The 60,948-nt window shown below is 33.3% G+C and overlaps 3 protein-coding genes across 5 annotated transcripts; 1 reads left to right on the top strand and 2 right to left on the bottom strand.

Annotated features, from left to right (window-relative positions):
* Nucleotides 1-24,547: 24,547 nt before the first annotated feature.
* LOC120070891 (putative transcription factor bHLH041) lies at nucleotides 24,548-28,230 on the top strand. 2 transcript variants are annotated; one of them, XM_039022788.2, is made up of 8 exons: nucleotides 24,548-24,999; nucleotides 25,101-25,232; nucleotides 25,417-25,522; nucleotides 25,628-25,642; nucleotides 25,746-25,808; nucleotides 25,891-26,589; nucleotides 26,797-27,186; nucleotides 27,871-28,230. In XM_039022788.2, the coding sequence occupies exons 1-8, from the start codon at nucleotides 24,884-24,886 to the stop codon at nucleotides 27,937-27,939; spliced, it is 1,590 nt and encodes a 529-aa protein (XP_038878716.1). In that variant the 5' UTR covers nucleotides 24,548-24,883; the 3' UTR covers nucleotides 27,940-28,230. The 2 variants fall into 2 exon arrangements, with proteins under 2 accessions (XP_038878716.1, XP_090166799.1); XM_090310673.1 differs by having other exon boundaries at nucleotides 25,417-25,642.
* A 6,189-nt stretch (nucleotides 28,231-34,419) lies between these two features.
* Nucleotides 34,420-39,464, bottom strand: LOC120070842 (DNA repair protein recA homolog 3, mitochondrial-like). Its single transcript, XM_039022728.2, has 8 exons — nucleotides 39,181-39,464; nucleotides 38,925-38,982; nucleotides 38,266-38,480; nucleotides 37,501-37,588; nucleotides 37,056-37,228; nucleotides 36,513-36,659; nucleotides 35,966-36,100; nucleotides 34,420-34,943 (listed from the first exon to the last, which is right to left on the bottom strand). The coding sequence occupies exons 1-8, from the start codon at nucleotides 39,235-39,237 to the stop codon at nucleotides 34,587-34,589; spliced, it is 1,230 nt and encodes a 409-aa protein (XP_038878656.1). The 5' UTR covers nucleotides 39,238-39,464; the 3' UTR covers nucleotides 34,420-34,586.
* Nucleotides 39,465-48,935: 9,471 nt separating this feature from the next.
* On the bottom strand, nucleotides 48,936-51,087 carry LOC120072312 (Ribosomal protein S16 family protein). Of its 2 annotated transcripts, none has more exons than XM_039024770.2 (3): nucleotides 50,845-51,087; nucleotides 50,693-50,738; nucleotides 48,936-49,572 (listed from the first exon to the last, which is right to left on the bottom strand). In XM_039024770.2, the coding sequence occupies exons 1-3, from the start codon at nucleotides 50,975-50,977 to the stop codon at nucleotides 49,329-49,331; spliced, it is 423 nt and encodes a 140-aa protein (XP_038880698.1). In that variant the 5' UTR covers nucleotides 50,978-51,087; the 3' UTR covers nucleotides 48,936-49,328. The 2 variants fall into 2 exon arrangements, with proteins under 2 accessions (XP_038880698.1, XP_038880699.1); XM_039024771.2 differs by having other exon boundaries at nucleotides 48,936-49,539; nucleotides 50,845-51,084.
* Between the last annotated feature and the right edge of the window lie 9,861 nt (nucleotides 51,088-60,948).

The following is a 60,948-nucleotide window of genomic DNA, read 5'->3' as shown; positions in this document are numbered from 1 at the left end:
AGAACTTTATTCCATTTCTTCCACAAGTGGTTGTACACGAATTAGAATTGAGCCAAAGAGGACAAGAGATTGTACTCTGCGGCTTGACTCCTTTCATTTCATCTTACTTATCATTTTCGTCATCTCATTTGATTGAGTATTGGTTTTATAAAGACAATCAATTTCTTTATAAATTCACATATTTGATCTCTCTCACTTTGCCACTATTTATTTCTTGTTTTATGTTAGATGCATCTATAACTTCATGCAAAATCCAATTATAAACGCTTAAGCCAACTAAATCACTTGGTAAAAGTAGTTTTAGCTTAAATTATTCGAGAGAATAAGCAAACAGCATTAAGTTAGAAATGCTTAGTACATTTAGAGATAGACGCACTAGTGTTTTATTGCATCCTGTGACTGACGCATACATCCTAGAGATAGGTATTGTATGACATTCGCATTTTGAAGTGCCGAATAGAAGTCTAACGCATAAACCGAGATAAGCAAGTCATCTCATCCACATCATATTCTTGTTCTTGTACATATAACTTAGTTCGACGCATATCCCCTGCATCAAACTCCATTTTCACACAATCCCTTATTTTCTACTTGATCCTTTTGTATCTTCTTGCATGCACACAACAGCTTAGTGTAAATAACTAATTTCTACATTCACTTAGGATATTTCTGCAACAGTTACAACGCAAAGTCTGTGTTAGCTTTAATCTGAATCCTTGAGTTCGACCTTGGACTTACCAGGAACCTGAGTTGGATTTATACTTGGATTTGATTTAGGAAAAACTTGAATGCCTGTAGAGAAGTATCATGCGTCCTGTTGCACATCACTAACACATCACTAATGCATCAACGCATCATTCGCATTTGCACTTATTTTTCCAATTACTTTATACAATACACTCTTAAGCTCGCATCACGAATTCAACGAATAGAGGCCTCTATTAATGTCATACCATATCATGTGTATGAGGATCCCAATTTGAATGACTTGCAAAAAACTGTTGTATGCATCAAATTAGCTGATAGATCTTATATCCAGCCCCTAGGGATAGTTGAGGATGTATTATTGCAAGTTAAGGACTTGATTTTCCCAGTCAATTTCTACATTTTAAAAATGGATGAAATATCTACTCCCTATTCTTCTACAATTATGTTAGGAAGGCCCTTTATGAAAACTGCAAAAAAAAAAAAAAAAAAAAAAAAAAAAAAAAAAAAAAAGATGTTGACAAGGGCTGTCTTTCTGTAGAAATTGATGGGGAAGTAGTTTCATTTAACATATATGATGCCATGAAATTTCCTAAGGAATATCTGTCCCTGTGTATGATTGAGGCGCATGACTTATTAGATGATATTATGTTGCATGATGATGATGACAACTCTGACATGTTGATTGCTCCATGTATTGATTTGGATTCGCACGACTTGTATGATTTATCTCTTTCTACTGTTGATATTAGCAACCTGAAGGAACCTTCTTCTCATTTTGAAATTTTTGGATTTGCAAGTATAAGGGACTGAGCTGAAAGATCTGCCTAGTCATCTGAAATATATGTACTTGGGCGAAGAGAACACCCTTCCAGTTATAATTTCCAGGGAATTGACACCTGCCCAATAAGAATCCTTAGTTGAGACTCTGAAAACCTATAAGAAATCCATTGGATGGACCCTTGATGATCTCAAGGGAGTGAGCCCTTCCCTTTGCATGCATAGAATAACTTTAGAGGAAGGAGCCAAGCCTACAGTTCAACCTCTCAGAAGGCTCAACCCCACGATGAAAGATGTCATTCTGAAGGAAATTATCAAGCTCAATGAAGCCGGTATTATTTACCCAATTCCTGACAGTAAGTGGATAAGTTCTATTCATATAGTTTAAAAAAAGATCGACATGAAAATCATGGAGAACGACAAGGGTAAAATGGTGTCGATGCATGTACAGAACGGGTGGAGGATGTGCATCAATTTTTGAAAGCTCAACGAGGTAACTAAAAAGGACCACTTTCGAAATTAAATGGTGGTATGGCTCGCTGGAAAACCATTCTTTTGTTTTCTTGGTGGATTCTCTGGATTCTACCAAATCTCAATCACCCAAGAAGACCAGGAAAAGACATACTTCAGTTGCACTTATGGGACTTACGCCTTCAGAAGGATGCCATTCGGGCTTTGCAATGCCCTAGGTACGTTCCAAAGATGTATGATGAGTATTTTTTCTGATTTCATAGAAAAGTGCATAGAGGTGTTCATGGATGATTTTAAAGTTTATGGAGAGTCTCTCGATGATTGTTTGCATAATCTTGGTCTAGTTTTGAAACATTGCATTGAGACTAATCTTGTGTTAAATTATGAAAAGCGTCATTTTATGGCCTCCCATGGTATTATTTTAGGACATTTAGTTTCTGAAAAAAGGGATTAAGGTAGACATGGCTAAGATAGATGTTATTGCTAAACTCCCTTATTCTACGTGTGTTAGGGAGATTTGTTCTTTTCTTGGTAGCGCAGGTTTTTACAAGCGTTTCATCAAGGATTTTTTTAAGTTGGCATTACCTCTATCAACATTGTTGCAGAAGGATGTTCCATTTAATTTTGACAAAAAGTGTCAGGAGGCCTTTGACACTAAAATTGACCACCACCTCGATTTTGCAACCTCCACGACGAGACGTACCATTCAACACTATGTGTGATGCTAGTAATCTAGTAGTGGGAGCGATCCTAGAATAGTGGGTCAACAAGAAAAGTCACGTTATATGCTTCGCATCAAGGACCCTAAATCCTACCTAGATAAACTACACCACAACGGAGAAAGAATTTCTGGCTATTGTTTTTGCTTTGGATAAATTTCGTTCTTACATTCTTGGCTTTCCTGTTACTATTTTTATTGACCATTCTGGTCTTAGGTACCTCATGACCAAGAAGAAGTCTAATCCCCATCTTGTGCATTGGATGTTTCTCCTTTAGGAGTTCAATGTGACTATCAAGGATAGGAAGGGAGCAGAAAATTTGGTGGCAGGCCACTTAAGCAAGATCGTACAAGAGGAGGACCTAATGCCTTTATGAGAGGATTTCCGTGACGATATCCTATTCTAGATTATCATGCCTATGCCATGGTATGCTGACATGGTGAATTTCCTAGTTACTGATAAGCTTCCCTATGATATGCCTAGTTTTAGGAGGGCCAAACTGAGGAGTGATTCAAAATATTTTATTTGGGACCCGTCATACCTTTGGAAGATTTCATCTGACAAAATCATTAAGAGGTGTGTCCTACATGAGGAGTTTGAGTCTGTACTTTCATTTTGTCATGAGATAGCCTGTGGTGGACATTTTAGCCCTAGGAGGACTGCTAAGAAAGTTTTGGATAATGGATTAATCTGGAATTCTCTATTTGCTGACTGTTTTCCATTTTGTAAATCCTGTAAGAAATTTCAGAGGTCAGGTTCTCTGTCTATGAGAAATGAGATGTCACTTAATTCTATCCTAGTGTATGAGATTTTTTATGTTTGGGGCATGGATTTCATGGGACCCTACCTTTCTTCATATGGTTATTTGTATATTCTTTTAGCAGTGGATTATGTGTCGAAGTGGGTTGAGACTATCCCCTCTAGGACTAACAATGTTATCGTTGTTTCAGGATTTTTTAGAGCTAACATCTTTTCCAAGTTTGGCATTCCTCGAGCCATAATTAGTGACCAGGATACACATTTTTGCAATAGAACCATTGATAAAGGGCAGAAAAGAACGTTACCATAGTGCTAAGTTCTTAAACAATGTTGGCGTTGATGAAATATGTTAAATGGCGTTCATTAAACATAAATTCTATAATATTGCGATCGCATGCGTTCAGCGCATTAGAACTATTGATTTTTGTATTTTTGTGCAGAATATGCGTTAACACAATGCAAGATTGCGATCATAGGAAATTATCGGTCGAGCGCAACTTCACCACAAGACTTTGCGTTGATCGTGCTCGCAAAAATTCGCCCGAGAAGGATTGCCGCAACTTGGTCAACGCAATATGGTGGACGCATTCGGGTGAAAAGATAATTAAGAGCGATGGGAAAGAAATCTGATGACAGTCGGATCCAAATTAAGTTGACAGTCGATAATGGTCACGAAGTACATTCAGCTTTATCGGTGATAATTATTTGACGCGTCAATCAGAATTAAAGTTGTCCCATCTGTACAACTGGGAGAGAGAAGCCGCCTTTCACCATGGAAGCTCTATAAATACTAAGTGCATTCTTTAGAAAAGGGGTTAATTCACCACTTTATAAGTTCACGTCTCTGTCCATAGTTTCTTTCATTTTAAGGCGGATACGAGGAAGAAAGTGTGCTGGTAGATCGTTCCAGTAAGCTTAGGAGAGCGCCGGAAGCTTCAAAGACAGGGAGAGGGCCGACGCCTGTGGAAGCGGGAATATCTTTAGATCAGAATAGAGATTCCAATGTAAAAAGCCTCGGTCAGTAAGGAATTGCTATCAAGCTCTCTACCTTAAACTTCCATTGCCATTTTGTACTTAATTTATTTATAAGAATGGAATTTCTTTCTCTATATATGTTCACTCTCTGTGATTCACGCATGAGTAGCTAAATTAGTTGAATAGGTTGAGAAGCATTTAGCTAGCACAACTAGGGAATCTTCATTCTTTGCGACTATCTTGTTTATGATGCTTCATTCATCCCTTAGGGATACTCGGGAGGGTAGTCTAAGGACAGGATCTAGACTTGGGAAGGTCAGGTCAGAATCTAGGCTTGGAAGAACCAGATTAGAATGCATAAATGAGAGATAGGTGCTTAGGAATGAGAACTATTTGTTATTAACGCATCGCATGCATCTTAGCGATAAGATATGATTGTATGTGGTCACCCTGCTTTCATGCATTTTGTATCAACGCATAGGACAAGAGTGACTTAGGGATAATCTCTATGGACACTTTGTATTCAACACATGCGTCTTAGACTTAGAAGCATCTCATTTACATTGGAAAATGACTTGTTGTGCATGGTAGTAACATGATCGCATGGTCTGATGCATTCCCAAGTAACACTAGCTAAAGATCTTCTCAACCTGTTCATCGCATACTCATTGCATCTATCAACGTAACTTTCGTTTCTCAAATCATTTATTTATTTCTTTTTAATCAACGCAATCAACAACCAAATACTTTATTTATTTTTTCGGTTACCGCAAAGTTTTCATCAAAAATTACCAACGCAACTATTTTCACAAGTCCCTGTGTTCGACCCTGGACTTACCAGGAAACTCAAAGGAATTTGCATTTGCATTTTGCTAGGGAAACTTGAGTGCACAATGCAATTCCATCAACACATATCATCCATATTTCCACTTAATAAAATAACGCATCAACCATCAAGGCGCTCATAAGGAAGTATGGAGTTCACCATCAGGTTGCCACTCCGTACCATCCTCAAACAAATGGCCAAGTAGAAATTTTTAATCGAGAGGTAAGAGTATCCTAGAGAAAATTGTCAATCTAACGAGGAAAGATTGAAGCACGTGCCTTGATGATGCTTTTTGGGCTTACAGAACTACTTTTAAAACTCCCATTGGGACGACGCCCTTCAAGCTTGTCTATGGAAAGGCGTGCCATTTACCGGTAGAGGTCGAGCATAAAGCCTATTGGGCAGTTAAGCAATGCAGTTTGAATCTAGTCCAAGTCGGTGAGGAGAGACTACTGAAACTACAAGAATTGAAGGAACTACGCCTTGAAGCCTATGAGAACTCAAGATCTATAAGGAAAAGTCAAAACTCATTCATGATAAGGGTCTTTTGAGGAAAGAATTCCGGTTGGTCAAAAAGTGTTGCTCTAGAATTCGCATCTATCCCTCATGCCCAATAAACTGAAGTTTAAATGGCTTGGTTCTTTTGAGATTATTAACTTGTTTCCCTATGGTGCAGTTGAGATCAGGAGTCTAGAGACAGGTAAGGAGTTCAAAGTGAACAGGCATTGCCTTAAGATATTCAACGGATGGGAAGTCAACTCAGCTTGCTCAAACTTTCTGTTGGCTCCACCCTCCATCACTTGAGCCCGCATCACTAGCCATCAAGAAAATGACATTAAAAGTTTCACTACTTGGAGGCAACCAGAAGTTTAAATTATTTACTATTTTTTTCTTCTTTTGTTTTGTTTTCTTTCATATTTTTTTTTAATTAAAGAATGGCTGACTACATTTACTTTTATTCTTAGGAAAAATGTCAGTTTTGGCTCTTGGAGGAAAGCTTTCCCAATGATCATACTCATGTCCAAAATCCAGGGGAGTTTTTCTATTCCCCTTGTCCGTTTTTTTTTCTTTTTCTTTTTCTTTCTTTCATTTTTTTTTTTTTTTTTTTGTCCTTACCATGAGTTAATAAAGCCTAGATATACATTGAGGACAATGCATAATTCTTAAGTTGGGGTAGGTGCAACATACTTTGTAATGGATATTTTTATTTTTAATCTGAATAGTTATCTTGATTCTATTTGATGCTTCAATGTATGTTCGTTTTGTCTGTCATTTCCTTTTGATAACAAATTGATGACGCACTCATTGGGTTGCTTGTTCTTAAAGACTAATAATTTCATGATTTTGAGCTTTTTATAAAACCTTTTTTCATGAGAACCATGCATAATGAGCCTAGGTCAAAAAAAAAATTCTGTTTTGAATCCCTTAAAAGTCTTATAAATGGATTATCCATCTCGGATTTTCGTTGTCACCTCGAAAGGCCCCCTTTTGGCTTGAGAGTAATTTTAGTGCCTTAGAGTAAAATTAGATAGTAAAAAAATAGTGGCCTATAGTGTTATCGAAAAAATAACTATAATAATAATAAAAGCCATAGAAATGAGGCATTTGCCAGTGTGCTGACACAAAAAAAATATATATTAATCAAAAGTGTGCGTGTGTGCATGGATAGAGGTGAAAAGAGCTATCTCTGCCGTGTCTAGTTAGGGCCCGCGAGAAAAGAGTGATAGGTTCTGGCGATCGAGTGTGAAAGCTAGGCCTCTAGGTAAAATAAATACCCTCTATCTTTCATGTGTGTGAGTTTTGGGCACTCCTGGCTAGTATTGCTCTTCGATTTGCAATAACAGTATGTCTAGCCGATGGCCGAGCTAGAGTAAAGGGAAGATGAGATGGGAGTAGTATAAAACATTTTTGGGTACTTTTTTATTTTATTTATTGTGCGAGCCTAAAGACTGTTGATATTTAAGAAAGGATTCGATGAATGGAATGAATATTTTCTTACCAATTTTGCATGATTTCTTGTTTTGCCTTACTCGAGGATGATCAAAAGTTAAGTTGGGGGTGTTTGATAGCACAGGAAGCGTGCTATTTTCTTCTACTTAACTCAAGGTTTTTAAGCCACTTAATATGTTTAATTTGATTGTTTTGTAGTACTCGAGTGTACAAGCATTCAAATGAAGCGTTCAGGACAAAAAGACGTTAAGATGGCCAAGATAGGAGCTAATTTAAACAAAGGACTAAAGAAGACCAGCTCATTGAAGTTCTCTGCCCTGCCGAGCGTTGCAATGCTCCTCCAAAGCATAAGCCCAACGCTCACTCGACGCTTGAAGGCAATAGGCTCAGGTGCAGGACAGTGTTGCAACGTTCCAAAGATGGAACAACGCCACCGTTCCAACGCTTGAAGGCAGAATGGTAGCATTATAATGCTCAACCCTAGCTTTGCAATGCTACGTAGTTTGATGGACATTCCCCTCCGCGCACGCACAACCAAGCATCAAGGGCCTGTGTTATGATGTTTCCTTAACACTTAACATAAACACGCCGCAACGTTGTGACGCTGCGACAAGCCTATAAAAGAATCATTCAGAGCCAACATTCAACACAACGAGAATTTGAGAAAAACTGAAGAGTTAGTCCAATTTGGGAGCCCTTATAGCCGAATTACTGTGCAAAGATTGTCATTGTCAGCCTCGTTCCTTATTTAAATCATTTTAATTCCGATATGTCTTTTAGAAGCTAGGTAAATTCTCTTGGGATTGTTTGTATGTCTTAATTCTTGAAGAATCGCTTGTTAAATTTACTTAATTATTGTGAACCCTTTGGGTGGATTTGTGTTAATTGTAATAGAGTTTCAATTAATTGATCTGACAAATTAATTTATTGAAGTTGTTGTTTGCAAAATTGTCATAGCCTATGCAATATTGATTTAATTTAGTTGCACGTATTAGGATCACATGTTTAGGGTCTAGACTTTTGATAAATAGTAGAAATACAAGTTATTACAGCTCAAATTTGCAAAACAATGAGAGAAAGCGATGGTAAAATAGGCAATATCATGTCTGAAAGCGCCAAACTAAAAGGAATTGCGATCGCTAATGCTCATCGCATAAAAGTAGTTAATCTGCCTATTATGTGCAAGTACAATGTAATGGTGCATATGAAATTGCGATCCAAGGGCACAATGCGATAGCGCACTTGAAGTTGTGATCGTGAGAAGTTTCTCAAAAAGTGATCGCATAAAAACCTCGCATCAAGGCGACAACATAATAAATCATGATGAGACGTAAAGCTGATAACGATCAATTTCGAATTTAGTTGACAAGCTGTTAAAAACCATACTGTTGCAAGTACATTGAACTTTCAGTGACCTTTAAACAACACAACAGAGTAGGGAAATTAATGTCGCCCATCATTGCAATCACTAGTAAGAAGAGCTACTTCACCTTGAAATCTATAAATACCCAATGCTACCAGAGAGAGAGGGGGATACATATATACACAGAGACGGAGGGAGAACAAGGAGGTGAGGTGAAGCCGAGAGAAATCTCTCCCAGACAGATCGAGAGATTTCTGGAAAACAATACAAAGGAAAGAAGTCCAACCCTTGCGAGAGTGATAAAGAGTAGTGTAAAAGGCCACAAAAAGCAAGACATTGCTACCTGGCTTGTTATTTCTCAATCCATTTGTTATTTTGTATTCAACACTTTATTTGCAGAAAATGAAAACTTCATTTCGATTTATGTTCAGTCTCTCCACACCATGCATGAGTAACTAAATTTGTGAATGGGTTGAGAAGTACTTAGCTAGCATGACTTAAGCTATGCATTTTATGTGATCATCTTGTCTTATGTATGCATCATTCATCATTTGGAAGTGCTTGAGAGAGTAGTCTAAAGATAGAATCTAGGCTTGAGAGAGTCGGATTAAGATTGCATAAGTAAGAGTAGAAACTTAGAAATAAGTTCTATATGTTGTTTCCCATACATATCGCATGCGTCCTGGAAATAGAAAATGTGGCATTATGCATTGAGAAATGTAGTACTAATATTTGTGTATAGCATGATCGCATAACTTGTACACAAACTTGGGAAATGTTAGCTAAGTCTCTTCTCAACCCTTTCATCACATACTTGTTATAACTCTACGCTTTCATCACTCTGCGTTCAACTTCATCGCATAGAAAAGTCTAAATCAAAACACCATCTACTTCTTTATCACCACCGCAATAGACTCAGAGAGTCTGTCGCACATCTATTTAGTAGTCCCTTTGTTCGACCCTGGACTTACCAGGAACCTAAGAAGGCTTATACTTGGGCTTTGTTAGGAAACTTGTATGATTATTGCATCCACACATCATCGCATGATAAACCAACGCATCAACTTTTTCTGGCCAAACTCATGTATGCCCTAGTATAATCTTTCCTAATTAATCGTGTTTCAGGATATGGCTTATCCAACTAGCATGTCTCAACAATTGAACCCTGTTGTAATGAAATTCAATTTTAACTTGTATGTCACTAAGAAAGAATAGTTGTAAATTGAATTAGGGCTAATTTGGTTTAATATCAAATTCGGCTAATTGGGCTATTAGATTTTCTAATAGGTTGAAAAGTTCAAAAAATTAGTAAAAATAACTAGTGCCTAAGGATAGAAAATAAAAAGCATATAAACAATTCCCAAGACTTTTCCATCAATTTGATCCAATCCCTTTTCTGTGCTAACTTTTTTCTTTCTTTATTCGATTGTCAATTTATTTTACAAAAAAACAACCAAACCCTCATTCTCATTAGAATCTTTAAAATAATCCTAGCTAATCATTGGTCTTTCTATGGATTTGACCCTGATCTTACCACTTTAATGCATTTATGGTACAGTCTTGGATCGGTGAATATTATCTTTCTTTGATCAGGCTGGGGGTGTGTACAACAACGCATTCCTAGAGTCCGTACAAACGTCGTTCATAATAAAGACTTATATTTCACCAGGATGACCATAGGTAACATGACCTGAATCCTGAGCGAGTTATGAACTTCTGCCTATGAAGGCGGTCCTTTGATTTATATAGGTGAGAATGGCCAGATCGCCGACTCAACAAGTCTACCATTTTGGGGATTCGTCTGATTGGGGAGCTGGGAACACAGCTACACAAGAAGAAATTCACTCCTTCCCCAATGTCGAGGTAAGTAGATAAATTACTCCCTTAAGGGTTGATTCTGAAGCTTTAACAATGTGGCGACACACCCTCTCTTGGCCCGAGTGGGGTTTGATCATAGTTAGACTACGATTTATTGTTCATTAAAGGGATCAGTAGTATTTAAGGAGTTAGATGTAACTATAGGGACAAAACAGTCATTTTGGCCTAGCTATACTTACGAGCAATGTGTGAAAGGTCATCATACTGTTGATTGATTATATCCAATGGAGACAGAATATATCTGTAGTACAAAGAGTGCAGTTGATGGTCTTTAATGGAGTGCCCATCAATTAACGGATGGTGAATAATTTAAATTAAAGAGTTTAATTAATTATTCACGTACCATTGGAGCTTCAAGTTACAAGTCCATGAGGTCTCCTTAGTAACTCAACAGGATTTCATGAGAATCTATTTTTAGATTAATTTGAATTGTTCAAATTAATTGAGGGAATTAATTATATGTAATATATTATATGTAATTTGAATTGTGCAAATCAAATATATTATATGTAATATAATTAATTTAATTTAATTATATATGATATAATTACTATAATATATTTGATACATTATAATATTAAGTATTTATGAGAAGAAATAAATATTTGAATATGATTCAAATATTAATTATATGAATTGGATTCATATAGTTAAAATTAATATAAATGTGATTTATATTAAAAGCCATTAGTGAGAGAAATGTACGTTATATTTGATATAACATATAGTTTAATATATATTATATGATAAGGTAGTTATCATATGAATATATATTAAATAATTTATTAAATAAATTAGTTATTTTTTTTATCATATGGTTAAAATTAATATAAATGTGGGTTGGTTATATTTTCTTCTTCTCTGTGTGGTGAAGAAAAGAAACAAAAGAAACCTTTTTTTGGTGTCCTGATATCTCAGGCTTTCCCTTGCTTTTCTTTTCTTCTCCTCTCTCAATCCCTTCCCTCACCAAAATAGTCAGAGTTCACTCATCCTGGATTCTCATCCAGAGAATATCGAGGTTGCTTTTGTGGTAGTACCCTTTTTGGTGTTCATGTTTTTCACATTGAAGAGGAAACGTGAAGATTACGTTCTTCAAGGATATATCTTCTATTTCCTTTATCTCTTCTTAGTTTATCAAGCATGTTGTATGTTTTGTTTAATTAAATGCATGATCTATTCTATTTCTCTGTAAAATTGCGTTCTGTAAATTTTTTAGAATTGGGACGATCTGCTTCTGCTGTGGACCCTTCACAAGAATCCTTCAATTGGTATCAGAGTGGCATTTCTGGCCCAATTTTTTCCAAAATTTCATATTATTTTTTATAGTTTTTTGTGGGATTTAAGCATTCTGTAATTTTTCATGTGATGAATGTTTAAGAATGTAGGTGTTTGAAATTATTGGATAATTTACGGGATTGGCACTGATAGTTTACTACTTTTGATTTACAAATCTGTTTGTAAGGACCCCTATTTTGGGCTTATTTGTTTGCGATCGGGTCTGTATTTTAAAGTTTCGAGTTACACGTACTGTCCCCGATGAGTTTCGGAGGAAATTCAAAGCAATGCTATGATGAGCAAGAAAGCTTTTGCTAAGAGATTACATAGTTTTTTTTATACGAGATCACATAGTTTTTACTACAAGATCACATAGCGTTTGCTACAATATCTGGCAGTGTTTGCTACGAGATCTGCTAGCTTTTACTACAAGATCGCGTAGCGTTTGCTACGAGATCTGCCAGTGTTTGCTAAGAGATCTGCTAGCTTTTGCTACGAGATCATGTAGCATTTTCTACGAGATCTGCCATCATTTGCTACAAGATCTGCTAGTGTTTGCTATGGTATCTGCTAGATTTCGCTATGAGATCATGTACTGTTTCCTACGAGATCTGCCAGCATTTGCTACAAGATTTATCTGTGTTTCCTACGAGATCGCTACAGAGAGATCATTGGTATGTGGTTCCATTCGAGCAGTTCAACGCCTGGTTCATCTGTTTTGAATCGGATGATTTTTATCTTGTAATAGATAGTTACTTTGATTAATTAAATTAATATAAGTGTTATATAATTTAATTAGCTGTTTAGGTCCAATCCTAGTCCAATAATTTTTTTTAAATTAAGCATTTGATGTATGATTATTTTTATTATTATATGTCATAATGTATGATTATTTTTATTATTATATGTCATATAGTAAAAAAATCCCATGGTTATGCATTTAATTTCATGCATCATTTATATTATAAGTGTTATAATATATATATAATTGCATGATTAATTAATATATCATGCTCATGCATCATATAATATAAGTGTTATACTATATGTTTGCATGCATTAATAATATTGTCATGCATCATTTATATTATGAATGTTATAATATATAGTTTTGAGTATGTATGGATGATTGTTATTAATTATTTCATTACACTATTATATAATTGTTATATATAGTTAGTAATGAAATAGAAATGTATGAAGTATGATATTACTTTAGGTAATTTATAATTGTTATAATTTACTAAGTATGTCATTTCATGCAATTGATTGGTTTTATTTTGTTTCAAGTTTTATAATCGTTATAATTAAATTAATTTAGAAATTAAAATCAATAATTCAAAATTGCATGCAAATCTTAGGTCAAAATCATCTTTTAAAATTGTTTTAAAATATGATTCACATAAACCTAAGATCATGTTTCTAATGAGATTAGAAATCTTAGTTTAATCTTTTAAATCGGTTTAATAGGATTAAATTGATCTTAATAAAAGATTGACAATTTAACAAATATATCTATAAGGGACGTTTTGTCTAAGGCGAGTTCTGTCTAGGCTGGGGTATTTAAGTTGACGGAAATGTAACACCCCTATCTGGGAACTTACGTGGAAAAGTGAATTAGATATTTTTGTTACATGCATGCAAGATTGATTTAAAGTTTATTAAAGAGTTTAATAGATTTTGATCAAAATTGTTTAACTATCCAAAAATAAATGTTGGTTTTGGGCAAATTAAATATTCACTTAGTTAAAAATTAGTAGTCGATTTTTCCTAAGTTAATTAACCCTAGGTAAAATACTCAGTGGGAGGAAAATTGGGTATATGATACTTAATTTATCCTCTTCAAGTTTCTCCTTAAAATTCACACCTTGAGGTCTATACTCGGTCTCGAGGCACCATGGGTGTCCCCCTATGGATGGCATTTGAATAGATCAATATCAAGGTGAATGGAGAGATTGTTTATAGTAAGTGGAAGTGAGACGTGTGACAACACATCCCTTGGTCTCTCTCATTAGGTTGAACTAAAGTTTCGTGCATGGACTCGTGGCATCGTGGGTATCCCCATAAAGGATGACATTTTTGCATTACACTTTATTCAATTTCCAGAAATTGATAGGGTTGCTTTAGGTTCATGTCCCAATTGATTTTTTCCCTACGGTTGGCTCATTGGGCAGAACTCTAGAACCTAAAAAGGGGTCACACTTACAAGAATTGTTAAGCAAGTTAACAAATTCTGGACTAAACAATGATGACTGTTAGTTACAATGACAATGTGTTGTTCTGTCTAATAGTTGAGAATGTCTCATTTCAGTGAAGGGGCACTTTATCACTCTACGGTGACTTTTGTCCTACCTCACTGAAACATCATTGCAAAATAGATTTAACCTAGGGTACACTAGACTATTTTGCTAAAAATTGATTGGTTGTCTTAGTAGTTTAATGCAAATAAACTAATTATAAATAATTTGTATGTTTCAGCAAATTTATTTCAATGGCTACCGTTACTTTAAATCTTCTCGCCACTGACAAATTAACAAGCGAAAAATATGCTTCATGGGAAAACACGATCGACACAATTTTAATAATCGTTGACCTTCTTTTTGTCCTAATGGAGGACTGTCATCCCATTTCAACTCTAAATGCTGTTTGAAATGTTCGAGAAGAAGCATACGAGCGTTGGACATGGCCAAACAAAAAGGCTCGAGCTTATATCTTTGCAAGTCTTTCTGAAATCTTGGCCAAGAACATGAGCCCATGCTCACAGGTCGTGAGATCATGGAGTCCCTGAAGGGAATGTTTAGACAACTGTCCGTACAACTCAGGCATGATGCTTTCAAACATATCTTCCATGCCCGTATGCAAGAAGGGGCAATCTGTTCAAGAACGTGTTCTCAACATGATGGTCCACTTCAATGTGGCAGAGATAAAAAGGTCCGTCATAGATGAAGCCAGTCAGGTTAGCATTATTTTGGAATCTTTACTTGAAAGTTTCCTTCATTTCCAAAGCAATGTTATTTTGAACAGGATTGACTACAACCTAACCACCTTCCTCGACGAGCTAAAGACCTTCCAGTCCTTAATGAAAAGCAAGGGAGATAAGGGTGAAGCAAATGTTGCTCATCCTCTAAGAAGTTCCACAGAGGTTCAACCTCTGGGATAAAGTCTATACCTTATTCCTCCGGTAATAAAAAGTGGAAGAAGAAGAAAGGTGAAAAGGGGAAAGCTAACCCACCAACAACTGCTCAAAAAAAATCCAAAGTTGCAAAGGGAATTTGTTTCCATTGCAACCAAGAGGGACATTGAAAAATGAACTGTCCCAAATACTTGGCAGAAAAGAAGAAGGCCAAGCAAGGTAAATGTGATTTTCTTGTATTCGAAACATGTTTAGTAGAGAATGATGATTCTGCCTGGATTTTAGATTCTGGCGCTACTAACCACGTTTGTTCTTCATTTCAGAGAATTAGTTTCTGGTGACAACTAGATGCTAGTGAGATGACGATGTGGGTTGGAACTAGACACGTCGTTTCGGATGTGGTAGTGGGAGGTCTCTAGTTGACTTTACAAAATAGATTCATTTTACTAGAAAATGTATATGTAGTTCCTGGTTTGAAGAGAAACTTAATTTCTGTAAAGTGTTTACTTGAACAAAAATATTGTATAAATTTATCTATAAATAAAGTGTTTATTTCAAAGAATGGTATCAATATTTGTTCAGTTGAACTGAAAAATAATTTATATGTGTTAAGGCCCTTAGCAACTAAATCCCTCCATAACATTGAAATGTTTAAAACTACAGTAACTAAACATAAAAGGCTTAAAATTTCTCCAAAGAAAATGCTCAACTTTGGCACCTGAGGTTAGGACACATTAATCTCAATAGGATTGAGAGATTGATAAAGAATGGACTTATGAACGAGTTAGAAGAAAATTCTTTACCTATGTGTGAGTCATGACTTGAAGGCAAAATGACTAAGAGACCATTTACTAGAAAAGGTCACAGGGTTAAAGAACCTTTAGAGCTAGTATATTCAAACCTCTGTGGTCCGATGAATGTAAAAGCTAGGGGAGGTTACGAATATTTCATCACCTTTACTGATGATTATTCAAGATATAGGTACGTTTGATGCAATATAAGTCTGAATCTTTTGAAAAGTTCAAAGAATTCAAGGCTAAAGTTGAAAATGCATTAAGTAAAACGATAAAGACATTTGGATCTGATCGGGGTGGAGAGTTTATGGATCTAACATTCCAAAACTATTTGATAAAACATGAAATTATATCCCAACTTTGAGCACCGGGTACCTCAGTAAAATAGTGTATTAGAAAAGAGAAATTGAATCCTGTTGGACATGGTTCGGTCTATAATAAGTTACGCTTGCTAACCTGCTCGTTTTGGGGTTATGCAGCGAAGATTGCGACGTACATTTTGAACTATGTTCCATCCAATAGTGTTATCAGAACACCTTTGGAGTTATGGAAGTCGTAAAGCTAGTTTACATTATTTCATAATCTGGGGTTGCCCAGCACATGAGCTTGAGACAAATCCTAAGAAACTAGAATCTCATTCATAATGGTGCCTATTTGTAGGTTACCTCAAAGGAACGAGAGGTGGTTACTTCTTTGACCCAAAAGAAAACAAAGTGTTTGTATTGAAAAATGCTACTTTTCTTGAAGAATGCCATATAAGGGAGCATAAGCCCCACAGTAAAATTGTGTTGAATGAACTTTCCAAAAAAACTACTGAACCTTCAACAAGAGTTATTGAAGAACCCAACATCTCAACAAGAGTTGTTGAAGTTGGATCATCTAGTAGGTCAAATCCACCTCAAGTGTTGAGGAAATCTCGACGCGGTGGGAGGGTTGCAAACCCACTTGTCCGTTACATGAGTTTAACTGAAAACCTAGCTATGGTAGCTGACGGAGATGTTGAGGATCCATTGTCTTACAAGAAGGCAATGAAGGATGTTGACAAAGATGAATAGATCAAAGCTATGGATCTCGAAATAGAGTCAATGTACTTTAATTCAGTATGGGATTTTGTAGATCAACCTGATGGGGGTAAAACCTATAGGTTGCAAATGGATCTACAAGAAAAAATGGGGTGTTGATGGTGAGGTACAAACCTTCAAGGCTAGACTGGTGGCAAAGGGTTATACCTAAGTTGAGGGCGTTGATTATGAGGAGACTTGCTCACCTGTTGCCATGCTTAAGTCTATCCGGATCTTTCTGTCCATTGCCTCATATTATGACTATGAGATTTGGCAAATAGACATCAAGACTGCCTTTCTGAATGGCAATCTTGATGAGACTATTTATATAGAACAACCCGAAGGATTCATAATCCAAGGTCAAAAGCAAAGGGTTTGCAGGCTTAATCGGTCCATTTATGGACTGGAGCAAGTTTCTCGATCTTGGAATATAAGGTTTAATACTGCAATCAAATCTTATGGCTTTGATCAAAATGTTGATGAGCCTTGTGTTTACAAGAGGATCATTAACAGTTCAGTAGCTTTCTTTGTGTTATATGTAGATGATATCCTACTTATAGGGAATGATGTAGGTTTACCAACTGAAGTTAAGAACTGGCTAGCGACCTAATTCCAAATGAAAGATTTGGGAGAGGCTCAGTTTGTTCTGGGAATTGAGATCTTTAGAGATCAAAAGAACAAAACGCAAGCTCTGTCTTAAGCATTGTACATTGACAAGATGCTTGTCAAATATTCAATGCAAAACTCTAAGAGAGGCTTACTATCTTTTAGGTATGAAGTAATATTGTCTAAGAAGCAGTATCCTAAGACACCTCAAGAGGTTGAGGAAATGAGACAAATCCCCTATGCATCGGTTGTTGGTAGCCTGATGTATATGATGTTATGTATGAGACCTGACATCTACTATGCAATAGGGATAGTCAGTAGATATCAGTCTAATCCAGGATTTGATCACTAGACCACCGTTAAAAATATCTTCAAGTATTTATAGAGAACGAGGGACTACATGCTCGTGTATGGTTCTAAGGATCTGATCCTTACTGGATACACGAACTCTGATTTTCAGACTGATAAGAATTCTAGGAAATCCATTTCAGAATCAGTGTTCACTCTTAACGGATGAGTACTAAGTAAGGGTGCATTGTTGACTCCACTATGAAGGTTGAGTATGTAGCGACTTGTGAAGCTACTAAGGAAGCTGTTTGGCTCAGGAAATTCTTGACGGATCTAGAAGTCGTCCCAGATATGTCAAAGCCCATCACAGTTTATTGTGATAATAGTGGTGTTGTGGCTAATTCCCGAGAGCCTGGGAGTCACAAGCGTGGGAAACACATAGAGTGAAAATATCATCTCATCTGAAAGATTGTGCCTCGAAGGGAAGTGATCATCACGCATATAGCTTTGGAGCACAATGTTGTTGATTCGTTTACAAAGGCCCTTACGACTAAGGTGTTTGAGGGTCACCTAAGAGTATGGGTCTATGGAACAGGCCATGTTTAGACTAGGGCAAGTGGGAGATTTTGTACTGGGTGGTTTGTGTCCTAGTTTATTGCTTTGTGTACTTTGTATTACAGTTTGACTTTTCCACTGTACACCCCACTAGCTTTAGGTCAAATGAGAAATTTTTGGAGTTAATGCCCTAAATCTCGTAGGGTCTTATAGTTTGTAATTATAACGTACAAATATTTTATTTATGTAATAAAATATTTGATGGTTTATTTCAAAATTAGTTGCATTAACCACATACCAATAAACTAACATCCAAGGTTATCTTGTAGCTTAAATATGTATGTAAAGACATACGGTTGGATTATATTTAAGTGATAATCTAAATGGTCTGTAGTAGATGGATAATATTAGATACCTTATCTTGGTGGCACTACGAGTATGACCCGTTTTGTAGATGTTAAATTGTTGTAAAGTGCTACAAATGTTCTGATCTTGATCATTCATGTGGAAACATGTGAACGGGGATATTCTATAAAAAGAAGTTTGTATAAGACCGAACTACGAAATATTTAGTCTCATTATTTAACGACGTTCATAATAGAGACTTACATTTTACCAGGATGGTCATAGGTAACATGACCTGAATCCTGAGTGAGTCAAGAACTCCTGCCTATGAAAGAGTTCCTTTGATTTTTATGGGTGAGAGTGTCCAGATCGCCAACTCAACAAGCCTACCATTTTGGGAATTCGTCTGATTGGGGAGCTGGGAACACAGTTACATAAGAAGGAATTCACTCATTCCCCAACATCGGGATAAGTAGATAAATTGCTCCCTTAAGGACTAATTCTAGGGCTTAAACAATGTGGCGCCACACCCTCTCCTGACCCTATAAGGGTTTTGTCATAGTTGGACTACGATTTATTATTCATTAGAGGGATCAGTGGTACTTGTGGTACTTAAGGAGTTAGATGTAACTATGTACTTACGAGCAATTTGTGAAGAGTTATCGTACTGTTGATTGGTTATATCCAATAGACATAAAAATCTATTTGTAGTGCGAAAAGTGCAGTTGACGGTCTTTAGTGTAGTGCCCGTCAGTTAACGGATGGTGAATAATTTAAATTAAAGAATTTAATTAATTATTCACGTACTGTTGGAGTTTCAAGCTACAGGTCCATGAGGTTCCCTCGATAGCTCAACGGGATTAAATGAGAATCTGTTTTTAGATTAATTTGAATTGTTCAAATTAATTGAGGGAATTAATTATATGTGATATAACTAATTTAATTTAATTATATATGATAATAATTACTATAATATATTTTATACATTATAATATTAAATATTTATAAAAGAAAATAAATATTTGAATATGATTCAAATATTAATTATATGAAATGGATTCATATGGTTAAAATTAATATAAATGTGATTTATATTAAAAGACATTGGTGAGAGAAAGATATGTTACATTTGATATAACATATAGTTTAATATATATTCATATGATTTTAATATATATTATATGATAAGGTAGTATCATATGAATATATATTAAATACTTTATTAAATAAATAAATTTTATTTATTTATTTATTTTTGAATTAATATTATTTGGGAGAGAGTTGTAACTCCCTCTCCCCTCTTTCTCTCTAGATCGTGTAGGTGTTGGTTACACTTTTTTCTTCTCTGTGTGGTGAATAAAAGAAACAAAAAGAAACCTTTTTTTGGTGTTCCAATATCTCAGACTTTCCCTTGCTTTTCTTTTCTTCTCCTCTCTCAATCCCTTCCATCACCAAAATGGTCAGAGTTCACTTCTCCTGGATTCTCATCCTGAGAATATCGAGATTGCTTTTGTGGTAGTGCCTTTTTGGTGTTCGTGTTTTTCAGAGGAAACGTGAAGATTAAGTTCTACAAGGGTATGTCCCCTATTCCCTTTTTCTCTTCTTAGTTTCTTAAGTATGTTGTATGTTTTGTTAATTAAATTCATGATCTCTTTTGTTTATGTGTAAAATTGTGTTCTGTAAATTTTTTTAAATTGGGACGATCCGCTTCCGTTGCGGACACTTCACAGGGATCCTTCAAAATCAACATTTTCATAAAATTGAGACTTTAATATCTTGGTCAATATCGACATTTTAAGCCATTTAAGTAATTTATTAAAAGATTTAAATTTTTTTTTCAAAAAGTGAAATAATCCACTCATTTACTTTCACCCTGTTGGCCCTTTTTTTTTTGTTTTTTTTTAAATAAAGACTACTATTTTTCTTTTCTTTTCTTTTTTTAACGATGGAATAAATGTTGTATGACTTTGCATGCATTAATTCTATAAAATTATAAGTTTTTCTATTTAAAAAAAATCAAATTATAGGTTACATATATATCTATGTGCATAGGCAAATTTATGGTTTAAATAAATGTGTGTTATTTCTTTGTTAAATATATATATTTTGTAGTTCATTTTATTTACAATTATATTGTGATTCCTCTTAAATAATTTTCAACTTAACGTGCAATGCCTTTTGCATATTTTTAATTTTAAGGTAATAAAATTCTGTCACTTATAAATTAGAATTCTTTATTCTACCATTTTTATCATTGACTATACTTTTAATTGTTACGTGAAGTATTAAATGATAATAGTTAAGATACTTGAAATAACAGAATATATATATATATATATATATATATATAAATGAATAAACTAGTGATAATCTATGCATTTTTATGTTTTATTATTTTATTTTAATTTCTAACTTATTGTGCAATGGTTTATGTATATATTTTTAAATTTTTCAACATCTATCACTGTCCATCAATGATAGAATAAAATCAGAAAATCTATCACTGACATTATCAGTGATAAAGAGCGATAATAGTCTATCACTAATAAACTTATTTATTCTATCACTTCTATTGTTGATAGACTTTTATTTTTTTATTTGAAGTATATGATAGCAGTTGAGAGAGTTGAAATAACAAAGAACAAAAAAAGTGATAAATTTGAATATACATCTATCTGAGTGTATCAAAATATATCAGAGTCTAATCATTGTCTATCACTAAAATTGGCTTCTACCTTTCTTTGTGCCTTTAATGGATTTTTTTAACACTTTCAATGGGTTGGAGGTAAGATTTGCTATTTTGAAGTATCTTAACATGATTTTGCTATATATGCAAAGGAGCCCTGTCAAGAATGTATTTCTTAAAGACTATTATTTTATTGGATTAACATTATTATTTGGATTATTGAGATATATTACACCATGTAATTTTTTTTTTTTAGAATAGGTGATATTATTATACAACAACAAGGGGATCCCACAGCCCAAGATCATGACACCAAAGCACCAAAGCACAAGAGGGCAACAAAACCAAAACAAAGCCAATAAGATAAGACCAGAATAAAACCAACACATAAACACAAAACTCGCAAACCACCGAGGAGAAACGAACCGTAGAGACCATAATTTGAACCATGTAATTTTTTTAAGCATGTTGACAATACAATTAATTTTTAAATCTTTGCGTAACGTATTGTGGTTGTTATATTTTAACTAATGTAAATCATATGAAAAATTTATTGATCGAATAATCATTTAAGAATAAAAGAGATAGTATGATCAAATAAAATTGTTGTTCCAAAGCGAATATAACTCAACTGACATATAGATGAATCAATAAATAAGAGGTCTATAGTTTGAATTGCTCTACTCTTATTATACAGAAAAAAAATTGTCATATTTTTAATTTATATAGTCTATAGTGAAATTTCCACCTCTTATAATTAATTTAGCATTAATGAAATTAGATGTGTTCATATTATAGAAAATATTTGAAAGATAAAGTTAAAAAAGTAATAACAACATAACAAAGGAAAACATGAGAAAGTGGTAAATGGTAACGCACTAGTTCCCGTGTTAATGATAAAAATAGTGGAAAGACATCTTTTGTAGTAGGTATAAAAGTCTCGTTTGGTAATCATTTTGTTTTTAATTTTTGTTTTCGAAAATTAAACCTATAGATATTACTTTTACTTCAGCATTTTCCCTTTATTATCTACATTTTACTAATGATTTAAAAAAACTAATTCCAATTTTGAAAACTAAAAAAAGTTGTTTTCAAAAAGTTGTTTTTGTTTTTAAAGTTTAACTAAAAATTCAATCATTGTATTTAAGAAAAATGTAAATCATTGTAAGATGAAAATAGGCTTAATTTTCAAATACAAAAACAAAAACGAAATGGTTATCGGAGCCAAAACTTTTTAAATTCTATTATTAATTATAATTAAATGGAAAAATTAAGTTTGAAAGACTTTTTACCTTCCAAATTTAAGTTTCTAAGTAAGGATTTATAAATTCGTATATCATTTATAATGAATTGTTAATGGCATTTATGTAAATAAGTAAAATTGAGAATGGATATTTTTTTTTTCCAAAAATGTTTTACTAACATCCTCACTTTTTAATATAGTATAAATATTAATAAAATTTCGGGGCAGCATTTGTTTCTTACACTCATATTAATAGAGAGAGAATTTATAAATTGGTAGTAAAATGATTTAGTAAAATTACAATATATATATATATATAGAAAACAATGTTCCCTTATAAATTGGTCAAACATGAGCTAGGAACAAAATTAAATGAAATTAGCTTTGACCGTTTGAGTTCTATTTTGGTGAAGCTTTATTTTAGTATAAAATTTTTGAAAAGAAATATTTATTTTAGTTTCCAAATTTTGAAAAATAGTACATCGATATTTATTATCGTTATTTTTTCACATAATATACATCTACCAGAATACTTACTTTAGTATTTACATTACTCTTTTAAATACATGCTACATAAACAAATTAACAGAATTCTAGGGACCAAAATAAAATAATTATTAAAAAAAATAATTACAAGATAGTCCATAAAATTTGTGTCTTTAAAAAAAAATATACAGTAGGTGGGTCTTTGAACTTTAAAATATATCAAATTGGTTTTTAAAAACTTTCAATTCTTTTGGTCTAATAAGTCATTAGCCTATTAAATATAAATTTCACACTAGATAGAAAATGAATAGAGTTGAGAGACCTACTGAATATTTTTAAATTTTATGAACTTATTAGATACAAAATTCAAAATTCAAAATTTTTCTAGATACTTTTTAAATTCAAAAAATAAATAAATACAAATTTAAACTTTAGAGGTTATACTTGTCATTTATTTTTTAAAAAAAAGAGAGAGAAGAAAAGTATCCATTTATGTTCTAAACTTTCGAGTTATATTAATTCAAACCATAAAGTAATAATTGTATCGATTTAAATTCAAAACTTATATGCATGGGCATCAATCTATATCCTCAATTACATTCTATTTGAATAAACGTTGTGTGAAACTTATAATTTTGATTTTCTATGAAAATTGTTCATGCATCCATTCTAATCATCTATTTTATTAATCTGACATTTGAAGAAGTCTACAAATATGTAAAAATCAATGCATATTGAAATATTTTCAAAGATAATCATAATATGATATCTAAATTGATTAACTCACAATAATTTTGGAGTTTGTTTGATATAATTACAAGTCTCATACAATATTTTTCAAATGAAATTGAAAAGAAGTTGTACATTTGTTTAACAATGAAAAGAAGTTTATAAATAGATACACTTACATACGATCAAAGTTTTAAGTGATACAACTCTTGATAAGAGTATAAATTGATGCCTTTTTTGTAATTTACGTTTGATATGCATGTTTCAAAATGTTATACTTTTAGTCTTTAAATGTTGAGTTTGATTTCAATTTACTCTCTAAATTTCAAAATGTTACAATTTTACTCGAGATTTGAGTTTTGCTTCAATTTAATTCATATGTTTTCAAGATTTACACTTTTAACCTCAACTTTTTTTTTTACAAAAATACTCATTTTAGTTTTTGACGTAAATGTCTATTAATTATTTTAAAATTAGTTTTCATAGTGATGAAAAAATAGTGAAACTTAATAATTATAATCCAATTATTCTAGATAAATTAATGTACATTAACACTAAAGATTGAACGTGAGTACTTAATGAAAAAAAAAAATCTAGATTAAAATTATAAATCTTGAAATCCATGGATCAAATTGAAACAAAACTCAAGAGTAAAATCGTAACATTTTAAAATCCAGAAACTCAATTGAAATCAAACCCAAAATTTAAAAGCTTAAAATATAATCTTTTACAATCGAGAGACTAAATGGGAATTAGATCCAGAATTTCAGTTAAAAAAAAATAATGAAAAGGACAAAACTTTTTTTTTTTTTTCCAAAAACTCTTCAAAAGGTGGACTTTGACCCACTACTTTTCCAAGCTTGAAATAATCTCTCTCTCTCCCTCCCTCTCATATATTCTCTCTTTGGCATTCCATTCTTGAAAAAGTCACTATTTCCATTTCTCTCTCAATCTTTTCTACTTTTCAATCAACTCCTTCCTTCAAAAACCAAAACCCATTTCTTCAATTTAATTTGTAGGGTCTCTGTTTTGCTCTGTTTCAAAATTTTCATATAAAACTAATTCTAGCTTCCCACTTACATATATGGCCACCAAAGCTTCTAACATTCTACCTCCTTTTTCACATCAATACTTCCAGAAACTTTCATCATAGTAATCCTATCTTTTGCATTTGAAAAATGTATGAAGAAGATCATCAAATGGGGTTTTATGCAATAATCTTTTGATCTGTTTTTTCCCCCACAAAATACCCTTTTATGGATATTGCCTTCCAACTCCATCAACCCCATCTTCATTCCTTTCTTCAAGATGTAATGCAATCTTTTGGCTGCACTTACATTTGCCTCTGGTCTTATTTTCCTCAACCATTCAAGTCTCTCTCTCTCTCTCTCTCTTCTTTCTCTTTTCTTATTTTCTTGCTTTTTTTCTATTTTTTGGGTTTCTTTTTGCTGATGTTTTGGACTTATATTGCAGTTGCTTGAGATTTTCTGATGGGTTCTTGAAGGAAATTGAAGAACAGCCATGTTCTTCTTCTGCTGCTGCTGGAAGTTTAGCTCGGTTGCTTTTTGAGGAATATAAGCAATTAGAATTCAGTGTTGATGATGGGTAATTATTAATACTATATATAAAAAAAAAATGTTAGTATTTCCGTTTTGATAACCGTTCGGTTATAAACACTAGAGTTTGAAATACTAAAAACCAAATGATTATCGAACGGAAGGTGTCGTCCTCACTTTTATTTGTTATATAAGTGGTTTTGTTTTTTTGTGTTATTATTATATATTTGTAGGCTTGTTCCAGGACTTGCCCACAAACACAATGATCCTTGTCTGAAGTTGGAGAATTCCCAGCTTCAAACTTATGCTTCTTCTGATGTACAAAGACAGTTTTATCTTGTAAGTTTCATTAACTATTTTCAAGAGATTTCATATTTGTTTTCACTTCAAATTCAAACAGTGTTGTATATTTATTCTTTTTCTTTTCTGGTTTTGTTTCTTCAGGCAGCAGGGATTCAGGTTGGTTACATTATATGGGAATGCTTTGGATTGATTACTTTTAAAGTCTTTTCAGTTGAAGTTAAACTTTTTTGGTTTTGTGTTGGCTTTCATTATATTACAGACTTCAATCTTCTTGGGGAGCATCAATGGTGAAATTGAGCTTGGTTTCTCTAATGTTTCTCTGGTAAAAAATCACAAACTTTTTACCATATATATTCAAAAAGTTCCAAAGTTTGATTAATTGAATAGTATTTGAAGGATTTCAGGTTGACATTCAGATGATAATAAGCAATTTGGTACCTGGTGATGTTGTTGCTCCCAAGGTTTCAATAATGGAGCTTCCTCAGCCATCCACAAAGCTAAAACTGATCCCGAGTCCGAGTCCGAGTCCAAGCCCGATCCCGATCCCGAACCCACTTTCATCTTCATCTTCTTCCTTGAGATCACTCTCAATGGACAGCCCTGCAGAATCACCCTTCACAACGGCTGACATTTCCATTCGTCAAAGCCAGCTCCAACCTTCCTCCATGGACTCCATTTTTGCTCAAGCAAGAAACCTTCAATTCCCCTCACCAGAAGCCTTAGATGAGGCCATGACAAGAACAATTCTTGCAGTTCTTTCTTCACCAGCCTGTTCATCTTCCTCTTCTGTTCATCAGCCTCTTGAAAAGCTTCTTCCAAGCTACCATTTGAATGTAAAAGCCAGTGCTTTCAAGAAATATGCTAGAGTTTCAACCCCGATGACGACGCGGTTGAATCGAAAGTCGAGCACTAGGCAAAGCTTGCTCAAGAGATCATTTGCTTTCATGAGAAACTTGAATCTCATGAGGCTTCGAGAACGCATGCCAACAACGAGTCGACCGACGAGCTCGCAACTACACCATGTGATATCAGAGCGACGGCGGAGGGAGAAGCTCAATGACAGTTTTCAAGCATTGAAATCTCTACTACCTCCCGGAACCAAGGTATGATCTTTTGACCCTGTTTGAAATGACTTTTTAGATGATAGAAAAAGTATTTTTATGACATTAGAAAGTCGACATTCCAAACAAATCCTTACATTCTTTTTTTTATATCCACGAGTATCTATGCCAGTTTACGTATACTTCGACGAATTTCACTGAACAATCCATCTCATCCTAACAAGTCCTTACAACATTTGATTAATGCAGAAAGACAAAGGATCAGTGCTAACAACTACAAGGGAGTATGTGAGTTCTTTGAAAGCTCAAGTGGCTGAGCTTAGTAGAAGGAACCAACAATTGGAAGCACAACTTTTGCAAAGTGCTAAAGAAGAAGGAAAAAAAGAAGCAAATTTTTTTCCCCAAGAAGAAAGATTCAGAGTTGGAATTTCACAAGTTCAAGAATCCACATCAGAAGGCCAAATTATAGATTTGCATATAGCAACTAGAGGAGAATCTCCATTGATAAACATAATCATTGGAGTTCTTGAGTTCTTGAAGCAGCTTAACAATGTGAGAGTTGTATCCATGGAAGGCAACACCCAGTTAACACCTTCTTCAAGTTCTATTAACCACCTAACTTTGAGACTAATCATTGAGGTAATTAGAAATTAATTAATGCTTAGTTTCTGCAACTAAAATATGAAAAAAAAAAAATGATGAAACCCCAAGTGAACAGAATATCAGTACAATCATAATACTCCAAACTCCTGCATCAAAAGGCAGACTTTGTTTTGAATGAAAAAAATTGGGGCGTTGAACTGAGTTATTAAGTTTAAAGTTAATACGCTAGAGTTAAGAAATCTCTATTCGGGGTGTAATGTTGTTTAGTCTAGAGTTAAAGAAACATAAGAGGGAGGAAGAAGGAAGGAAATATAGAGTTTCTCAATAAATGTGCAAACTAAAATAGACAACAGAGAATATCGTTGAAGTTTTTGTAGAATTGAGTTATTTAACATCGAGTTATGAAGTCAATGGGTCAAACACCCTCTGAACGTTTAAAACCGTGTTAAGAAAGTCTTTCTAAATAGGTCCGGATCAATTAAGAAACTCAATCAATAATTTGTGGTGGCAGCTGATTTCACAAGAAAGTGAGTAGGAAAGTGAAATTAGCTTTTGTAATCATTTTGAAAGATCAAATGTTCATCAGGAAATAGGAAGGAAATTGGGTATAAAAGAGCAGGTAGAGAAATGAAAGTAGAAAAAGAAAAAAATGAAAAGAAAAACAAAACTTTGGCTCAAAATTTTTTCTCTTACTTTTTCTTTTTTTCCTTATTGAATTAGGAGAATGAATGGGACAAGTCTGCCTTCCAAGAAGCAATGGAAAGGGTTGTATCTAACCTGGCTAGATGACAACTGGACCAATCACCATCTGCCACCTGGATGTTCCAAAAAGCAGAAAATATTGGGTCAACTGCTCATTTGATCTCCACCACTATTTTTTTTTCTTATTATTATTATTTTATTGAGATATAGATTATTTGTCATGAGTGGTTATATAATATATTGTTCTTTTTGTTTCTATATACTTTTTATTTTTTGTCTCCTTACTTAGAGTTAGGGTAGGGTGGCAAGTTTTGTTCTCAATATCAATTATTATTATTATTATTATTACCATTTAAATGAATAAATTCTTTTGTAGTATCTTCCCAATGATATTAATATTTTGTTTTTCACTCCTATAAAAAAAAACAATAAAACAAAAACAAAACATCCTTGAATTTTCTCAAAATCTTACTAATGTACTTTTATGTTTGCATCCCAAACAATCCTTTCTTTTCTCAAACAAAAAGACAATCAAGAGTTTTTATCAAATAGTCATTTATCCATCTACATTCTTTGCATGTTTGAAAGCTTTCTAATATTTAAGCATACGTTTTGACTTTTTTAATCAATAATGTAGATTAATGAATTACGTTTTTATTAAGACGTGTAGATAAAGATATAAGACATAGAGACGATACGATATTAATACGATTACACGTCATTTAAAAAAATATATAAAATATATATGACAAGGACGGATTTATTAGAATAGATTTTTTTTTAAAAATATAGATCATTATTATAACATAAAGAAAATTTAAAGTCAATAAATTTGTGTATTTATATGTTAAAAGAATGAATTTAATGTATTCTATTATCAAAATTTAGTACTTTTTATCTTATAGTATAATGTGTTTGTTTAGCTTTACCGTGTGCAATACATGTTTAACAAATGTTAGACCTTTATTGATTTTGTACAATTAGTATCTAACATGTATTTTTTAGAAAGAAAAAAAAAATTTGATCCCTAGTTTTGAGTCTAGTTTTCATCGATCCCTAAGTTTCAAAATGTTGGGCTTTTAGTCCTAAAGTTTTTATTTTAGTATCAATTTAATCCCCAAATTTCAAAATGTTACAAGTTTACCTTTAAGATTTAAGTTTTGTTTCAATTTGGTCTCTAGATTTTAAAATTTACACCTTTAACCTTAATTTTTTCACTAAATATTCATTATCAATCTTTTGAGTTAGTGTCTATAAATTAACTTGGTGATGAAAAATAGTAAAACTTAATTATTTATAATTATTTTAAATTAACTAATAAATATTACCAACTAAAAACAGAAAGTGAGTATTTATGAAAAATCGATATTAAAGTGCAAAATCTTAAAATCTAAGGACGAAATTGGAAGAAAGAAAGGGGGAAAACCCTCAAATCTCAAGGTGAAATTGTAACACTTTGAAATCAATAACTAAATTAAATCCAAACTCAAAACTTACGAACTAAAAATATAACATTTTAAATCGTAAGGATCAAATAAAAATTAGACCCAAAATTAGAGACTACAAAGGTATTTTTTTTCTATATGTTATTGTACTTACAAATATCCGATACGTCCCAAATTATCTAGGTATCCGATGCGCTAAATTGAAGTGTTCGTAGTTCTTAGGGCATTTAAGTCTTTAGAAAGCTACGTTGTTTTTTTTTTTTTTTTTCCCTCCCCTTTTTCTAAAGAATGTGGAATGTACAAGACAGTTGAGTTTGTAAAAGAAGCCGTCGCCCAAATTGACTGTCAACTTTTGAGGAAGACTAATAAGTATATATCATCGTCAATATTCCTCTTTCAAGATCCACCAACCAATGCAAGACCGTACCTTTTAACAAAGGTCTTTCCACAAATCTATGGACAACATTAATAACCCATACTTTTTAAAGTGAAAATATCATTTCTTATTTCATTCTATTTTCGTCGTTGTAATTTTAATAAAGAAAAAATATATATAGATCGGTTTGGGATCTAATTTTTATTTGGTCTTTAAGTTCTAAAATGTTGTCCATGTAATCCTTAAATTTTAGCTTATGTTCAATTTAGTCATTATGTTTCAAAATAAATAAACAAATATGTCATGTTAAAGAAGTCTATCCATTGTATATAGGTTTTAAGGACATCGTGATATAATCGTCGAGGTGAAATTGGAACCTAAGAGATTGAATGGAACTATACAAAGACAAGCAAATCCCTTATGAATTCTAAAGTACTCCTTATTAATTTTTACATTCATTTTTTTATGTTGTAATTGATATATTGAATAAAGAACTCAAAAGGTTTCAAACTGTATGTACAACTTATCTTATCTTTTAACTAATTAGATTTTTTCCCCTAGTAAATCATGAGTTTGTCTCGAACAATATTCAAAATCTTAAGGCAGCTTACCACACAAAAGCTAATAGAAAAAAGAGGTATTATCAGCATAAACATCTATTATTGGATTCAAAAAAGTATGGGCCCCGGGCTGTTTGGCAACTAAAAACCATTTGAATAAAGGAAAGAATTAAGACAGGTACCGATGAAACTTAAGATATTAAACATAACAACTTTTTTCTTTTTTCTTGAAGATAATTGTATTTTTTTTTTATTTGATTGAGTTATTAATCCCCTACTATAGCTTCATTTTATTCTTAAGATTTGAGTTTTGTTTCAATTTGATCCCTAAGTTTCAAGATTTACACTTTTAACCTTATTTTTTCGTTAAATACTCACTTTCAATTATTGGCATTAATGTTTATTAATTAATTTAAAATAACTATGAAGTAAAATTTTAAATTTAATATTAATAGTGAAACTTAATTAATTATACTTCTTTTAAATTAAGTAATAGATATTAACACAAAGGAGAGAGAGTGAGCAATTAGTGAAAATTTGAGGTTAAAGTTGTTAATCTTGAAACCTTGAAACCAAACTCAAAACTTATGGACTAAATATGTAACACTTGAAACTTAGGAACCAAATCTAGACCCAAAACTTAGAGACCGAAAAGGTTGTTTTTCTTTAATAAATATTAAATTTAGTCGTTCAAAATTAATTTTCATTAAAAGCGATTGAATAATAATAATAATAATTTTCATGTAAGAAAAGATACTATGATAAACTAACTGCAAAAATTACTTTTAAGACATTCTGAAAGTAAAGAGACTAAAATCAAACATTTAATAGTACAACCAATGTTTAAAATATCGAGATCTTAATTTTACGAAAAATTCGATTTCGATGGATATTTCTAAAAAATTATAAAAACAAAAAAAAATTCAAAAAAAATAAATTTAAATTAGTAAACAAACATTTTATGATTTTTAAATAGATTAACATATCTATTATTTATATTATATTTAGGAAAATTATTTCAAATGATAAAATTGTTGAAAATATTTACAAGAGCAAAATTTTCAAATTATCAATGATAGACGTTGATAGAAAATTTATCAGTGTCTATCATTGATAATTCTAAAATTTTACCATATTTTATAAATATTTTAGTTTATTTTTCTATATTTTAAAACAGCTATTATATTTATATTTGTGATATTTTGTTGCTTAATTATTATGTTTTGTGAATTTTTCTACGTTATAATGAAAATATCAATTCCCTCTCGTATTAATATCGAACCAATGAAAAGGTGAAAATATTGATAAAAAATATCTGACATCAAAATGAAATAAAACCTAAGGAACAAAACCAGCTTAGTATTATAATTAATCAATTGTTTTTTTTTTAAGTAATGGGGTTGTGCATTGATGTTGCCTTGAGCTTTTATATTTCTTACGAGGGAGTCAGAAAAGGCTTGGAGACGACGGTGTTGACTGTCGATTTTTCATTAACAATTACGTATGATCAATAAAAAAAAAATAAAAATAATAAAAACTACATACGATGATATCATTGTTCATATGAGATTTAAAGGTAAGAACCTTCCGATGAACCTACCTAGTTGTATTTGATATGAACTATTTGATAATGGAACACAATCGTTACCCCCAACTTTATACAAAAATAAATAGATAAAGATTGAAAGATAAGTTTAATAGTTTTCCTTGAACTTTTCTAAAAAGGAAAAAAAAAATCATTATCCTTCTTACCTAAAAAATATCTTACTTATACAAACATAACTCAACTGATATAAAGATATATTAACGACTAAGAGGTATGTGATTTTATTCCTCCTATCCTTATTGTACTAAAAAAAAGTTTTTTTTTTCTTTTTTGAATTCACAAGCTTATTAAATACAAAATTAAAAGTTGAATGACTTTAATGTTATGATTTTACAAAATGAGTATGGTAGGAATCTATTAAAACAAAATTGAAAGTTCATGAAACTATTTGACATTTTAAGAGTTTATGGACTATCATATCTATAATTTAACTAAACATGATAAATCAATGATAACAAAGAAATTAAAATATCAATAATAACAAAGAAATTAAAATAACTAAAGGGGTGTTTGACTAACATTTAAAATTTGAATGGTATATACCGATAATAGATCGATATTGACTCACTTTCGGTTTATAGAAATTCTAACATGCTTCTAGACAATAAAGGGGCTCAAGTTGATTAGAGAATTGGGGTTATGACGTTTTCTTTTGGTATAAAGAATGGAAGTAGAAACCAATTTTAAGATAAAAGTAAAAAACATCTGACCTATTGCTCATTTTGGCCGTTGTTACCTTGTCTTGGAGTAGATACCAATTCCAATTATTCTTTATTGTAAGCTCAATTTGGTTTAAAGAAAAGCATGATGTTGTCAGTTGTAGCAAGTTGCAGGTTTTGGGTTTTTGAATTGACTGAGGCAGCGAATAAGATGGTTGGTCAGAGCTTTGGGTTAATGGAAGTGCGATTAGTTTATTAGTATCTCATGTGTTTGTGTTCGCAACTTGAATGAAATTGATTGGTTTCTTGACCACATTGGTTTTCCTAAATTTATTGGGAGCTTTAGAATAGATTGGGTGCTAGCAGGCCTACTATTCCCACACATGGACAAGTTTAGAGCCCATTATCAAATCGGGGATTGGAGATTCAAACATTTTGATTTTAGGTTTTTGGTTGTAGATTTAGTTTCTAAGTTTTTAGTTCTTCTATTTTTCTTTACTTTTGCTGAGAACATAAATCAAAACAATTAAGAACGAATCCTGTCAGAACACAAGGCCAAATTCACCCATGGAGGGAAATCTTCAAGCTAGACCTCCAAATGACAAAGTCTCCGAGTGTGGTAACATGGGCAATAGAGTTACAATGGCGGTTAACCAAAAGAAACCCGTGAATGGAACCACGACGGTGAAGATCACGTATGGAATCAACGAACACTTGGATTTTGTTTGCGTATCTATGTCTCCCAACTAATAGATTCCATAAGATCTATGAATCAGTTTCAGCCCAGAGGAGATGTCAGCTTTAATAGCTCTGGAAAGACCTTCAAACATGGTTATGGCATCTGCAAGCTCAACAAACCTCTTCAAAGGAAAGTGTCTCTCCACAGCAAGCAAAACATCACCCATTGAGTCACGAACACGTCGCATCAGAATTCACCTTGAAGGAGCCATAGGGAGGGGCAAACCAACGACTGGCTTTCACAGTAGGCATAGGAAGACTATGGATCCAAGGAATGGCAAGTTGGTGATCAAGAGATTCAACTAAATTCACCGTCAATCGAATAGGGTCAAAACTGAAAGGGATGTATTGATCGAAAATAAGAAGGTTGCACCGATGCCAGATTGAATAAACAATGAGCGAGAAGAAGGCTACATAGGGGTTTGCACATCCCAGAAGAGAAAGTCAGCCCCTCAGATTTGGGGCCGACCAATCGAGGAGGTAGAATTTCACCATAGAGGAAATAATCAAGTCAAGCTCGACACTGGCACCTATGCAACCTCGAGGACCACACTAACCCTGACACAACTGGCATTACACATAACCCAAAGTGGATGTCAGAGGAAATGCCTTATAAATAGCTCCATTTGACAACTCTACGGGAAGACAAATAAATAACTCCAACCAAGAAACTCTAAACTCTTTACGTGTCTAGCTAAACTAAATAGTCCATGTACTAATTTAAGCATCGGAAAGTACTTAGCTTGACACCACACAAGTAAGAGTACTTTCACACAAGTGAGCTCCATCGGTGTGTTCGGACTCGAGGAATGGGCTGAGGGAGCGCCCAAGACCAGCATGCAAGTTTCCTGCCCTAGGTACATAATTTAAGGCAAAAAATTATCTAATAACTATAACGCTAAATCTATTCAAGTAGAATTAGCAATCAGAGAAACATCGAATTAGAATTACCTTTGAAACTAATCTGCACCCTTGAAACATCCCAGCTGCGTCCCAAGAGGCCAAGATGTCACCTTTTTACGGTACAAAACGGGAGAAGCAAAAGCATGGGAGATTAGTTTTCTTACGTAATTGCATTAAGTGATAATCGTGTAATAGGTTTCTTTGGCTCCAAATAAAGCGTCTGATTTTAAACATTGGACCTCTAATCACCACCACTAATATGTGCCAAACACGCTCAATATCAACATTTAAAAGCCCTTGCAAATTAGATTTGTAACTCAGGAAAACAACTCCAAGGAAATCGATTTTGCATGCTATCGCAAGCAGCTGCAGAAAAGGATTCTCAGGACCTATTTTGGATGACTGTCTAAGTGATTAAAAATAATTTTTTTCACTTATAAATACTTTTTAATCATTTGGAAAGTTATTAGCATGATCAGATGAGACAATCTCAGAATCCTCGGCATGATCTTCCTCACTTTTCTCCGCATTCAGTAGTTTCTCCCTGAGCTTCACAATAAATTCTTCCCTAGCACTTTCATGCTCATTTAAGAACCTTTTTAAGGTATCTTTTCCATGGAAACTTTGACCATTGAAACTGTAGTGCAAACCAGCTTTCAAGATGAATTTGAGTTTCAATCCCAAATCAATAATCTCTGTTTCCCGACAAATACCCTCGCCAAATTTTAGTTCAAACTGAGCTGTTCCAAATGGAGGAGCCAGCTTATTCTTCACAATCTTCACAAGAACTTGACTACCTACCGTCTGCAAGGGAAAGCCAGATCAGAAGGAGATAGAGGCCACAAAAGGAGGACAATTTCAAACAAGGATTGAGAAAATGAAATGCTTAAAACTTAGCATCGAAATACTGAACCGTGTAGTTCAAGGAAATCAAACAGTACAATATCTTTTTTGCTTCATAATCAAATGCACGATACAAAATCAACTGTTTGCATTTCTTTTGGCCACCAGCCGTACCAACTTGTAAAAAGCGTGTAAATGTTATCTTGTCTTGGAATTGCATGGCTACTACTACATTGTGACAATCTTTGGTATATTTCTATTCACGAGGGCCTGTCTGGAATAGAATGACTTTAAAAGATATGTTTTTAAGCACTCGAAAAGTCATTCCAAACCGACCTCAAAGAAGCTTCCTCTCAACTCCGCAAACTCTCTCCTACGATTTCCCATTTTCCCTCTTAGATACACAAGGTCAACGAATTTCTCGATCCCCCTATGTACATATCATAGATATCAAGCATGCACACTCCTTCTCTACTCTGACCAAGTCTCTCTATGACAGTCTCTCACTAAGTCTCCATTTTTTACTTCATATTCCTTGCTCAATCTCACTAAAAATATACATAAATAAACGAACAAAGGTTACTCAAACATAAACTAAGCAAATAGGCTACTCTATTCAATGGATATATGAAAGCTAATACTCTCTGAATGAAAAGTAAAAGAAGAATAACTAGTTTGACAGTTTTTTAGTAGGTTGATTTATTACGTTTCATAAAAACTGTTTAAGATAATAAAACCATATGTGAATAAATCACATCCTCTTAATAAAGCACTTCTTTGAAAAGCACCACCAAACACACCCTTATAATTTATTAGAAGACTAGTAAACTAAACATAATCAGCTTAGAAAGATACACAAATAATATAATTTCATACCTAGTTCAGGCGAACAAAACCTCATGGAATGTAATTGAATTAAGATTAACCACACTAGTGAAAGTGAATTTTTTAAAAAATTTGTAAACTATTAATCAAATTTATACCTCATCAAGCTTCTTGATAAGTCCTATACTTCTCACATTTAGGCGCACTGAAGCATAGAACTTTAATGCATTTCCCCCACAAGTAACTTCAGTCGGGCCACCAAATCCTCCAAAAGTTGAAAGTTTTGACCTCACCTGATGATCTTCAAACAAGAAAGTATTATTTGTCAACAAATATCTGTTATCCCATGGAAGCAAAAAGGCAGGAAAAAAAATACTTCGACCCCCCTGCAAGTCAATAAAAACATACACCGAATGCATACTCCACATGTGAAATACAGTTGGGTAGTGAACCTCGGAAAAGAATTAGAATAGGTGATGAGACATAAATTGAAGGGGGAAAAAAAGGCCCTAACGCAACAAACAAATGCACGACGACCCAGAAAAACATAAAAACGACTAATACTAGGATTATAAGGCAGTACTGCATAACCTAAATATTAAAAGGAAAAAGCTGCACAACCGCCTAAATTCATCGAAGCAACAAAAAAAAATAATTGCATCTTCAATTCATAACCATTAAGAAAAGTAGTATGACGAAACTTACCTGATTAATAAATACCAAAAGTGTTTGTGATGATGATAAAGAGTGAGTCAGTTTTCGAAGTGTCTGACCCATCAATCTAGCCTGCATTGCCATATGAGCGTCACCAACTGCACCATCAAGTTCGTTCTTCGGGACAAGCGCAGCTACCTGTCAAATTGCAAATTTCATTGTAAGAAAATAAACTAGAACGTGGATAAGAATTGGTCATATACATTCTTCCCACTAATATGCATCACGACTATGTTTTGGTCTTCACAGACAAAAAGCTTTGTGCCTAATACAGACTGAAATGAAACTAGTAGGAAAAGAATAAGATAAATTGTGGCGCTAATAGCATTTATTAAAAACTATTTCTGAGGATGAGAATAGACACCATGAATATGTTTTAAGAACACAAACTCAAAAGTTTTCTACTACTGCATTAACTGACAAGCAAGGAAATTTACTCCTCCCAAACTAGGGTAAAGAAATAATATCAAACTCCATATATAGATATCCTTAGGACACCCATAAGAAGTTCAAACCATGAAAAATATAACATACACTGTCGACGATAACAACATCAACGGAACCACTTCGGACTAAGGTGTCAACAAGGCTTAGAGCCTGTTCGCAAGAATCTGGTTGTGAAAGAAGTAACTTATCAGTGTCTACCCCAATAGCCTTAGCCAGTGCTGGATCAAGAGCATGCTCCGCATCAATGAAAGCACAATAACCTACAATTAGGGCAAAAACTGTTAGAGAATAAAGAAGAGCTAATACGTAATACACAAGAAAATCCATATACATCCACATAGCACTCAAAGTCTTGTTCTATCTTTTAAACATTAAGTGATTGGATCACAAATTGTAACATATGCTTCAGAGGGAAAATACATCCAACAGGATTGAGGATGCATATTTGGTGCCATTTAGTAATATATGTTATGAGCAAATGATATATGGTTAGAGGGAATGAAAAAGTCCCCAGGCTGTGCATGAAGAAAACCTCCTTCCTTCTGTGCTTCAGCAATTACATGCAGTGCAAGTGTTGTCTTCCCAGAAGCCTCTGGACCAAATATTTCCACAATGCGTCCCTGAAGAGTTCTCAAGGTCAAACCACACATGAGATTTTCACACCTTAAATAATCTAAAATTATTGGTTAGTTATATTAGTCATTTCTCGTAAGACTATTAATATAGGCCAAAACCAAAATGCATAAATAAAGTTGACTTCAACTAAACTAAATTTAAATGTATAAAATGGAAAAGGAAAATTCAAGTGAGGTTTCCTACGTGTTACTTCTACTTCAACCCTTCCCAAACCATATAAACCAAGAGCTTGATATACGGGACATAAACCTCCATGGGCTTGGTGAGACAGATCTCCTAGGACTTTATGTTGTTAACGTTCAAAGGCATAAATAATGGGTGTTGTATGGTGAGAAAGCAAGGAGTAAAGTCAAGAAAAAAATGAGAGGACGAGGATGATTTGCTTAGTTACACATCTTCTAAGAATTTAAGGGACACGACTTTGGCGGGTCTTATATATTGGTCTAAGTCCCGTCTAGTACTTATTCATATTGGATTAAGCAAACAAACATTGTATTGAGCATTTCATAGCCAGTGGGGTTGAATGTTGAGACTTAAGAATACATTGAGCTTTAAAAGTGCAATAACCAACGATTTTGAAATGGTTCTAAAATTCCTAAACATATGAAAGTAAAGATGGCACAAATGAATTCGAGATTTCAAACACAAATCAGCAAATTACCTTTGGAAGTCCACCAGTTCCAAGTGCTATATCGAGGGCAAAGGAACCTGTGGATACCACAGGGACATGATTAGAACAGACTGACTGACCAAGCCACATGATAGAACCCTTTCCAAAGGATGATGAGATCTGATCAAGGGCTTGTCGAAGAGCAGTCTCTTTCTCCGACGCCTTCTCTTCATACCCACTGCCATCCGACTTCAACTTTCTTCTACCTTATAATCCAAATTATACAAAATAAGATAGTTACATGGATTGCCATTAACACTCCTAAAGAAGGAAGTCCGATCCAAAAAAAAAATTTGAACATGAGAAGTTAGATTTATATTCAAAAGGAAATTTTGAAGAAGAATTCAGAATCTTTGACAGAAAAACGGTCAGCACTCACCGTCAAACTTAGTATTGAATTTAGTTCAGTCACAAAAGCATGAAAATATAGCGAAAATTCAAAAGTAAGATTCGAACTGTTAATATGTATCTTTTATTGAGTATATTCCGTATTATTTACATAGAAAATACACCAAAATATATACATGAAAAGTAGAACCTTACAAGGAAATAGAGTATACAACGAAAACCTAAATTAGCCTAAGAAAATGCTGATTCAGATCATTTACAGCTCAATTGATATGGCAATATGTATGTAAAGTAACGCAAACCTTTCGAAGAAAATCCGCTAGTTTGATTAGATAACCCCGGCATTAAATTCCTACATCCCTGCACATGTAATAAACATCATCGCAAACATCCTTGCAAGAAAGGAAGAAAAAAATAGATCGAACTACTAAATGTTCAAAACCACAAATTACGAAACTCAAAACCCACCACATTTCAACCGCAACAAACATCATCCGTAAAAGCGAGTATGAGCGAAGTAAAGCAAAGCGGAAATCAAGATATAGAAAGAGAAAACACCTTGTGCTTGAAAAAGGAGAAGTACAAGGGAAACGCATTCCGAAGAAGTCTCGCCATATCCGGCCGAGAGAAGTTAGTTTCCTCGGAGCAAAATCTGGAGAACAGCTCTGAAGAAAATGAAATTCAAAAACTGCGATCTAGGGTTTCATGGTTGTGGAAGTAGCAGAGTGAGAAGAAGGAAGAAGATGAGTAAGGTGGAATTTCAGCAGAGTGAGGTTTCTTCCTTCTTTCCCTCTTCCCTCTCTAAACTGGCGGGGAAATGGAAGTATGAAACAAATTTTGTAAACGTTGGTAATTTATGTCTATTTAGTCTATAGATTTTTAAAGAGTGAATTTAATTATATTTGTTAAAATGTACATACATATGTACATAAATAAAATTCAAAGTTTTGTTGTAAAATTATGGAGTAGAATGGATGGGAAGAAAATATAATATAATAATAAAACAAAAAAACTAAAATTGTGAAAATTTAATTATATAAAATTTAGTGAAAATTTAAAATAGATTTCTCACCGATATGTGTGTGATTTTAAGATCCACCAAATGTCAATATTTATAAGTAAAGTAGCAAGTAGGATGTGATCTTACATACATACGCACCAAGCATAAATAACTACAAGACACATGGACAAGATGAAGATTAACACATGGCTTTTAAGACATTAATCAATGGCCATCTATTTATTTTTATAATATTTATAATACTCCCCTTTAGATGTCCATATATATATATATATATATATATATGAAATATGTCTCGTTAAAACTTTAATAGGAAAAATCCAATGAAAAAAAACTAATGAAGGAAAAACAGTACATACTTCATATAATATATAGTCATAAAAGAATACAATATATTTACTCCCCTCATGAAAACATCACTTAAGATCTCTGAGTCGCTGCATTCTAATGTTGTGCACCAATTTTTCAAAAGTTGTGGTTGATAATGCCTTTGTAAATAAGTTTGTCGGGCTATTCTTCAAACAAATTTGTTGTATAGTGATGTCGTCATTTTCTTCAAAATCACGAGTGTATAAAAGCTTCGGTGAAATATGTTTTGCTCTATCTCCTTTAATATATCATATTTTGATTGGGTTATGCAAGTTGTGTTGTTTTCATATAATATTGTTGGGAGAATTTTATTAGAAGACAAGTCACGTGTTTCACGAATGTACTAAGTCACTAAATCCTAGTCATACACATTATCGACTAGTCTCGTGAATTGCATGATTTTTAGCATGATTTGAGGAAGTGACCGTTATGATATATTTCACTAATCGCCATGATATAGTAGTTCCTCCACACATGAACATATAACATGTTTGAGATATAGCTTCGTGTGGATCGAATGAATATCAGAATCTGCATAATTAACTAGGTCGAAATTTGATTTGTTTGAATAAAACGAACCTATATCGTTGTTCCTCGGAGATAACGGAGTATATGCTTAATTTTGTTATAATGTCTTTTTGTAGGAGAAGAATTGTATCTAGCTAATAAATGTACCGAAATGCAATATTTGACATTGTATTGTTAACAAGATACATAAGTGCATCAATTACACTAAGATATGATACTTCAGGACCAATAAGTTCTTCATTATTGTCTCGATGTTGAAATGTATTTTTCTTTATATCTAATGAACGAACTTCTTGAAATATTTAATGGACGTGTTTTGTCCATATAAAATATTTTCAAAATTTTTCCTCTATAAGTTGGCTGATGAATAAATATTTCATCTGCTAAATACTTAATTTGCAAACCAAGGCAAAATTTTGTTTTTTTTCGATATCTTTTATCTCAAAATATTTCTTAAGATATTCTATTGCCTTTGAAAGCTTTTCAAGAGTTTCAATTATATTTAAGTCACCACCATATATAGTTATAATAGAAAATTCTTATTGTGATTTAGTTATAAAAACGCACGGACATATGAGGTTATTTTGATATCCTTCTTTCAACAAATATCCACTCAGGCAATTGTACCACATTCATCCTTATTGTTTCAATCCATATAGTGATATCTGTAACTTTATTGAATACGATTATTGGGAATGTGATATATATATTTAAGGTACCTTAAATCTTTATAGGATTCTCTTATAAATATCATTACCAAGAGATCCATATAAACATGTTATGACTGCATCCATAAGATATATACCCAGACTTTCATACACAGTCATACCAATTAAATATGTTAGTATAATTGCATCTACCATTGGAGAACATGTCTCCTTATATTCAATACCAGGTATTTGTGAAAAACCTCGTGCAACTAGTCTTGCTTTGTATCTTATGGCCTCATTATTTTCATTTATTTTTTTCATAAATACCCATTTGTATCCCACGAGTTTGACATCTTATGGTGTTTGGACCATTGGTGTTTTTAACTATTATCTTGTGGAGTTTTTCCTTTGTGATTATTATTTTGTGTGGTTCTTTTGAAATTTGAATGATTAGAACGACCACCACAAAAATAATAATTATTTATTCCTCTGCCACGGTCATGACCTCGACCACGACCACGACCTTGACCACAATTATTAACATTCACAACATTTACTTCAGAGAATAGTGTTCTTCCAGTTGGTCCAGATTCGTGGTTATTCATCAATAACTCATTATTTTGTTCAACCACGAGAAGACGTGAAATTAGTTCAAACATTATTTAAAACTTTTCTCTCGATATTGCTGTTACAGGAGCATATTCAAGACATGAAATGTAGAGAATATCTTATCTAACATATCAACATCAGTAATTTTCTCTTTGCAAAACAACAATTTTGAACTGATTTTAAATAATGCAGAATTGTAATCACTTACTGATTTAAAATCTTATAGCCTTAAATGCATCCACTCATAACAAGTTTTAGGAGGAAAAACTGTTTTTTGACGATCATACATTTCTTCCAAATTTTTCCACAAGATACAGGGATATTTTATTGTAAGTTACTCCATTTTTAATCCACGTGGAAATGATGACAAAGGAAAATCATATATTTTTCTTTGTCTTTCATTCGTCCTGACTGAATGTCGTATTTCCTTCTCTAATTGTTTCTCCCAAGTTCATAGCATCTAGGTGAATTTCGACATCGAGCACTCATGACAAATAATTATTATTATTAATGTCAAGGGTTGTGAGTTATAGTTTTGTAAGGTTTGTCTAGCAATATTATCACAAAATATTATATTTATATTAAAATTTTAATATGTACTAAATATGCAAAGTAACATTTAATTTATTAATTATAATAAAGAAGAAAAAAACTCGACCTACCTTTAGAACCTACCTTCAACGATGGAAGCAACAATAGCTCATGCTAATAACGTGTTGTGAAATTGAGAAGCACAACAAAGCATGATATATATGGAAAAAATATAGTATAGTAATAAAATAAAATTACTAAAATTATGAAAATTTAATAATATGAAAATCTAGTGGAAATTTGAAGTGGATTTCTCACCAATTTGTGTGATTTTAAGATCCACCAAATGCCACTACTTATAGGCAAAGTGACAAGTAAGATGTCATCTTACATGGACACCAAACATGAATAACTATAAGGCACACAGACAACATGAAAAATTGACACATGGCTTTTAGGACACTAAATAATGGACATCTATTTATTTTTATAATATTCCTAATAAGTTTAATATATTAACAAAAGATTTATATATGCTAAATCGATTGAGTTTTTTAAGAAAGGAAAATATTAGATTGATCGAGGTTGTATACGATGTAAAATTAAGAATTTAGAAGTCAAGTATACAATTTTTAAAAGTTGAGAGATCAAATAGACAGAACGTTCAATGACCGAACTTGGTAATTCGACCTTTTTATTTTTTAGTCAAATGAGGGAGTGATGTGAGGATTTGAAAGGTTACAAATAAAATAACCAACAAGCATGAATTTTTTTTAGTACAAGAAGTGGCGGATCCATAAATTTTGTTAACAGAGATTTTATAATCTTAAAAAATAAATATAAAGAATGAGACTTTAACTTAAATCTTGAAGGAGTTGAGGACTGACAAATTGATATTGGTACTCTGTCAGTTTTATATGTACTAGTAAAAACAGACCTGCAATGTATGTGAAATCGTATTGTTTTAGTTAAACATTTTAAAATGTATTAGGTTTTTCAGCATCTAATAAATAAATAATATATATGTTTGTTTTGAAATTTAATTACTACAACATATGAAAATTAGATAATATAGCAATTTCAATTGCTTCTAAATAAATCATCGCATTATGGTAATGAAATTTAATATTTTCATGGACTCTTTGCGCGATTTACATCATAGAGGAGCAATCTAAGGTTTTTCTTTTGCTAATCATAATTACTATTCCACTAAGCATGAATTCGCTACACATGTCTGCAGACATCGACTAATATCATTGTGATATGTGTGCGTGTACGTGTGCGCATGTGGGTGGGTGTATGCACGTGAGCATGTGCGGGTGGGTGTGTACGCGTGTACATGTGCGTGCTCGTGTGTATGTATGCATGTGTGTCATAAAATAAGTTTGGTATCTTTAAACCTTTTCAAACGGTTTAATTAAAAACTTTTTTTTTGTTTGGAAGAAGATAGTCTCAATTATCTATATTATTAAATGTAAGAATAATTTAAGTAGTTAATTTGTTTGGTTTTAAAGATTTTGTTGGTTTTATAAATTATGGAGAAAATGTCTTTTCAAAGGAACACAAACTTGCTATTATTAAAAAAAAAATTTGCAACAATTTTGCATATTTGAAATATTAAAATAGATACATCATTTATATTTTTTAAAGTAAAATATTAAACTCTTTTTTTTTTTTTCACAAATCTCAAAATTCTAATTTTAACATTTATGTTAATATTTTATAATTTGAAAAATAATTTATTTATCAATTTTATTAAATGTAAGAATAACTGGGGTAGTTTTTTTTTTTTTCTAATATCTTGTTTTTTTTATATATAAAATTATATAAAAAAAAATTGTTTTTGAAAAAGAACAGAATCTTGTTGTGATCGTTGTTGTTGTTATTATACCAATAATTTCAAATTTGTATTATATTTAAAATAGTAAAATAAAAACTTCATTTACAAGCAAAATATTAAACACTTTTTGTACCACAATTCTAAAAAAAAAAAATTCAATTTCAAAATGTATGTCAATATTTTATGGTCATGAAAGGACATGTTTTTTTATCATTATTATTTTTAAATGAATTTTCTTATTTTCAAGATATAATATTTTATTCTATTTCGTTCATTAATTAAAGAGGTTAATAGAGAGTTTTAACTTACTTTATATTAGTTATAGTCATGAATTTATGATGTGATAAAAAATACAAGAAAATTAAAACTAGGAGAAAAATAAAAATAAATATGAATCACAATGTGATTTGAAGATATAGCCTTTAGAATTGAGTTGAAATTAAAACGAGAAAGTCAAATTTAACTTAATATCTCACTAATATTCTCCTCATATCTCCTCCTCTAATTTTCTCAAATTTAACTCCTTTCCCCATTTTGAGAAAATAAAATGCCCTCGTGTGAACTTAGAAAAAAAATAATAAAGTAGGCTAAAGAAGTAGTTACATTTTTTTAGAATATTCTTGACCTTTCCTCCATATCTCCTTATTCCCTAATTTTCTCAAATTTGTTTTCCTTTTGATTTCCTCACTATTACCAAATCACTTCTTCTCCATCAAAATATAAAATATGTTTTTTATTTTAGAAAAAATATTCAAAATATTATCAACCCTTCTTTCACATCTTCCCATTCTCTAAATTTCACAAGTTAATCTCATCTCTCATATTTCCTCATCATTCTCAATTTTATCTTCATCAAAATAAAGTTCTCACTTTAAATTAAATTCAAAAAATAAACCCCTAATGTGAATTAAAAGGAAAAAAATGAATATCAATGATGACTTAGATTTTTTGTTTGCTTGATAATGTTGTTGTCGAGGATGCTGAGAAAAAGATGGGGAAGAAAACACCTACAATTATACAAAGATGAACAAAATGTTCGCAAACAAAAGTAAATCAAAATAAAAGAAATTCAAAATTTCCTAAAAAAATAAATATAGAATGTTTTGGTGGTGAGTTGTAGTAAACAAATATGAGAACTTACATATTTCTTTTGTTTGATAATGTTTTTTTCCAAAACAAAAGGAAAGAAAGAAGAGGAACAAAGTGTTCACAAGTAAATATAAATCACAAGGTAAATAAAAATTTCCTACAAAAAAATAATAAATGTAAAATAACAAATATGTGATGGTGGTTACTTTTTTTCCCTTCAGAAGTAGTGAATAAAAGAAAAGGACTAATAGTCTCTTTATATAGAAAAGTGTTTGATAAATCGTCTCATTTGGGAGAGGCGTTTTAGGGAAAGAGTATCATTCATGAAAAGATTATATGTTATAACTAACTATTAAATGAGGGTATAATAGGAATATGTTTAAAAGTCAATGGTAAAATATGAAGCTGAAAATTCTCCTACTTACGCTCTTTTAGTATAATATAGATATATAGATATAGACATAGATATAAGTACACGTAGGGGATTTGAACAAGTATGCTAGTTAAGCCATAAATAGAAACTTTAAATCTTATTTTTATACATAGTGAATAATTGACATTTGCTGATTTTATGGGGTATTCATAGGTTGAATTAAGTTTGGTTGATAGACTTTTTAGACCCAATCTAATTATTCGGGAGGTAAATTTCTTCAACCAAAACAACCCTTATTAAAAAATGAACCCAACCTAATAATGAAACATTTGGGTTGAGTTGGTTCGGGTTAATCAGATTACTCATTTACATTTTTATTCTGAAGGAAAAGTAAAATGTTAATACATAAAAGTTTGATTTAATTATTTTCATATATTAAATTAAGATTAACTCAGTTTCAATTTACATAACGAAAAATTTTCTTCTCAAAGTGCCAAAAACAACCTTTTTTTATGAGTTTTTGAAGAATAAATTAACCAAATAAATGAAACTAAATAAAACGAAAATAAATATATGCATATATAATTGTATCACGGGTAAAAAGAATGTAAAGTTTAAAGTTAATAATAAGTTCAGATTTGTTCGGATTATTTTAAGTGAACCCATGAATCGATCCAACCCATAAATTTTCCATTTACGTGAACCCAACTCAACCTAAATGAATCCATAACCCAACTCAAATTGTACAGACTGGGTTGAGTTGATCGATTTTTTCAGATCATTGAGTTTTTTGAACACTCCTAGTTGATTTATTGATGAAGCATACAAAGTTAGATGACAGTATTTCATAAATTATTAAATAAGACCCCATTTGGTAACTTTTTTTTTGTTTTTGTTATTTGAAAATCAAACCTAATTCATTCACATTTCTTACAATGATTTGCATATTTCTTAACTGCAATAGTTGAATCTTTAGCCAAATTCTAAAAACAAAAACAACTTTTGAAAACAACCTTCTTAATTTTTTAAACCATTGGTGAAAAATAGATAACAAAGGAAAACAATTTAGAGGTGGAGATAGTGTCTATAGGCTTAATTTTCAAAAATAAAAACAAAAAACAAAATAGTTACCAAACGAGACCTAAATAATATGATTTTCTTTTATATTATTACATAACATGTGAAGTGGAAATAATTAATTATATAGTTCGGTATACATAGTTTAATAACGATTTATTCTTTTGTTAACTAATTTTGATTTTTTTTTAAAAAAATAATGTTATTTTAATATTTATTGACAAAATCGTGGTTGGTTTGAAAGTATTGACAAGTATAGAGTTGTGAAATCGTGGCCGGTTCACGAGTGTCGAGTCAGCAGATAAATTGTGTACCCGATCCACGATTTAAGGTTGTCCATGATTTTCTAGCCACATGTCATCGATATGTTAAAAAGTAACTTCACAAGTTTGTCTCGTGAAGTTATAAGTTTATTTGGTGAAGCTACTTCACGGGATGATCTATTCATCTTTTCATATATTTTTTTTTTTCATAATGTTGTAAGTTTGTCTTGTGAAGTTACCTCATGGGACAATTTATTCATCTTCATGAGACGTATTTATTTTTTCATAATGTTGTAAGTTTATCCCGTAAAGTAATTTCACGGGACAAACGACAGAAATGAAGGAAAAATTGCAAAAACTACCCTTGGTGAACTATGGAATTGATTACAATTACCCTCTGGTAGTCAACTGGTCAATAGTCGAAGTTGAAAGTCCTTCTGATGATGACTTCATCATCGACATCTAGACACCACCAGGTCAAGCTCGAGACAAGGGACGAGGCAAAAATGCCAAACAACTCACTTGGGTTCTATTTATTTATTAAAGTTTTCTTTTGACTGTCGATGCTTCTGTTAGGGTTTGAGGTGGCAAGCATATTACAAAGCTTGGCATTTTAAGGAGAGAGTGAAAGAGAGAGGACAAAGGAGAGATAGAGGAAGATGAGAGGGGTTTGTCACCTCAACCATCTAATCAATTCTTTTGTTCAAATTTAATGATTTTTTAAAAATAAAAATATGAAAATCGTGGACCTCGTCCACAAGTTTGGTCTTCATTGACCACGTCATACACATGGAGGTCACGACTTGGTTTAACAATAATTGTATACCGAATATATGATTGTGCTACCCTATTTTAAGGATTTTGCTACCCTATTTTTGTAGATCATTCTCTTCCACCTTTTATAATTTCTTTTCTATGTATCCTATTTTTGTCATTACTTTAAAAAAAAAAATACATTTTTTTAACTTAACCCCTAATTCGCCCTTTTTTTTTAATTTTATTTTTTTATTTTTTTTATTTTTTTTTAAGAACTTACATGCCAAACTTGAAATTATGGAAAACCTCCTCAGATATTATTAAATATAGCATATAAAATTGCTCAGAAATAGACTATTTAAATATACGAGTTACATGATGTAAAAAAATACGAGTTACATAAAACGAAAAAGGAATTTATAGTTTGACGAATGTTACGAATAATTTATACCACAAGCTGAATCTTCCTAATCAAACAATGGTTCGATAATTAGAAAATTTTACAATTTGTCATAATAGTAATATCAACAAAGATGTCTGGATAAAAGAATCATTCTTTCTCTTTAAATACGGAGGTGAAGATTTAACTAAGGTTCTAATTGTGATAACCAATCAATTTTAGAATTTTTGTTTTAAAAAATTAAACTTATAAACGTCTAATAATTTTTTTTTCCCCTACCAATGTTTTAATTTAATTCACTACTATTATTATTATCTTGAAACTTGACAAAGAATTGGAGTGTTTCTATAAGAGACATGAAAACCATAGCAACCTAAATTTCTAAAACAAAGAATTGAAAAACAAAATTGTAAAGAAACAAAACTGCAAAGGGAAATTTCATTTAATCAGAGCGAAAATCGTTTCTTCCATGCATCTAAGAGGATAACAAAGCCGAAAAGAGATTGCAAGATGGATGATGACCCAACCCAGCAAATCTGGGGAAATTTTAAAAATTTCTCATATTCCCTCTATTTATTATGTGTCACATCAACATGCTTTTAGAAAGAGTCAACCCCGCTAACATTGATATTGAAACCATAATATTTCTAGAGTCAAATTTTTAGTGTAAACAAAGAGAGTATAGTATTCACGGAGTACTATAAATTTTCCCGCAAATCAGTGTAGACAAAGATGGTAGTTTCAAATGCTGGCTAGGAAGCAGAAATGAAAACTCTCTCATTTTAATTGACATAACAAAAGGAAGAATGGAACAGAGATGTAATCATGTTTAAATTAGACAACAATTTTCAATGTAATGGCTAACATTCAATGAGATAAGCTCAGTCCGACAGCCATATACTTTGGTACTGGGAGATTGGACATTCATAATATCTTACAGACTCCATCTTAATGTTCCAGAATAAACTGAAATTATATGCCAAACTTGAAACTATGGAAAACCTCCTCAGATATTATTAAATATAGCATATAAAATTGCTCGTAAATAGACTAATTTCCTAATTATACTACTTGGCTTTTCCTAATTCCCCATCAAAAACCACTCGTCTTGTAATCAAAAGTAAATGGACCGATTACCCGAACAAAAGGACGAGTTGGAAATCTCATTTGAAAGATTCCAGAGATTCTTCTGAAAGAACATTATGAATCAGCATCGCCATCTTTGCCACTGGAACTATCAGTTGGCTTCTCCGGAGTCACGAAGCGTCCACTCAGAGGATCAACGAGACGAGTATCACGTGGCCCGCCTTTACGTGCCATTGCAACCATTGGGGGTGGTGGAAGTACTCCTGCTCTAAAAAGAATACGCTGCACAGGGTCTGAAGGCTGAGCACCAACTGAAAGCCAATACCTAGAAGGATGGGAGAGAGTGACGACTGAATGGCTAGTATGAAAGACCAGGTTATTCCGTCTATGAGTTTGAGATGAATACTAACACAGTAAAATAGCAAAAGCTTATGCAGCAAAATTATCCAATCTCAGCTAATAGCAACTATTTGAAATATAGGGAAACAAAATATAAAAGAAAGAAAAAGAAAGGCAGGCCCAACGAGAATTTAGAGCAATCAAGGAATTGGGGTAATTTAAAACTGATAGGCTCTAAGCCACAAAGAAACCAAAGACAAACTCTAAATGCTTATAACTTATTCCTGATGGTTACTTTTATGCGTTGCATGAGACAATGAGAATGGTTTTCTAAGATAACAATACATCTTAAACGTTTTGTCCTCTGAGCTGTCTCTACTAATCATTAATCAAAATTTGAATTAAAAACGCAAATAATAGCAAACATAAGATTCCACATTCCTAAGGAGCAGCCTAATTACTTCATCAAACGACTAGATGTGTTCTAAAAAGTAAGAATTTTCCCATCCTTTCCATCAACTTGATAGCCAGATCGCCTTTTTCACTCTTTCAAAATTAACAAATCATGAACAAATCAAACTAAGGCATACAATACTTTGTGTGTTTTAGGGATTCAAGACTTATCCATTCAATGACTTTGACGGACTAGAGGTGTGTGGTATGGTAAGTAAGACAGCGATCTACAGAGTAGAGGCAAAATATCATAACAGTCGTTCTGCTACTATTCTTCCCATTGGTAACGGGGCTAGGATTTTCAAAAGAAAACACCATTCGTTTGGTTTGAAATAAAAACGAATGCTGCCTCTTGACCAGGTGTTCTGGAAGGTATGGAGGAAAATCTGGGAGCATTTACCAATATTCTAATAGTTGGCCAAATATCTATATGGAAGGGCTGTTTTGTGCCCCCATAACCAAAACTAAATGAAAATAAGCGACTCATTCTCTTAAGTAATGTGAATAAAAATCGAAAATTCGCAAAAAATCAAGTAAAGGTCAATTGAAGAAGCAATGACGACAGAGTATTATAATCTGACTAACAAGTGAACTAGCATTTACAATTGCAGTCCAGCGTTCAAATTCAAGAACCAAACATATTTCAGAATGAAGTAAGGTATATAAGTAAAAAATCAATCACTTACTTCACTCTTTCAAAATTAAGACCCATTCGTTTACCACCATCTTGACCTGCAAACAAAAGCTACACAAATCAAGGAACAACAGATAAAGAAGCATTCAAATCAAGAATCTAAATTCCAATACGCAAGCTAGCAAGAGTAATGAATCAATTAACCTGGCAGGGGATTATAGTAACCTAGAACCTCGAGATGTTTGCCGTCTCGAGGAGATCGGCTATCGGCAGCCATCACCCTGTAAAACGGCTTGTTCTTACAACCAAACCTAGACAATCGAATTCGAACCACCATTTTCGAGCTCGTAAAACCCTGTAAGAATCTTGGAAATTCGCCGAACCGAAATGACGATGGGATTAGAGAACGGAACTGGCGCCTCCACTTCCCACTCGCTAGGGCTCCGGGTTCTCTACCATTTTATATTCGGGTCATAAATGGGTCGAACCGGGCTTAGGCTCAATAATCTGTTATCCGGCCTATGATGCTACCCGCAGCTATTGGGCCGGTCTTAAATAAGCCCATAAAGTTTTGGGATTTATACAATAAAGACATCCCTTATACGTCCACATAGCATCAATGTCTTTTATTTTCCATTTATTAAAGAATGGCCAAATAGATTGATTATTTACATCAATATTATGGTCAATTTACAATTCTACTCTCAATCGAGAATTTAGAGTTTCAATAAAAAACCATTTTTCAAAAATCGTTTTCCCCAACATTTTCTAAACCATCCCTCAAACCTTCTCCCTCGCACAACCCCTGTTGAGGACGAGCACCAAAATCGATCCCTAGTTGACGAGGCACCACAACATCAATAAATTGGATCTCGTCTACCACTTTAGATTTTCATTCAAAAAATCTTTCTATTGTAACTTTTGATACGTAGCCCTAGATCTTTTATTCCATTCTTTTTTGTCCGTATTCATTCCCAATTGTGTATAAATTGATCATTTTCACCCAATGTAACAGTGTGAGAAAATATATAAAGAAAGTACATTCAGAGGCTGTGTGAGAAAATATACAAAGAAATTACATTCAGAGGCTATCTTCTTCATTCCTTTCTTTTTTTCTTTTTTTTTTTCTTTTTTTTTTTCCTTTTTAACTTGGTATCAAAGTCAACCATGGTGAACATTGAGTCCTCCCTTTCATCAACCGGTCTTCCTCATGTTTTCATCAACACCGAGAATGTCACAGGTCCTCTACTAAACCAGCTTTTAAGTCAGGAACGTCCATTAAAATGGACAGATCGAACTTCCTTCTTTGGAAAAATCTCGCCTAGCCCATTCTCAGGAGCTACAGGCTGGAAGGTTATCTAACAAGACAAAATTTGCGTCCCAGTAGATTCATCACAAAGAATGTGAATCCCAGTGAAAGCTCTAGTGAGAGCCCAAGCTCCGAACCAGCTGCAATTGCCCTACCAGAAACAGAACAACTACCCAATCTAGCTTATGACGCCTAGATAGCAATGAACCAACTTTTATTAGGATGGATTTACAACTCAATATCTCAAGATGTGGCAACCCAAGTGATGGGTTTTCAAACCTCCAAGGATCAGTGGGAAGCTATTCAAGAATTGATAGGAATACAGTCAAGGGTTGAAACCGATTAACTCAAGCGTTTGTTTCAACAGACGCAAAGAGGCCCTTAAAATGAGTGAGTACCTAACTTTAATGAAAAATAAAAATATTCTGATGGGCTTGCTCTTGTTGGGAACCCTATGTCTCCTTTTGATCTTGTTTCTCAGGTGCTATCCGGGCTAGATGAAGAATACAACCCAATCGTAGTTGCTATATAAGGCAGAGGCACGGTATGCTGGTCAGATATGCAATCAGATCTCTTTTCATATGAAAAGCGCCTTGAATATCAGCTTGCAGTCAAGACAAGAGTGTCCAAAATGTCCAACTTATCCCTCTGTCCCAACTCTGTCTCTGTGAATGTGGTGCAAGGAAATGCTCAGACAAACCAGAATCAGTATCGAAACTCATAAGGAAGCACCTAGTTCTCAAATCCCAGGGGAGGTGGAAGTCGAAACAGGGGAAGAGGCCGCTGGAACAATGCCTCAACCAATCGACTAACACATCAAACTTGTGGAAAGCTAGGCCATACAACTGATATTTACTTCTTTCTCTACAACAAAGACTTCAATAATCCTCGCCAAATGCACAATCAAGCTGAATCCACTCAACTGCCCACCAGCCAAACTCAAGATCAGAACACCTCAACCTTGGTCGCTCATGCCAGCACCATCCTTTAGGGGGACACTCCCAGGGTGCCACAAGGCCGAGGGTATGTGGACTATATAGGAGAAATGTGAAAGGATTAAATGAAGCATCATATGCCCCAAGTACCTCCCACTGAATGTTCTACCTAGAGGTTCATTACCTAGACAATCTGGCTGCTGATTTTAGTTAAGTCATCTTTTAAGTTCGCTCATAAACAACTTTTGTTTATGAAGTAAACAAATTCAAGTAGTCATATTTAAACACTTTAATGGATTGTCCTTAACTTGCATGCATGCATTAAATCTATCTAATTCACCTTTCCAGGTAGGTTTCCAAGTAAGGGTGTTCCGTTTTCGTCAACTTAAATATCCCAGCTTAGACAGAACCCGCCTTAGACAAAATATCCTTTATAGATAGAATTTCTACGCTTTAACCTTTTATTAGTCAATTTAATCCTATTAAACTAATTAAAAGATTAAATCCTAAAGGTTGCTAATCATACTAGAACCATGATCTTAGGTCTATGTCATCCAAGTTTTAAACATTTTAAAACCATGAATTAAACCTAAATGAGCATGCATGTCTTTCTTATTGCTTTTAGTTCTAATTTCTTTTTAACCTTTAAAAAGAAACAACTAAAACATTGCCACACAACGAGTTATTTATAACGCTTATAATAATAACCTATGTGTCATGCTCCATACAATGTTCGGTCATTATTATACATAACTTTTATATACAAATAATAACCAAGCAAACATGCTTTTCATATACCCTTATACTATAACAGTTATATATAAAGATGATGCATGTTATTTCTTTCTATGCATGCATAAATATAACTCTTATATTATATGATGCATGAGCATGCTCTTACATAATTAAATCATGCTTCTCTAAATTATAACATTTATAATAAAGAGATGATGCATGACCAATGCATAACCTTAGGTGAGATTTTTCTATATGTACATACCATATGACATATAAATAAACATACATCTCATGTATAAACAAATTATTAATGGACCGGGATGAACCTTTACAAAACCGAATGAAAAAAATTCTATCTATTACATTTTTCATTGAGCAAACTGGTTCACAGGCGAACTGGGTCTTGAACCGCCGGGTGAAGCTCCATCGTTTAGTAAACATCGCAGTAAAACGATTGCTAGCATACACTAGATAGTAGCGCGAAATGCTAAATGATCGCTTAGACGACAACGAGGCCACGAAGCCTGATCGTCTAGACGATCGCTTAACACGCAAAGAGGTAAACGAATTACTATGCGTTTACTCCGTGATCGTTTAGTCAGTTACTAAGCGATGAAACTTGCTGAGCTAAATGATCGTCTAGTGCGTGCGTGCATTAAATGAAACTCGAGCATTCGATACTCGACGATCGTCTACCTCATCGTCTACACGATTCGACCAACTCTTGATCGTCTTCTTCCTCGAAGAACAACAACCCTTACTCCAAACTTCTTCACGAACGACTCAAGACTCAAATTAACTTTGAATTGCAGACTCGATAACAATTAATTATGCCCAAAAAATGCAGGGGCCTTTACAATTAACCGAAAAATATAAAAGAATTAATCAAACCAAGGTTTCATCCCAGAAAACTCCATTAATCTACACATCCACAAACAATTTAACAATTAAACAGAGAATAGATATGTTGCACCCACCGTGAATGTATATGCAATTCTTTGCATCAATGAAATCGGAGTATCAGAAACCTGACTCTGATACCAATTGAAAGAACTCTTAAACAAGAGAATCCATGAGCGGAACCAAATCTTTTTTATTTTATTGTGACATAATTACCAAACATACATTCTAACAAACAAATATGCATTGTAACATTAATTACTGGCATGCTTTAACAAATAAAATGCAAAATACCGAAAGACTTACTAGTTGAAGACTTTCTTCAATCAAACTCAGTTCAGCGGAAGCGAACTCCTCTATGCTTCTTATCGTCCAACAAACAGTTGCCTAACAGCACCACGGTCGTCTACACAATCAGCAGCGCACGAACCAACAGCAACCGGAGACGACATCACCACTCGAAGTCCTCGATATTCTCGGAGTGAGAATCCAAATGGTGGACTTTGATGGAATTGGTAGAGGGGAGGAGGAAAAGTGATCATGTTGAACAAACAAGCAAGTGGGAGATAGTAGAAGACTATCGTGTAGTCGGGTACTTGTCGTTTAGAAAAAGGTACACGATCGTGTAGGTTTAGCTAAACAATTGTCTTTCAAATGTTAAGCGATTGTTTAGGTCTGCTTGGTGCACTAAACGATCGTATAGAAAACGTAAGTGATCGTTTAGAAATCGCGAGCGATCGTTTAGTGCGCGGGTGTGCGATCGTTTAGGAAGACGGGCACTATCGTATAGGCTCTAAATGCTACGCGATCGTATACTTTCACACCGTGAGTGATTTTTCTGCATGTCTTATAAAATGAAAACAATTTTCATTTTATTCTTTAGTTACAAAAACTGAATTCGAACTTCCCACTTTCGCACGATTCCAGATAAATACTCGGCCAATTATCTCATAACCGCCTAATTAATTAAATAATGAATATAATCATATTATGTTCTTAACCTATAGTTTGATATCATATATCTACTATAGTGTTTTCTCCTCTACTTGATATAAATCATATTTATATCCAACTTCCTCCAAAATAATGTATCTCATACATTTAGTCAATCATATCATATATAATTAACGAGCCTCTTGTCAATTGAACATTTCCAATTGACCCAAAGATGATTCTCAACTTTATCTAAGCTACCAAGGGGACCTTATGGACATATGGCTCGAAGCTCCAATGGTACGTGAATAACTTTCTAAACTCTTTAACCACAAGATCCACCATCCGTTAACTGCCGTGCATTCCACTAAAGATCAATGGTTGAACTCTTCTTACCACAAATATATTTCTGTGTCCATCGGATATAACCAATCATGAGTACGATAACCCTTCACAGATGCTCGTAAGTACAATTGGGCCAAATTACCGTTTTGCCCCTAGTTACATCTCACTTCTTAAGTACCACTGATCCCTCTAATGAACAATACAATATAGCCCAACTATGTGTGAACACCCCTAGGGCCAAGAAAAGGTGTGTGGCGCTACATCATTCAAGCACTGGAATCAACCCTTAAGGGAGCTATCTATCTACTTACCCCTGCTTCGGGGAAGGAGTAAATTCCATCTTGTGTAGTTGAGTTCTCAGCTCCCAAATCAGACGAATCCCCAAAGTGGTAGGTTTGAGTCGACGACATGACCACTCGAACCCATGCAAATTAAAGGACCACTCTCAATAGCAGGAGTTCTCAACTCACGCAGGATTGAAGTCATGTTACCTATGGTCATCCTAGTGAAGTGAAGTTTCTATCATGAACGGTGCTAGATAACGAGACGTTAACACTTCGTGGTCAGGTCTTATACAAACTCTTTGTATAGGACACCCTCGCTCGCATGTCCCCTACACGAATGATCAAGATCAGACCATCCGTGACAAGTTACAACATTTGTAACTATTCCACAAAGCGATCCACATTTGTAGCGTTATCAGGATAAGGTTTCCCTCCTATATTCATATACTACACCCCATTTTGGTTATCACTTAAGACATGACCGACTTGTATGTCACCACATACATGCTTAAGTTACATACAGACAACCAAGGATATTAGTTTATTGATTTTTGGTAAAGCAAATAAAACATTCAACTGAGCAAAATAAAGAAGTGAAGTAAAATATCATATATTATACATCATAAATTAATGTATGTGTTGAGGACTAGGAGTAAACCATCGTTGTTACAAGAAAAGTGACAAGCTGGGGGCAAAAGATAAACAAATTAAGCACGTCACAGCCAAATATGTCAAAAGCCAAAGAAAGACAAACATCACGCGACATAACTAAGTTATGCGTTGAGGGCCATAGATAAATTTAATGGACCTAGGCTTGGGATATGCTTTAACTATAATCAATTGACCTTGCTTGATGAGATTTCTACTTCAACCTTGGATAAAGCTTGGTTTAACGAACGTAAATTTAGTCTAGGTTTCAAACATAATTTTGGATCAGGTTGAATTTAACCAAAATAGAAAAGATCTTGCTAAGAAAGAATTCAACCTAATTGTCGATTATTTCCTTTATTGTGAAATTTTATATTGTACTTATTGTATTATATTTGCTGTATTTTATTCTTTCCTAATTTGTAATTATTCTATTCTTTCTTTATTTGTAATTGGGTATTTCTTCTATTTAAGAAACCCTTTCCTCCTAAGATTAATAAGAGAAAAAATAATATTTTTTTAGCATGGTATCAGAGCAACAAAATTTTTGAAATCCTAAAAACCAAAAAAAAAAAAAAAAAAAACCCTATTTTTTTTCTTTTTGAAACCCTAGAAAAAAACCCAACCTTCTCTCGCATCCCACCAACCGTGTCACATCCCTAGAAAAATCGCCTTTTTTGGTCGCGAAGTCGCAGTCTGCCGGTCGATCGTGTCTATGCCGCTGATCGCAGTTTCTGCTGCCGATCAATTGCTGTTGTCCGTCAACTATAATTTTCCTAGTTGCTGGTTCGTTTAAGCCTCTGTGTTGTTGTTGTTGGTTTTTTTGTTTTTTTTTTTTTCCAGATCTACTGATTTTGTATTTTGGGTTTCCTTTTTTCCAATGATATGTCAGACAGTAAGGTACCCATCACTCAAGTTTGCGACAATCATGGCCATTTAACCGGTCATCGGTCCTACTGTCCAAATAACTACCATTCGACTAAATGGGGATAATTTTCTTTATTGGTCTCAAAGTGTTCGAATGTATATTCGTGGACAAGGGAAGACTGGTTAAATCACACGAGAAAAAACCATTCCTAGTTCAAATGACCCTTCATTCGCCGGATAGGACGTTGAAAACTCCATGGTTATGATTTGGCTTGTCAATTCGATGGTCGAAGACATTGGTTGTAATTACATGTGTTACTCTACTGCCAAAGAATTATGGCATGGTGTAACTCATATGTATTATGATTTGGGCAACCAGTCACAAGTATTTGAGTTGAACTTAAAATCGGGTGATATACGACAAGGAATTAGCTCCGTTACACAATACTTTTACTCATTAAAAAGGATCTGGCAAGACCTTGACCTCTTTGATACGTATGAGCGGAAGTCTACAGAGGACCAAAAGAACTATAGGAAAACTTTAGAAGATGGTCGTATTTACGAATTCCTTGTCAGCATTAATGTTGAGTTCGATGAAGTTAGAGGTATAATACTTGGAAAAACTACTCTTCCAACTATTAATGATGTTTTTTCTGAAGTTCGCAGGGAAGAAAACTGCAGGAATGTTATGATTTGCAAAAAAACCTATTGATTCAGTTGAATGCTCTACGTTGGTGGCTGAAAATACTGCAATGAAGGCTTCTAATCAATCCAATAAGCCACATGAAAAGCCTCGTGTCAGTGCGACGATTGCAATAAACCTCGACATACACGTGAAACTTGTTGGAAACTTCATGGAAAACCTGCGAATTGGAAAAGTTCTAAGAAACATGCCTCTAATGCTAATGTTGTTGACTTCAACTCGTTTAATAAAGAGCAAATTGATCAAATTTTGAAGTTGCTACAGACCAATTCATCATCTGGTAATTCTAGTGTTTCCTGGCACAATCAGGTACTTGTCCTCAAGCTCTCTATTGCCTTAATTCATCTCCATGGATTATAGACTCTGAGCTTCTGATCATATGACTAATTCCTTTTGTTTATTTGAATCATATTCTTCTGTATATTGCAATGAAAAATTTCGCATTGCCGATGACAACTTCACCTCCATTGCAGGAAAAGGAACCATTCATTCGACTACAAAACTATATTATATTCAGTCCTTCATGTTCCAAAATTAGCTTGTAATTTGTTGTCTGTTACTAAACTCTCTAAGAATGCTAACTGTCGTGTTATCTTTTGTGAAACTCATCGTATCTTTCAGGATTAGGAATCGGGGGACGATCGGACGTACGAGGATGATTGATGGTCTCTATTACTTTGATGAAGTTTCTACTAGTCACAAAAAAAAAAAAAAAAAAAATCAGGGCTTGAGTAGTATTTATTCTCCTTATGTTAAAGAAACTATCATGCTTTGGCATCGTAGATTAGGGCATCCAAAATTCTTTTATTTAAAGTATATGTTTCCCTATTTATTTAAAGGATTTGATTGTTCAGTTTTTCAATGTGAAAGTTGCATTTTTGCCAAACATCATCGATCCACTTATTTGCCTAAATCGTACAAGGCTTCATCACCTTTTTCTTTAATTCATAATGATGTTTGGGTCCGTCTAAAGTCTTAACTCATAGTGGTAAGCGTTGGTTTGTTACCTTCATAGATGACCACACTCGTTTAACTCGGCTTTATTTGTTAACAAAAAAGTCTGAGGTAAAAGATGTTTTTGTTCGATTTTACAATATGATAGAGACTCAATTTCAAACTAAAATTTGAATTCTTCACTCTGATAACAACACTGAATATTTCAATGAACAGTTAACCAATTTTTTGCAAGAAAAGGGCATTTTTCATCAAGCTACGTGTCGTGACACGCCTCAACAAAATGGCATTGCTGAGCGAAAGAATAGACACTTACTTGAAGTTGCTCGTGCCCTTATGTTCTCTATGAATGTTCCAAAATATTTGTTGGGTAATGTCGTTCTTACAACTGCATATCTGATCAACCGAATGCCGTCTAAGGTTTTGAATTTTAAAACTCCTCTTAATCACTTAAATGAGTTTTTTTCCTAATAACCGAATATCTTCTTATTTACCAATTAAATTGTCTGAGTGTACTACTTGTTAGAAGGTACCAATGTGCAGCGGAAGAAACCAAGATCCATAAGCACTCTAATTCATTAATTTTGGCAAAAAAGAAACATGCTTCAAAAGAAATAAATGGGTTTCATGGCATACCTTTGAAGAACTTCCTCTAAGCTTTGAACCAGCTGTAAATCTTCACTGAATCTTGTAGCAGACTACCCCAAGATCTTTTCTACTATCCTCTTGGTGCTTGATAACTTGTAGAAATACAAGTTATTTTTGCTCTTAAGTTGGAACAACTAAGGTTTCTAATGATAAATTTTCCTCATTTTTAGAAGAAACGCATGGTATTCAAACATTAGCAAACTCATGCAAAAGAAGTTTTATTACTAAATATCGTAGTGCTAACGCACTGTATCGCAGGATTTTAACACAAGGATTTACGCTAACGCATTAGACAAGTGTCGCGGGGAAAGCTCTAACGCATGGACCATGCGTCGGAGGGAGTTTAACGCAGAGAAGATTCATTGATCCAGGCTGATTGTGTCACATCACCACTTGCAAGTATGGGCACCTGCAGCAGGCGGCGTCTGAAAAGCTTCCGAGAGTCAGGCGACTAACCAAAGCATGGACTTTAATGCTGCCCATTCACCAAGTGGACGTGACCAGCGCCTATAAATAGATGAAGTCCCTCCAAAATCAAGAAGTTCGAAAATTATCAAGATCCTTACTCTCTGTATTGCGTAGTTGTAATTTTAGTCTTTTAGAAGCTGTGCTGTGGTGCCAAGACGGTCAAACGGGTTGAGAACCACCACCACCGCCGGTTAGGGAGCAGAGGAAGCCAATCTTGAGAAAGAAACTTCGTCCAATTCCTATACAAGTGATTGTACATAACTAGATTCAGCCAAAGAATACTGACTTAGTTTCCTTTTTCTCATTTATAGCTTTCATTCCATTTGATTAAATATTGATTTTGTAAAGACTATGTTTCTTTATAAAATTCATATATTTGATCCATCACACTTTGCCCTTGTTTGTCTCTTGTTTATGTTGAACGCATTAATACTTTATGCAAACTTCATTTCAATGCTTAAGTCAACTTGACAAATTGGTAAAAAGCGTCTTTAACTCAGATTATTCAAAAGAATAACTAAGTTGCATCAAGTAGGACGCCTAGTACAGCTAAAGACAGACTTACTGGTGTTTGTT

Source organism: Benincasa hispida, chromosome 2, assembly GCF_027475165.1.
Source record: "Benincasa hispida cultivar pf3 chromosome 2, pf3_genome.v1.1, whole genome shotgun sequence".
NCBI lineage: Eukaryota > Viridiplantae > Streptophyta > Magnoliopsida > Cucurbitales > Cucurbitaceae > Benincasa > Benincasa hispida.
The sequence above is the reverse complement of the archived record's forward strand: the minus strand, read 5'-3'. Positions and strand labels throughout refer to the sequence as shown.

Coding starts and splice junctions, on each gene's coding strand:
- LOC120072312 (XM_039024770.2), bottom strand. CDS start 50,977: ATGGTGGTTCGAATTCGATTGTCTAGGTTTGGTTGTAAGAACAAGCCG. Junction 50,739..50,844: donor TTACTATAATCCCCTGCCAG/GTTAATTGATTC, acceptor TTTTGTTTGCAG/GTCAAGATGGTGGTAAACGA. Junction 49,573..50,692: donor CTTAATTTTGAAAGAGTGAA/GTAAGTGATTGA, acceptor CTTTCATACTAG/CCATTCAGTCGTCACTCTCT.
- LOC120070891 (XM_090310673.1), top strand. CDS start 24,884: ATGGATATTGCCTTCCAACTCCATCAACCCCATCTTCATTCCTTTCTT. Junction 25,233..25,416: donor GAATTCAGTGTTGATGATGG/GTAATTATTAAT, acceptor ATATATTTGTAG/GCTTGTTCCAGGACTTGCCC. Junction 27,187..27,870: donor CTTTGAGACTAATCATTGAG/GTAATTAGAAAT, acceptor TTATTGAATTAG/GAGAATGAATGGGACAAGTC.
- LOC120070842 (XM_039022728.2), bottom strand. CDS start 39,237: ATGGCGAGACTTCTTCGGAATGCGTTTCCCTTGTACTTCTCCTTTTTC. Junction 37,229..37,500: donor TGAAGCACAGAAGGAAGGAG/GTTTTCTTCATG, acceptor CCCTAATTGTAG/GTTATTGTGCTTTCATTGAT. Junction 36,660..37,055: donor ATGTTGTTATCGTCGACAGT/GTATGTTATATT, acceptor GCAATTTGACAG/GTAGCTGCGCTTGTCCCGAA.